This window comes from Jatropha curcas, chromosome 10, assembly GCF_041381405.1.
Source record: "Jatropha curcas cultivar XTBG-Jc1 chromosome 10, XTBG_Jcur_1.0, whole genome shotgun sequence".
NCBI classification, from domain to species: Eukaryota; Viridiplantae; Streptophyta; class Magnoliopsida; order Malpighiales; family Euphorbiaceae; genus Jatropha; species Jatropha curcas.
In genome coordinates, this window is record NC_143160.1 from 5,154,257 (window position 1) to 5,210,556 (window position 56,300).

The 56,300-nt window shown below is 34.3% G+C and overlaps 8 protein-coding genes and 1 non-coding gene across 13 annotated transcripts; 5 read left to right on the forward strand and 4 right to left on the reverse strand.

Moving 5' to 3' along the window:
* Window positions 1-524: 524 nt before the first annotated feature.
* On the reverse strand, window positions 525-3,476 carry LOC105640371 (SGNH hydrolase-type esterase superfamily protein). The gene is made up of 6 exons (XM_012224660.4): window positions 3,151-3,476; window positions 2,927-3,004; window positions 2,676-2,816; window positions 1,834-1,910; window positions 1,088-1,252; window positions 525-975 (listed from the first exon to the last, which is right to left on the reverse strand). The coding sequence occupies exons 1-6, from the start codon at window positions 3,247-3,249 to the stop codon at window positions 807-809; spliced, it is 729 nt and encodes a 242-aa protein (XP_012080050.1). The 5' UTR covers window positions 3,250-3,476; the 3' UTR covers window positions 525-806.
* A 2,882-nt stretch (window positions 3,477-6,358) lies between these two features.
* Window positions 6,359-12,260, reverse strand: LOC105640375 (putative boron transporter 2). The gene is made up of 12 exons (XM_089726919.1): window positions 10,942-12,260; window positions 10,687-10,769; window positions 10,412-10,604; window positions 10,186-10,324; window positions 9,804-9,969; window positions 9,407-9,573; window positions 9,079-9,252; window positions 8,871-8,966; window positions 8,005-8,142; window positions 7,608-7,927; window positions 7,085-7,355; window positions 6,359-6,875 (listed from the first exon to the last, which is right to left on the reverse strand). Exons 1-12 carry the CDS (start codon window positions 11,043-11,045, stop codon window positions 6,555-6,557), a joined length of 2,172 nt encoding a protein of 723 aa, XP_089583045.1. The 5' UTR covers window positions 11,046-12,260; the 3' UTR covers window positions 6,359-6,554.
* Window positions 12,261-18,852: 6,592 nt separating this feature from the next.
* On the forward strand, window positions 18,853-22,291 carry LOC105640374 (iron-sulfur cluster assembly protein 1). Its single transcript, XM_012224664.4, has 3 exons — window positions 18,853-19,278; window positions 19,538-19,592; window positions 21,955-22,291. The coding sequence occupies exons 1-3, from the start codon at window positions 18,981-18,983 to the stop codon at window positions 22,112-22,114; spliced, it is 513 nt and encodes a 170-aa protein (XP_012080054.1). The 5' UTR covers window positions 18,853-18,980; the 3' UTR covers window positions 22,115-22,291.
* Window positions 22,292-23,905: 1,614 nt separating this feature from the next.
* PANK2 (pantothenate kinase 2) lies at window positions 23,906-35,720 on the forward strand. 3 transcript variants are annotated; one of them, XM_012224661.4, is made up of 23 exons: window positions 23,906-24,033; window positions 24,714-25,031; window positions 25,596-25,808; window positions 25,997-26,055; window positions 26,837-26,953; window positions 27,472-27,591; window positions 27,684-27,778; window positions 27,857-27,950; window positions 28,122-28,253; window positions 29,024-29,136; window positions 29,283-29,475; window positions 30,402-30,610; window positions 31,287-31,331; window positions 31,454-31,502; window positions 31,999-32,081; window positions 32,527-32,643; window positions 33,157-33,220; window positions 33,489-33,635; window positions 33,722-33,880; window positions 34,070-34,153; window positions 34,412-34,606; window positions 34,790-34,861; window positions 35,191-35,720. In XM_012224661.4, exons 2-23 carry the CDS (start codon window positions 24,746-24,748, stop codon window positions 35,278-35,280), a joined length of 2,736 nt encoding a protein of 911 aa, XP_012080051.1. In that variant the 5' UTR covers window positions 23,906-24,033; window positions 24,714-24,745; the 3' UTR covers window positions 35,281-35,720. The 3 variants fall into 3 exon arrangements, with proteins under 3 accessions (XP_012080051.1, XP_012080052.1, XP_020537427.1); XM_012224662.4 differs by having other exon boundaries at window positions 24,016-24,037; XM_020681768.3 differs by lacking the exon at window positions 23,906-24,033 and adding an exon at window positions 24,291-24,429.
* A 433-nt stretch (window positions 35,721-36,153) lies between these two features.
* On the forward strand, window positions 36,154-38,728 carry LOC105640376 (Tetratricopeptide repeat (TPR)-like superfamily protein). The gene is made up of 2 exons (XM_020681769.3): window positions 36,154-37,971; window positions 38,056-38,728. The coding sequence occupies exon 1, from the start codon at window positions 36,402-36,404 to the stop codon at window positions 37,710-37,712; it is 1,311 nt and encodes a 436-aa protein (XP_020537428.1). The 5' UTR covers window positions 36,154-36,401; the 3' UTR covers window positions 37,713-37,971; window positions 38,056-38,728.
* A 244-nt stretch (window positions 38,729-38,972) lies between these two features.
* On the forward strand, window positions 38,973-39,044 carry TRNAP-UGG (transfer RNA proline (anticodon UGG)). Its single transcript has one exon. It is a non-coding gene; the product is annotated as a tRNA-Pro (tRNA).
* Window positions 39,045-40,784: 1,740 nt separating this feature from the next.
* On the forward strand, window positions 40,785-44,892 carry LOC105640377 (Serine/Threonine-kinase ATM). Of its 2 annotated transcripts, none has more exons than XM_012224668.4 (2): window positions 40,785-41,123; window positions 41,324-44,892. In XM_012224668.4, the coding sequence occupies exon 2, from the start codon at window positions 41,392-41,394 to the stop codon at window positions 44,680-44,682; it is 3,291 nt and encodes a 1,096-aa protein (XP_012080058.1). In that variant the 5' UTR covers window positions 40,785-41,123; window positions 41,324-41,391; the 3' UTR covers window positions 44,683-44,892. The 2 variants fall into 2 exon arrangements, with proteins under 2 accessions (XP_012080058.1, XP_012080060.1); XM_012224670.4 differs by having other exon boundaries at window positions 40,785-41,096.
* Window positions 44,893-45,810: 918 nt separating this feature from the next.
* On the reverse strand, window positions 45,811-48,212 carry LOC105640378 (Ribosomal protein L12/ ATP-dependent Clp protease adaptor protein ClpS family protein). 2 transcript variants are annotated; one of them, XM_012224671.4, is made up of 2 exons: window positions 48,078-48,212; window positions 45,811-46,955 (listed from the first exon to the last, which is right to left on the reverse strand). In XM_012224671.4, exon 2 carries the CDS (start codon window positions 46,823-46,825, stop codon window positions 46,244-46,246), a length of 582 nt encoding a protein of 193 aa, XP_012080061.1. In that variant the 5' UTR covers window positions 46,826-46,955; window positions 48,078-48,212; the 3' UTR covers window positions 45,811-46,243. The 2 variants fall into 2 exon arrangements, with proteins under 2 accessions (XP_012080061.1, XP_012080062.1); XM_012224672.4 differs by having other exon boundaries at window positions 48,107-48,206.
* A 1,292-nt stretch (window positions 48,213-49,504) lies between these two features.
* Window positions 49,505-51,684, reverse strand: HCA2 (Dof-type zinc finger DNA-binding family protein). Its single transcript, NM_001308787.1, is given in 2 exon segments — window positions 49,505-50,806; window positions 51,375-51,684. Coding segments are annotated over 2 exon segments (939 nt in total). The 5' UTR covers window positions 51,426-51,684; the 3' UTR covers window positions 49,505-49,918.
* Window positions 51,685-56,300: the final 4,616 nt, after the last annotated feature.

Here is a 56,300-nt window from a genome sequence, read left to right on the forward strand (position 1 = left end):
TTAATATAATTCTCGAATTTTATACTCTTTCGGTTTCACTTTAATAGTAGTAAATAAATATTTTACTCTTTCAGTTTCACTTTAATAGTAATAAATAAATATTTTACTTTTCCACTTTAAGTGCTCATTTAGAAATAAGGGCATTTGCTTTTTTCATAAGAATTAAGAAAACAATTAGTTTATTAACAAGTTTAAAAATTATATTGAAATTTGAAGAAAAATAGTCAATACTACCCTGATTCCACAATAAAAAAGTCCATGGATTAAATTCAACAAGCACAGCCCATTGTACCAGAAAGATGGGGCTGAGCCCATTTTCTCAAGAATTAGTCGTCATGTCGTTCAAGTACAGCGGCAAAATGTGAATTTGGGTACCAACGATGATCTATACGTGTCGTTCATTGATGATGCAAACTTTTCTCTATCGTTCAGTGTCGCTGTATTTCCACATTCTGTTTTTTCGTTCGGGGATTATCAGGATATTTGGTCATTAAAATTCTGTGTTCTGAAGAAGATTGAATAGCTAAAGATAAAATATATTTAGCTTAATTAATTACTAATCCCACTGTTTAGCCCAAAGCTCTAAGTCAGTGATGAAAGAAAAGAAACCCTTGATTCTGATACAAAAAATTAATAATGAGAAATCTGTACAGTAATATTTGCCAGACAACAGCAAAAGAACCAAATGCTTTCTGCAGCAGAATCGTTTGAGCCGCAAATCTCAAACAATCAATGGCAGAAATCAAGATACCAGAGGCTTCAATCCAATTGATTCGTTAAAGTTCAAAAGTAAAGGCAATATAGTGCTATATGCATCTCTGTTCAAAAGCTTTTTCAGGGTTCTTATCATCAATTTCTGAGTGGTGAGGGAAATCATATGGCATTTCTGAAGCAGAAAGCCATGCTTCATTGAACACCCTTATAACTTCTTGGCTGACTACCGCATTTCCTTCTGGTGTCAAGTGCAAGCCATCACTGTAATCAACATGCCAAGTAGTTTGAATCGACAGTTTTCGATGCCATAGCAGCAATAATATTACTTACCCAAATTATGTGAAGATGTTCTAAGTGAATTAAGATAACAAACCTTAAGATTTTTTTCTGCCAGCCCTCTATCTTCTGCATCTTGGACCATATATCAATGGAACGGATGCCTAGCTCCTTTGCTAATTCAACGCATTCCTTTGCATAAACTCCTGCCATTTCATTTGTCCTTTCTGGCAGTTCCATAGCTTTCTCACCATATTTAGATCTGTAGAAAATGATTGTATACTTATTCCAATGCCAATTCATAATATTAAGAAACAAAGATTCGAGCTTTGAGTTTATCTCAGCAAAAACTTGTTTTGGTAGAGCACTTGCAAGACTTAGGAAATACGAAGGGAGCAGAAACAAAAACCTCTTCTTTCTCTCACACTCTCTCCCTCCTACTCAGCCTTATACTATTGGATATGTTGCTCAGTAGTGTATAACTTTATAGCATATTTCATTTTTTTTAATAACAAAAATCGAAGGAAATCTGGACAACTAATAATGTAAACTGTGGACAAAGAATCTTGAATATCCTACATATAAAATCGCAAAAAGCAGGTAAAACCAGTTCTACTTTTTAGATAAGTTCATATTCTGAAATATCTGAAGTGGAGTCCTGAAAACAAACACAATTATTAAACACCATATCTTTTGTTGAAAGCTGGAAAAGAGTATTAACCATTTGCAATGAGAGCACTCAAAGAGTACTTAGCACCCTGTGTATGTTCTGTGTTTTTGTTTCATTGTCTATATGTTGTGCATATGTATGTCTATCAGTACAAGAAGAATAGAACATCTTACTTAGCATACTCTTTGCGTCCCTCTTCATCAACTGGTGGTGGAGTGATAAGTATAACTAACATGGTAGGCGAGCACTCCTACAACGAAGTTCCATAAATAAGATGAGAAATAGGTCTATCGGTTGACCATATGACTACTTATATACACTGAAGGAATGCTTACACACCTATGCACATCACTGTTTCTTAGTAAAAGGTATAGAAACTAGGATTGTTGCTAGGAACAAACTGTTGAACTAAAAAATATTGGTCCACAAATTCACCAATACAACTATACATGTATTCCAGATGTCTCCTGATATTAATGGAAAATAAATATTATGTTTATTCTTGTTATTCAGCGTTAGCAGTTTGCATTTTCTAATACACTCAGACTTATAGTTATGCAGCTCCCAAGGTTGATCAGGCCTTTCCTTTTTGCATAAATGTTTGGCACAAAACAAAAAGGTCATCAACTGTGCTGTAGGTGAGCCAGCACCAAAAGCACTGGCAAGTTTTGAGATACCAAACGCTCTCCTCCTGAAGATAGCAACAAGCTGGTTGCTGATTTAATAGCAACAAGTTATTAAAAAGGCTGTTGATGGTGGGAATTCTACAATGGCAGAGTATAACAGGCAGTGGATCAAGTTTGGTGCTAAAATAGGTAATGGAAACAAAGCATGTTATACGACAAATAAGCAATCCATAGAATACATTCTCAATCAGCTAATATTATACTGCTTTATTTTTCACTGCATTTTATTGCAACCTTATAAATCACGGGATGGTAAACATATTAGTATAAGATAAGTTAAAATCAAGGATAGCATTAGATTTATAGAACTCCCAAGAACTAAAGAAAACCTTCAAATGCAGGACAATTTTCCTTAGATTCTCCTTATATTCATCCACAGGAACATGTTGCCTCTCACTGGTTCTCCCTTTTAGAGCTGCATCATTAGCCCCGAAGAATATTGTGACAGCAACTGGAGGTTTTATAGAACCCTATCAAAGTCAATGCCAGTAAACAAATAAACCCACTTATAATTCCAAAAACAACATTGGACTGAAAAGTTATAAAATTTTTAAATAAATACAAGATTCAAGGAACTCACAATAGGGAAAAGGTGATGCAACAAAAACAAAGCCCATCTAGTATTGTAACCACCATAGCCACGAACTAACACATCAGCCTGTTACTATAAAAAAAATAACTCAATCAAGATCGATAAATGACAATTTGAAATTAAGTAAAGGGTTAACTGAAGAACTGGAAAAGGAACGAGATTGAAAGAGAAAAAAGCTAAATGGTGAAGGGAATATTGGACATGGATTATACCTTGCGAGAGTAAGTGTCAGCGAGAGCAGCACCCCAACCACCTGATCCAAAAGACTGCTCTGTTATTGAATCTCCAAATAACACGATCAGTGGCCTCATTTTCTATGCTTTTAGCACTCCGGTTCTTGTTTGTGCTAGTCAACAGATGACAGAGATCAGCAAGAATGGATCTTCAAAGCGGTTGATTATTGGAGGGGAACTGATCTGGAACCAATCCCCGGATTATGATTATCTAAGGCAATTGCCTTCCATGCAAGCAAAGCTGTTTAGTTTAGCAATTGATTCGCTAGCTCTGTCCAATGCTTTCGCTGGTTGGTTGGTGGCGTTTCTTCAACGCACGGTTTTTAGGCCCACGGCCCGGACATTTTTTCACCGTTCGTTTTTTTCTCTCTAAGCGCACCGTTTTATCATTTGTCCCGTACATTGTATAATATTTTGTTTTATTTTATTTTCCTTATCGTAGACGTAGAGCATTGGTAGAATGATAAACTCAAATCAATAAATAGAATTGACACTTTCTTTACTATTTATAATTATTTAACCATTTTTAATGAACATAATGACTGATTTTAAGGATATTTTTCAGGTCCGCTACTGCATTGAGAAGTATTATTTTTAATGTATTTATAGTTTTTTTTTTAACATAATAGAATTTTAATTAATATGGGATAAATTTGGAATGATTAATACTAGCATTAAGCACAAGCTATTAGAAATGTAATTTAAACTTTGATGTAATTGTCATGACTGCACAATCTTGGTTATTGATTGCTGCAATTCCCACCTGTATAGTGATAAAAAGATTTAAAAAAAAAAAAAAACCTTGCATGCAAAACTATCATGGTAAATGGTTTTCTCAAAAAATGTTGAAGCCTTCAACCCGGTAAAATGTGCTGTGAGAATTCAATTATGACATTATAATTTCACATTTCCGTAATAACAATGTATTTTATCAAAACGAAATAACTTTGTAGGATTTAATAATAATCTTATACTTTCACATTTTATTTTAAATCGAGGCATAATTATTAATGAAATATGAAATGAAAGGCATAATTAAAAATACACGATAAACCTATGAAGCTTTATATCAGGATGAAGGAAAAAAAAGAACAGTTTTGCAGGCAGAACTTTTTCCTTTTACAAACAAAAGGGCACTATCAAAACCTAATTCAGATTCTCGAAAAAAGAATAAAAATATATATATATTTCAGACCAATAGAAACCATCTACTTCCACTTAAGAGTTTTCAATGGCTTTCTTAAGATTAAATAAGTGCAAATTTTGATATGGATATGAAATCCATCCATTAATTAATTCCAAATTAACTAAAAAGAAAGATCGGATCTTTCTTCAGACAGTATATGAATCAAGTTGAGAAAAGAGGCAGCAAGTGGTTATCACTCATCAATGTCTATTAATAACATGAGTTATGTAGTCAAAGGGTGAGCAATATTTCAAGATTAAACAAAACCCCTTTTGGGTCCTCTGCCTCCTGAAGTAGAGGTAGTGGAGGAAATTGTAAGCTTGGCACTAGCATGTGCATCCTAATTTATTGACAATTTCAGTTGGTGAATCCAAGGCAATCCTCTTCACATCTTTTTGAATGACCTGGGCTGATGTGTCCAAGAAAGTGACTAGAAAAGCACATATAAACATGAGTATTAAAAATATGGTGCCACTCAAATAGATACTGGCAATGTTCTAACCATAAATCAAGATGTCAGCAACTATAGTATACAAAGTGAAAAGGATAGAACCTACTTTTTCATTATAACCATCACTAAATTGTTGATTTACTACTTTCTATCAATGTAAGTATATTAAAAAGAGAGGACCAGGAAAAGAAGGTAGGTAAGATATGATGACCTATGACATATCACTTAACAGATTATTTTTTTCGAGCTCAAATGCTGGCTAGTTTAAGTACATGGAATTTAAGGTTTAATGGACTGTTGAGTGCATTTTTTTAAGTCTGTCAACTTTCTGCATATCCTCTGATTGTGAAATTTTATTTTTTGCTATCCATCTGTTCTCATGTATAAGTTCAGCAGACGTCATTCCTCAAAAGCGTTAAATTTGTGCATGCAAAAAGCTATAGAAAAAAACTAGATATATAAAATGTTCACTTAAGCAATAAGATAGAAATGATTAAATCCAAGTTTATAAAATGATATTAGTTGGAAACTGGTGAACAGTGCAAGTACATATAAAGCAAAAGTGGATTGCTCCCCCTAATCGTGATATTTACCAGAAGAGATTCCCACTCACATCCTAGAACAATTAGTGGAAGCATGAGATGAATGCCATCCATGTCACTTGTCAAAACAACTACTTCCCTGAAGAAGCTTTTAACAGGAAAAGGACTGCCTGTAAAAAGGTTAGTGATAAGACAGGGATACATTGTACGAACCAGTTCAATTCTGGTGCTGCAAGATGACTGCTGTGGATTTTTGCTTATCTGCTTTACAAACTCTCGCTGCATGACTTGAGAAGGTCACATGATTTTAAGCATCCTACAAGAAACGGTAAACTGAAAGCAAACAAAGAAGCCAAAGATATGGGAATCTCAAACATGCTCAACTTTCATACATGGTTATTTCACTTTCTGTTCAGTTCTGCTTTGAAACATGAAAATTAGGATTCCTTTTGAGTTCTTCATATGCATATCTCATGCATAACAAGTGTAGACGGGAAAATATAATGGATTCCATCTTGCTGTCCGATCAGCTAAACAAGCAAAATGGGGCGTCGGGCAAGGGGAAAACATTGCTAGCCAGCCAAGTCCATTTGAGATGCAACAAATGAACTGGTAACAACATTCTCAAATTTTTGGAAATTAAAGTAATGCTGTGCTAACTACATTTTGTGCAGACGTCTGATGACATTAATTGATGCTAAGCAAACGCTCAAAGCAAGGAGATAGTTTAACCAAATTTGCACTATTGAAGGAGTTAGCAGGAAGATCAGTCTGTCTTCAAGTTTTAGATCTGCTCATAATATACCGAAGTTCATTTACATTCAACAATTTGGAATAGGATTATAGTGATAGTTACTTGCTGAGCATTGTAAATAAGTGAATTTTTTTTTTTTTTTTTTTTTTTTTCAATGCTTCTCTTATTTTGCAGCACTGGATCATTTTTTGCTTTTGCAACCAACATATAATAACGGAATGAAAATAAAAGCATCTAGATTTCAGCCAATAAGATGATAGTATAATGCACATATTGTCATTAACATAAATGTGACTGCCCAGACTATATGGGAGATACAGAGCAATACACACTCACAAACCTCCTATTGTTAGAACCAAGAATACAAACACACACCAATAACATATAACACTTGCTTACATACTCTTATGAAAGACCTCTCGAGCACATTGACAACTAAACTCACCAGAATTATGTAGTAAAGCTTGAAGATGAACCACGGGTACTTTGACCAAGGCTAGATGGTCCTGGACTGGGTGTTCTCTTTATTTCAGTTCCCCTCCCTGTAAGTTGAGGGCTCCAATCTGCTCTCAGTTCACTAACACGAGGACTGTATGCCCTTTGTGAAATCCGTGGACTATATACGGGTTTTATATCATGCAATGAATCTGGAGTTGAACTTGTCACTTTTGGACTTTGTGTACGGCGAATCTCACCTCGGCTTCTTGTGATAATTTCATCGAGTATTTCTCCCCCATCAAAATTAGATGCTCTTGGTTGAGGATCCTGATCCTGTCAGATACATAATTAAAGCTCAGAACTTCAGAATGAAAATGCATCCAATTCAGTCAGAAAGTTAGAAGAATGGATCCCTGAAAATTCAGACAGATGTGGCAGAAACCATAACCCTGTTAATTAATTTATCCTATCAATCAGATTATGTACCAGTTTGATCTTTAAGCAATCCTAAGTAAAATGAAGAAAGAGTTAAAGTCACTTACTTCAAATGTTAGGTTGTAAGATACAGCAGGAGCTTCCTCATATTCTGCAGCATCCAAGTCTTGAAGATGGGCTCCTTTGAAAAATTTAGGGAGCAGATACTGCCTTACTGGGACCAGAAGCATAATCAACAATGGAAAAAGGACCCCAGCTAATGGGATCCATGTTATGCCAAAGCACAAAAGCAGGTAAACTGTCTGGAACAAGGTGAAGATGGCAATTGTTTTGAAGGGCACTGTCTCAATAAAAGTTGCATGACATTCCTCCAACACCCTGGATGTCAGCAAAACTGAAAATTAGGGGTTCGATGTACAGACAGATTCTCGTTACCTTTGTCACAAGACCATAATATGGTTAAACAATTTAAATATTTTAATTTCTTCAATATTATTCTTTTCCTACAGGCAACACACGTGTATGAAGTTCATACTAAAATCGTATAAAAACAAGTATAAGAAGGAGCTTTCAGTATAAAGGAGTTCAAAACAAAAGGAAACATGATTACGAATGGTAAGTGTAAATTACTTGTATCTCCGACTGGGAGCAGTAAAAAGTAATAATATTCGCTCCCAAAACTGGTTTCCTGGCAAGCTTTCAATGGCCATAAAAGCAAAATATCCCCAGAGAACTGAAGTTGGGATCTTCTTCAGGAGAGGCATAGCAGCAATACAGCCACATACCATCAATGCTTGAAGGAGATTGCTAAGTCGTTGTTCTTTGACTTCCACAGGTAAAAGATCATCCACATCTTTATCAACATCAAAAACAGTCTCATCCACAGGGGCATCAATGTAGCCAGTACTTGAGGCCAGTTGGACTGTTGATTCTTTCAGCTCTTTCAGTCCCTGAATGAAGTAAAGGTGAGGTGAAAAAAGGAAAAGAATTAAATTTTCAGCATAAAATCACAAGCCAGCTAAACTACCAGGGCAGATGGCAATTGATAGACTAAAGGAGTCTGCATTTCATTGTAGGCTTCTTGCATGTTTCGGTACAATTGACCCAGATTTGCATTTTTGCGCATACTGTTTCGGGCTGTTGAGACAAGCTTATTTCGCAAAAGCTGCCCAGACAAAAAGAAACACAGATAATGAGGACAAATAACTTGCATATAACAGAGAAACTGAGACAAAGTAAACATAAAGAAGCATATAGATAGTCATGTATCGTAAAGTAGAATAGAGTTTTAACAAAGTGGGAAGGCCAAGAATTTATAGGAGAGTTGCTCAAGGTCATTTGCTCAACTCTTGGATCATAACATTCATGTCCGGCCTCCGAAAATGCAAAAAGCAACAAATTGAAGATTTTTTTTTGGCAGTCAAAAGCCATTTGCTGGTTGTCATTTGTCAAGCATTAGACCAAATGGCTTCACATTCACATTCTTCAACAAAGGATTTTTTTTTTTATTGCATGAGTTTCTAGAATTTGGACCAAGTAGGAACCAGGTACAAAGGGATTTCACCAAGGACTAGATCTTGCTCTTGAAATATCCAGTTTCTAAAGAATGCCTCGAACTTTCAAAACAAAGTATTATAAGTTTCATTGTTGGAATTAACCTTTTTCTTAAATCTCAGGAGGTACATCCTAAAAGGTTTTACAGAAGAGTTGGGCCCTTGTCCTGCTTTTGCACCAGCAATGCAAATAGAAGAGGGAAGATATATTTCTTTTGTCCCACAATCTTAATGCTCACCAGAGAAAATAGATGAATAAGAAACAAATCTAATCCTGGACTTTAGGAAATGCTAAAATCAGATTCATATAAATTTTAGAACTTGTTGGACAGTCAATTACCTGATGCTTCAAGGTAGCTAAGCTTTTTGTATGCATTGGCGATTGAGGAATGACACCATTTGAAGGGGGAATGCCAATGAGACCACATAAAATAACCTGATTGGATGAAGTTCACAACAAAAGCTAAATAGATGTAATCCTGCTTTTGATGTTGACTGCCTTAGAAGATTGTCAGAAGAATAATTGATATTCGAGAGCAACAACATACCAAAAATCCCAAAAGAAGAAGGTCATAATGATAGGAAGATGGTTTCTTCAAATTAAACTCCTTTTGCTGTGCAAGTTGGGATGCAACACTGTGATCAAAATAGTAAAGAACAGCAATCATGGTTGCAGGAATAAATGCTCCAACTATGTACAAAGCAGGCACATTAGTCATTTCCTGCATAGATAACAATTATTATTACCATTCTAGCATTAAAGGAAACACAGAACATATTAAGCTCTCTCTCTCTCTCTCTCTCTCACACACACACACACAGTGTTAACGCAAGTCCACTGTTTGGTAAGTTGTGTGCTAGGACTCGAGGATTCACCTTGATAACAGTCCAATTTGAGTATGCACCGGAAGACCATGGATTTGGACTGAAAAGCCGCCTCGGAACCCCTCTTGGAACATCTTTAACTGGTATGTAAGATACTGCAGTCCATACAAGCACCATAAGCGGAACTCCATAATCTGCAATAAATCCTCGTAGCCAACCTTCGGGAAAAAAAAAAAAAAAAAGATACATAAAAAGAAGCATCAAGTGAAAGTTAATGAAATGCAAAGCTGATGGTAAATTTTCCAAAGTCAGATGAAACCATATAAAGGTGGTTGCCAATTTACTGAAGAGTCAAGCTAACCACAAAATCACAATTGCATGGTTAAAAGGGAGATTATCATAAAGTGTTTGTCTTATTTATATAGGAATCCAATGCAATGTTGTATACCTGTCCCATAGCGCCAGGACCTAGCTGTACGGCTCCTCAGTGCAGTCCAAAGAAGGCCAAAGGACAGTACAAGCGCAAACATTCCATTGCCAAATCGCCAAGAATGTTGAAGTGCAGTCTGATTAGGATTTTCCCTTTGGGGTATGCCAAACTCCTCAACAACTCCCTGTAGGATCAAATTTATAATTGACTACATGATGAAAAGACAATTCCAATTGATATTATGCTTATATATGGTGCTTTGAAAGAGAAATCCCAATCTTTTGAATTTAATACTGCTTTTAGAATTACACAAGAAAATAAATACTCCGAAATTGTATGCACAACTATTCAAACACATTTAAAGCCTCATAATTGAAGTAAACTACATTTTATTTCTCACCCTTATGGCCTGTTGCATAAACAGCATTGCAATAAGCAGACCAAATAATTCACCAGCAACACGTGTGAATCTGTTGATTATAGAGCAGGCACCCAATATTGCTAGCAAAAAAAGCAACAGGGCTGTCCACACACACACCCTGAGAACCAATCAACGTGAAGAAAATACTTCAAAATCAACAGTAAACTCTATGAATATCATCCAAGTAAGATTGCCAAGTAAATACCATCCTGTCCAGGCTAAAAAGAGCTTTGGCCCCAAATCCTTCCTGTCCTTAGCAAAATTGAACATAAATGTATACATCAACACTGTTGGCTCAGCAACTCCTAGGATGAGCAAAGGTTGTCCTCCGACAAGTGAATGGATGATGCCACAAAGTGCTGTTGAAGCAAGAGTTTGCACTGCAGTCAAAGATCCATCTGCAAGAAGACACCAAAAGTCTAAGTAGATGACCACTTAAGTATCAAGCAGGATACTAGCAACATATAAAAGCTGTAGAACCTGTATTTCTCTCAAGCTGTTCCCCAAAAGATATGACTGGAATTGCTGAAGCAAAGAATATATATGTTGTTGGAGCGAGGATCCTAAATGAAAAGGAAAAAAGGTAGTGTGAGACCTTTGCTAAAACAAATTTGAAAGCTAGTAATATGTGAAATAATTAATATAACTATCCCAATAGTCATCAATACAATCAGAATATCTTGCAACAATGGGGCACACATTTATGTTTAAAGATAACCAGCAGGATTCACAAACCTGATACCCGCGCGGAAACCACCTGACCAATCCTGCTTGTAGCACAAAAGCCTTCCTTTGAGATCATTTTTTATCCCACGGAAGGGAACAAATGTTTCCTCCATGATAGCTCAAAATTATAGTTAATAACACGGAATTACATATATTTTTGTCCTTGTTCAACAAAAAACTAAGGTAAACACAAACTCACAAATTTAACCCAGATTAAGTACTCGAGAGGCCAATATGGTAACTAAGCTTGCATAGGTGATGCTAAATAAGAATCTATAGGCAGAAGAACCACAGAGAAAAACAGGAATATAATCCTAAACTGGACATTTTTAGTAGTATAAAATTTTGTAGGTAAATGTATAGAGTTGAAGGATTTTACATTTCAAGGAATATATAAAGAATGATTTCGGTATATTTGCTGTGAATGAAAAAAGAATCAGTTAGCAAAGAATCAAATCACTTAAATTCCATTTTCAGTTAAAAAATGAAGTAAATTAGCGAACAGAATCCATTATGAAATACAACAGTATAAACTACCGGAAAGAAGAGATATTATCCATATCCTCAGACCTTATCAGCGTTCAAATTCAATGAAATTGAGATCCATTAACACTAACTTTTTACTTCGTTCTCAAGAAACTAAGACCCTTCAAAAGGGAAACTAACATAAAAATGGATTCAAATTACATGTTACAATTTGCAAATACCAAAAATAGTCAAAATCCTGGTCAGGCTCAAGACTTTCGAGGCTTAGAGAAAAATTAAAGCACCAAATTAACGAAAACCCAAGCTCAGCATTTTCAACTTTTTAAAACAGTTTGAAGCAAATGGGCATCAACAGAATTCAGCAGAAAAAAGCAAAAATACACACAAAATTTTACATAGATGTCTTAAGAAGACGAATTAACGAGAACCCATGATTTGAAATTGAAGAAACTGATTCAATAGACTATTGAGCAAATGGGCATTAATAAACCAGAAAAAGGAAGCAGTGAGAACACTGTAATCAATATTACATTATGCAAAAGAGATTCTTTAAAGCAGCAATGTAAGAACTTTTAAAAGCGGAAGAGAAGAGTGTTTATGAGGCGCAATCACATGACCCGAGAAATAAAGAAGACACAGAAAGGCAGAGCAGCTACAGAACAATGAGGCTATAAAGGAGAAAAGGAGAGAGATAGAGAGGAAGTATCTGAGAGATTTTTGCACACAGAGATTGCAAAGGAAGGATTTTCGCGTGAAGGAAGTAGTGTGTGGTGACTAAGCATAAATAGGACTTCTTTTCAGGCGTAGAATAAAACAAACAAATTGACAGAAAAAGAAAGAGACGCACAGAGACACGGAGATAGAAAATAATAGATTAACACAACGGTTGGCCTAATATTTTAAAAACAGGTTTCTTTTAAAAAACAGGTGAAAACTTCGTTCTCACCGCCTCACATTCTTTCCCTCACTCTCTCCACCCCAACTTTCCCCCACTCCCAAACAACACATTTTGGTGAAAAAACATGGAGAACCCAGTATTTTTTCATCCAAACTTGTTGATAGCTTATGATTATAAGAAGGTAAATGAGCTAAAACTGCTTGTAAATTACTGAAAATTTATGCGAGAATGACCATTTTTTATTGACTGAATTACCTTAATACACCTTACTAAATTTTTTTTATCAATGGTCAGCTCATGCAATAGCATGAAGACCTTCCACCAGGCTATACCTAAATGTTCATAGTCTTACTAAATTCAAAAATATTAAATTTGATGGAGATAAGTAAGGTGGACATTTAACTTTTAATCAAATATTTAACTAATCACTAAAAATTTAATTTTTTTAATCGAATTTGAAATGGAATATTTCGAATGCTAAGACAAGCATGAATACTCGTAACTCTCTGTAGTTCTCTTGCCTCTTGCAAGAGGAAAAGGACCTAATTATAATTAGGTTGCAACTTGCAAATGATAGCTGAGAGGCTGAGGAAAGACAAATACAGTGATTGCAACTACCAGCTTTCTACTTTAACAACGAAAAAACTACAAACACGCCAATTTTTAAGACGAGTTTTGTCGACTTGATATGTCCAAATTACCCTTACAGTGCTTCAATCAATAAATAATAAACGAAATAAAAAAAGCTAAGACGCATATGGCAATTGGCATTATATGGCAATTGGCATTATTATTTTTTTTATTGAGTATTGCATTATGAAAGTGATTCGAATTTGAATTCATTACAGAAATGTATTACACTTACTATTAAATTATGCCTTAATCTGTAATATTACTATTTTTAGTATACGCATATTGCTTAAAAAATTAGGATTGAAGCCCAAAGAAAATTAACCAATAATAAATAATTAATTAGCAAATAATTAATTATTAATTAAACTAAGTGGTTTGCATTAGAGATTCAGATTATGAGATTAAGTTTTTCTTGATACCTTAAAAAACTTTACCAGAAAGCTGAAAGGATCTTTACTAATAAAAAAAAGGGCTTTAATTGATTCTGGCATATCCTGGCTACTCACTAGTGGAAGTCTATAATCCTACCTTTTCTGGGTTAGTTCTGAAGTGGAATTTCCATGTCCATTAACATTTACTCATTAACATTCTTTTTAATATAATTAAAATCTGGAAAACTGACATTTTCTGTTATAAGTAACCCTTTTAACAGTTGGTCACAAAAGCAAATCTATAATTAGAATTGCAAATTAAATCTGTCCGGTACATATACGATCTGACAATAGATTCAATTTCAAATTTCCTTCTCCAATATAAAAAAAAAAAAAAAAAATCTATAATTAGAATATTTAAGTGCTAATACAATTATTTCAATCATCTTTCAAATTGGTCAAGCAATTGATTCACAGGGTTAATAGTTTTTTTTTTTTTTTTCTAAAGAAAAATACCAAACGAACTTTTATAAAATAATGAAAGATTTCCTATCGAAATTGTGTATCCTACGTTAAATTAATTCACAATCAATGGCACTGTCAAGTCGAATGAAATATTTTGTCATTTTCCAATGGATGGTGAGTGTTAAATGATCATTTCTAAATGGGTCCAAAGCCAAAGCAGTTGCAAAATTAATGATGAGAAAAGATGGTAGATAGCCATCAATTATTGATAAAAAGGAAATCCGCGTACGCAAATCGATCTTTCCTTAAAGAAATTTCATATCTAAAATTCGAATTTAACCCATATAATTAGATTTTTATTATTTTATCTTATCATTCGAGAATTTTAAAAAAAAAAATCTCTTTTTACTTTTTTTCTACAAATAATTATACTTAAAAAAAAGTCTATGGGTAATTAGAATTTGATAATACAATAATTACATAATAATTAAACTTTACCATGGAAAACTTGTTCCTGATTTTAATTTGATGTTGCCAAATCTTTTTATCACCTTTTGACTTTGTTTAGTACAACATTATTAATTTGAGTTAAATCAGCAGCATAACAAATTCTTCTCGTGACGCCAAAGCTCTGCTCAGGGACATGGCTAAGCTTTCCCCTCCGCCATTACCGTTCTCACAGCTCAGACCTTACTAATATTAGAAAATCACAATCTATCATTCTCAGTTGCCTACAAAGTATCGTATTCCATCAAAACATTGTTAAAGATGGATATCGACATTTCGCATCACATATAAAATTTTAGACGCAAACTTATAAGATTTTTTTTAATTAAACAATTTATGCAAAGTTAAGGTTTTATTTCTTTTTATTTCTCAGAAAAGAAATATTTATATAATTCAAGAGTTTTTAAGATAAAGAAATTGTAGACTCGTGAGAATACCAACCGAACCGCAATTAATTATCGCTATAAGTCTCATTTTAATTTAAACACCACTCATAAGTGAATTAAATAATATATTATAAGCTTATCAAAAAAGAAAAATAATATCATATGAATAAGGTCTAACCAGTGGAGATTAAAAAGTTGTACATCTTAATAAAAAAATAATAATAATATTAATTTCTATAAAAAAAAAAAAAATGGAAAACCTACCTACTTAATTTGCATTACCGGACAGCTAAGGTTCATTAAGAAACAATATCCTTTTTTTTTCTGCATTGTTTTTTTATATTACAAGGTTGCATGTGCATTAAAAAAAATAATAATAAGTAAGCTTTTTTTTGGCTTCACAAATAAATTAATATATATATAAGAGCAGAACTTACTGCTTGGCTGGTTTGGTTCATGAACGATGTACGAATAAAGGTTGACTAGATAATGGACCGACTCACAATTATTGTTTCTTATTCGTCTAACGGTGATCATCTAGCTTCTAAGGCCTAATTTTTAATTTTATCTTATTAACGTGACCAAATATTAAAGTTTTTTATATTTGGTTTGAGTTGTTTGACTCTAATATATAATTAATTTTATTTAAATAATTTCTTGCCTTGTGTATATGGAACTCTATATATCATTGTCCTTTTTGCCACCTAATTATTTATAAATTTCGAACTATTTAATATTTATTTTGTTCCCTACACTTAACGGGCAATATAAATTATCTAAAATTTAACTTTTTACATAATTTACTCTTTGAAAGTACCAAAAATAAAACAAAATAATAATCTTTTACAGTCTATTTGCTTCTCTAATTTTAAAGTTTAGGTTTTGAGGTTGAACTCAAGTTTATAATAAAAAATTTTCTTCCTGATTTATATAATTTTTTTTCCATTAAAAATTCAACTAGAATAATTTCTCGATGTATCGAAGAAGTTCTTTCTTTCTTAGTGGATTACTTGCATGCATTTGCAGATACAAATTGCAGAAAGCAATAAGAAACGTGTTATTTCCAATAACAAAATGTGTAGGACTATAGATAGATAGAGCATGCCATGGCCATTTTTGTGTTTGGAAGAGTGCTGCTTTTAGATATGGTGGGAAGAGGCTATGGCTAGCCAGTGAAAGGTGTGTTAGGTCAATTGGTTAGGTTATATCCTTTCCTTGTGGAACCCCACTTTCTTTTGATAATGTTCTAATAATTGATATCCCCAGATAACCCTGGTTCGCCATCATCAAAGATAAAAAGCAGGTAATTCTTTATTTCGTGCTTGAAAGAAAATTCCTTTTTTTATTATTTCTTTTACGTATAAGAAATAAAAAAATAATTTATTGCAAAATGAAGCTTAATTATATATATATATGTATTATAATATGGTAGACTATAATTATAATATGATCATAATGATGTAATTATTTTTGTAAGTTACTGGATGACAAAATTAAAGCAGATTAACATATAAAAACAGAAATTATAAAAATAATTCAGATTCAACGTCAATAGGATTCCAATTTAGAACCTTTTGTCTCAACTTAGACTATCAGTTTAATACTCTGTTCGCAACAATATCTGAACTAGCTTTTAGTATTCATTAACATAATTTTTATAATAATTTTAATTTAAACCCCTATATAAATATTAAAACAATTCATTTTGTCCAACGTACAATTAAAACCTCTCGGCAAGATGAAACTAAGTTTCATGTGTGCAAATTTGTCCTTTACAGAGCTTCTGAACCAATGTCCAATTGGCTGCAAAGTTACTATTTCAGGGTCAACATATATTCACAGAGAAACAAATTTTCATGCTTAGCATCTTATTATGAAGCTCAACAACCCTAGAGGTAGCTGATAATACTCATAGAAATGATATGTTGGTGCCCAATAAATATATGTATATACACTTTATATGCATTAAGGACATTAGTTAAGGGTCACAAAATTTTGAAAGGACTGTCATTAATTTGTCTTCTTCCTCCTTCTTTTGATTGAGGACAGTCAAATTAATTCCACTGCTCAAATACTGAGCATACAAACAAATCACAGAAAAGAACTGTCGAGCCACCAAATTTATAATAAGTTGTCATCACCAAACGTTATGGGAGCTTTCGGAATTGAAGTGATAGGGCAGTGGACCTTTGAAAGAGATAAAAAAAAAAAAAAAAAAAGAAAACATAAAGAGCAATCCTATGCGCTAAGGACATGCTACTTTTCCTTTTCCTTGCACTAACTATCCAAACACCAATTTCATTTCACCTGTCTTCCCTTGTATAAGGATCATGTCTTGTTTCCCTAGATTCCTCCTTTCCAATGCCAAAAAGAATTGTTGATTAAAGGTATATATATACTTTTTGATTGTTTTTCATGTGCTCTATACATCATATGGCAGTTTTATGTAATGTGGGAAAATGTATTATCCTTATTCAAAAAATGAGTCATCAACAAAAAGGGAATGCACCCTTTGACGGTCCAAAAATAGCTTATTAGGTGGTGTAATTCACCATTTGATGAATTATTTTGGAGAATTGATTCAAAGCATATCTCATAAAGTTTCCTTCTTTTACATGAGCATGAGGCTTGTTTGGTGACTTTTTTTTTTCACATACCATGGCGTGTTCCACAACAGCTTTATAAGTAGGTTTTAGCGTAATCAAAACACTAAACGCTACTTTTTATAATATTTTAATAACATAATGTTTAAACTATTTTTTAAAGATTAATGTAACCTTTTGTAAAAAGTTAATTATGTAACGTTTAGTTTTTAACCTTTTATGAAATACTACTCAAGTAGTTAATAGCTAAATATTACTAAAACAGCTAACAGCTACCAAAACAGTTAATTTTATCGACAGACCTCATATTTCTAGTCTTGTATAAGTTGAATATCTTATAAAGTTTTCAAGGTAATAATTTAAATACTTATCTCATATTTTTCAAATCACATAATAAAAGTTAAAATCCCAAAGTTTCTTTATTTTTTTTTTAAAATTAGTTTTACTAGATAAATATATCTAATTGTTTATTTAATTAGATAAATTTTAAATCATTTCATCAGGTTAATAGATGTTAGCTGGATTTTTAACATTAATTTTGTAGATTTAGCATGAGCTATAAAAGGTGTTTGTCTTATTGCAAGATGAGGTACGGTGAGTGATTAATATAAGAGTAGATGAAGGTCAACCATATATTAATCTATTGTAAGCTGTGATGTAACCATCGAAAGTCGGTTTGATAATATATGGTTGAGGTTGAATTTCATTATTCAATTATGGAAATTGTCATGTTTGTTATATACGAAATATATGCATTTTGTGATAGCAAGGGTTTGCTAAACAAACAATTAAAAGATTTACAGATTATGACTTAATTGATAATGCAGACTGGATATTTGAGAAGACTTATTAGATTCGATCTCTAAATTCGATCTTGATTTTCCGGTAAATTCATTAAACTAAATTCATCTGCAGGGAGGAGCAAAGAGCCTTAACTATGATTAAGTCTCGAGTCGATTTAGCCAATCCTTGTTAATAAAGTCCGGATACCAACAATTTATACCAAAAAAAAAAAAACAATTAAAAGTTAATTAGTGGTTAGCATATGAGTTCTCAATCACTTGATTTGATTATTATAATTGCTATGCCGATTAGATTATAAAAATCTATTAAAAGTTATCATAATTAAAAATTTAGAAGCTTTTTTAGACCAAGAAAAGTCTTGAGGACACATGACCTATAAGTATATTTTGATATTAATTTTCAAAAATGATAAGAGCAATATCACAACGTAATAATATAATTAAATCTTCAAAGGAAAATTTAAGTCTGGCCTAGAATGCTCCTGCAGGCCTCTTATCAAGTTGCCCAGTGTTCCTCTTCTTTTAATGGGCCCATTTTGATTGCAATACATCGAATTAGGCAAATGGCAATAAAGCCCATTCTAGCCCAGCCCGCTGAGCCCATTGTTGGTGAAAATAAAAATGATAATCGGATAATCATCAATCTCATCCAGCATTTCAGGAAAGAGACACATATGTTTTACACACGTGTCACTTCACTCTTATCACAAATCCAAAAATCTATAGAATCCGGAACCGTCTCCACCCTCCACGTGTCCTTCGTTTCACCGCCATTATAACCAAACCCTACAAATTCCTGAATTTTCCCTCTTGCTTGTTTCCTTTACCGATTCCTTCCGGCAAAAAAATCGAAAACGTTAATCGGACAGGCCTAATAGCCAACCGACTCTTAACAAATGAACGCGACAATGCTGAGGCTCATGTCGAAGAGACTGCTCGGGCAGGTGCCGCCGCAGCCCGCTCAAATCCTGCCGCGTTTCTACCACGAGAACGTCATCGACCACTTCAATAACCCACGCAACGTCGGGTCCTTCGACAAGAATGACCCGACGGTCGGAACGGGGCTCGTCGGTGCACCAGCCTGTGGAGATGTGATGAAGCTGCAGATTAAGGTTGATGAGAAGACTGGAGAGATTGTTGATGCTCGCTTTAAGACTTTTGGTTGTGGCTCTGCTATTGCCTCCTCTTCTGTTGGTATGTTTTTATGCCTGGTTTTATTGAAGGGGATTGTTGGTTGGCTAGAAATCAGGGAGGGAATGGAAATTGACGGAAAAATCAATTCTAATCACCGAAGAGTTGTTTAATTGTTAGCTAGTGTATTAATTTAGCGATACAAATAAAATTAGGAACAGAAATTTGAGGTTCCGATTTGGGTTATGAGTAGCATGAATTTGATTTATTCAGGGGACCTAAATATAATTTATTGTCTTTTTTTTTTTTTCCCTATATTCAGCTACTGAATGGGTGAAAGGAAAGCAAATGGAAGAAGTTTTATCCATAAAAAACACGTGAGTTGATTGCTTTCCTTTTATTTGTTTTATGCTCTTGTTCTTTGCTGCTGTTTACCTGGGCGTGTGTTTTAATCTATTGATTAATTGCTTTCAATGAATGAAAATTCTGTGTTTGGAAATAATGCTTGTAAATGAATGCTTCTAGTTTTGTTGCATGTCTTGCATTTCTCCAGCTCTGGGCTGACGCTTATTAGGTTATCATGTATGCAGAGCCAATTTAAATAATCTTTCTAGGTTAGTTTTAAATTTTTTTCCCCCTATCATTTGATGGGTCATAGTCTAAATGGTTGAGTTAATTTTCTCATAGACTTTCCTGTAAGTCCAGAAATCTAGCCGGTTGAGTACATTTATGCCAGATGAGCTTGTAACCTTTCTCAAACGCAATTTCATCTGATATCAACTAAAGAACTTGATTGTGACTTTATGATGAGCCATGAAAGTAAGATAAGGCACCAGATATTTTAAATTTGCCTGCTAGATGGATCTGACTATTGGATTGGCAAATGTTATGCTGATAACTGAGTAGGTGAATGGAAGTAACAATTGCAGTAAGCTTCCATCTGATTCCATCTATGTTTTTGTTGGTTTTAAAGGGTGTATTGGATATAGAGTCAGCCTACACTAGTAGACTAGTCTTTCTAATTGGGTTTGGATGATATAGTCCTTAAAGTAGCATCAGTATCATATGCTAAGAATTCTAAAAGAACATGTATTACAAAAGAAAAAAAAAAAAAAAGGAGAGAGATTGTCAACCACAGCTTTTGAATCGCATATATCATGGATTTGAAGAAAGGTGTGGATGTTTTGAAGATTAGAGAGTGAGATTCTTTGTAACCATGGGATACAAGTGTCATATAGCGCCTAAGTAGTTTTTATTTTAACTTTTTGGTCGCACCTTTGAAGTAATTCTTGAATTTACTAGTGGACAACAACTAGAATTATTCTCAGCCACTACACATACTTATTTTGCTTTCTGTTCTCTTTGAGGTCTTTTTCCGTTGGATACATGACACAGATGTGTGACTAGTTTTGTGCTGGTTATCAACCTACCATGTAGGTGTCAAATGCCAAGATGGAGTTCAATATCCCCCACCCACCAATATGTCTTGAAGATGTAGCATGTATTCCTTCCTGTAGGTGTTGCCTGGGTCCTAATTGTGACACTGCCCATATTTAGTTGTGGGAAACTTAATATTCGTTGTCATTGAGCTATATTGTATTTTATTTTTCTCTGTGTAAGGTTTTTACCATCTCCATGCATATTTGTTTTTTTGGTTAAGTTTTTTACTTTATCTAAGAAAAGGTTTTCTCATCATATATCCTGAGTTTTCTTATATCAACAAATTCTCCATGGATGACTACATCTGCTCCGACACCTAACAATTCCATGTATGATTGTAGAAATCCACAAGCAAAATTCTTCAGCACAATGATATGGTTTTAGTAAGCACACAGGTCTATATGTAACAGACTAAGGAATGACATGGTGGTGAAGCAATGATAACTGCACAAGGAAGTTGAGTGGAGGAGATTTTGGTGACTTGAGAACCATGCTATTCTCTAACCAAGCTTATATGCCCTTTGCTTTTTATTCTCTAACCAAGCTTATATGCCCTTTGCTTTTTGTTCTCTAACCAAGCTTATATGCCCCTTTGCTTTTAGTCTAAGCTTTAAGTAATTTCTCCTTCATTGAAGATCTTATCTTAGCTGTTTAAGATATTTGAGCTGTCTGTTCTCAAAATGTATGAATGATAACAGATGGGTGTCAATGGCATGAATTCAAATAGTTTGCAGAGATGGAATATTGAAGAAAATAATTTTTATTGGCTGGTAATGGAGAGATTTTCAGATTGTACATCTTTCATGCCACAAATTCGTAAATTACACTATCTAGTTGGATTGAAAAGATTAACGAAAGAAAAAGCAAATGATGTGCATGGTAGAGATCCATGCTATTCTCTGACCAAGTGTATATGCCCCTTGAGTTTTGGTTTTAGCTTTAAGTAATCTCTCCTTTGTGGAAGATATTAATCTTAGCTGTTCAATATATTTGAGCTGTCTGCGTTCTAAAGGCTATGAATGATAAGGGATGGGTATCAATGGCATGAATTTAAATAGTTCGAGGGATGTAGGATCAACGGAGTAATTTTTTATTGGCACAAATTTGAAAATGGCACTATGTAGTTGGATTGAAGAGATCAATGAAAGAAGAAGCAAATGATATGATATGCATAGTAAAGATAATTCTTTTCTGTGTAATGACCAAAGTTGTGCGTTGTTTGGCTGTTATGATATTGTAAGACTTCTTATATTGTAGCATGCAATATCTAATGCCATTTTATTTTTAAATTTATTGCAGGGAGATTGCAAAGCATCTTTCTCTTCCACCAGTGAAGCTTCACTGCAGCATGCTTGCAGAGGATGCCATCAAGGCAGCTGTGAAGGATTACAAAACAAAGCGTTCAAAATCAAATGGCAGTCTTGATGCTGCACCTATTGAACAAGCTGCTCAAGCTTGAAGATGTCTCATGTGTATATGATAATGAGAATGTTAATCCAATAGTGTTATCTTGTAGCTAAAATAATGGATTGCACCTAAACTCAATTGTATCTGAGGCTTGGGTTCAACTCATGTCTAGCAATTGTTTGTTACAAATTGGTGGTGTTTATTATGAAATAGACGTTACATGTGTGAATTATGTTCTCCATGTTCATGTTGGTGGAAACTATTGGTTGGATTGGATCGAAGATTCTCAATTTAGTGGTGGTTAGCAGGAATATGCAATTTTTATACCTAAGACATAGATACACGTTTTCTATTACATCAAATGTAGTTTTAAGCTGAAACCGTTTAAAGTAATAGTTGTTCAGTCTTTTCAGGCATCAATTGAGTAATGGGTTCATTTTGAACCAACTATCTTGGTGCAAAACATGCATGCTTTAATTATTTTCTGAATTATTGTTTGTTATTTGTTAGTGAAATTTGCATTTATAAATTATTCATGTTAAATAGGAGAGATGCAAAAAAAAAAAAAAAAAAAAAAAAAAAAAAGATCTTACTTCCATTCAATTCTATGACATTTTGCACGTCTTATATATATAAGACGTGCAAAATGTTATAGAATTGAATGGAAGTAAGATCTTTTTTTTTTTTTTTTTTTTTGCATCTCTCCTATATATCCCCAGATTTCGTCATTTGAAGTTTGAATTCTCAATTACTAATTTGAGAATAATAGCGTTTCAAATGTTTTTAGAGGTGATTTGGATTGATAGAATGGGAAATTTATGAATTTTACAAAATATAAGAAATGTAGTAGAATCCATGAATTGCGAAATCATGTGGTTCCAGTTTCACTGTACTGTTGAAAAAATAAAATACATAGATTTAAAATATTGTATTTTTCAATAAAACTAAATGATTTAAATTACATTATTAATTAAAAGTGGGATTTTCTATCTTCAGTTGGCATCTTTTGAAGTTCGACACATTTATAGGGAAGCAAACTTTTGCGCCGACTTCCTCTCCAAGGGCAAGGCTGCTGGCAGTTTTCCCATGGGCACTGATTTCCTTTTTGATCCTCCTCAGGGCATTGGGTCGTGGCTTCTACATGTTATTATGGCTGTCTCTTATTCTAGACACTGTTTGTAATATTAGAGCCTAGCTCTCCCTTTTTTTTACAAAAAAAAAAAAAAAAAAAAAAAAAAAAAAATTGGATCGATGCTAAAATCTACTAATCGCAGGCCTATTTTTTCTTAAGCAAAGGATGAAATTTCATAAATATGTAGAATGTAAATGTTTTATTGTTCAAATTTTATTAATTCAAATACATCTTAAAATCTTTCCTAAATTATGGTTCTTCAAAATTAAATTAAAAGAAATAATAAAATTAACAAAAAAAATTCAAATGGAGTCTTCATTAATTGTAATTCTTTTAAGAAAATAATTTACTGTGTACCCTAACTAAATATTTATAGATGTTATTAATCCAAAAGCCTTTTTCTTTAATGTCTATTAGAAATAAAAATACAGCATTTATAAAGAGTAAATTTGACAGCAATAACTACTATTTCAGAAAAGGAAAAAGAGAACAACAGAAATGAATTTTTTTTTTTTTATGGAATAAATGGAAATTTTATTAAAAAGAAAAAAGTTAAATATGTTATGATTTATGATTAACAAACGTTAAAAAAATGAAATTGCATTATTGGCGGGCCAATCAGTAAATTACCAAAGATGGCGCGAAATTAACCACATAGGTCCTCCCACCCATTGACTAGCGTGACTGTCACGTCCACCCGCCGCGAGTATTTCTTAACTTCATTAAGGCCAAAATGAGTCTTTCCCATTTTTTTGGTTTGATATCTCTATATGCTGTTTTGGCTCACTATCACAATCCTGTTCTTCGCGTTTCTTCTTCTTCTTCTTCTTCTTCTTCTTGTAAGTCGTACCTGAATCAAATCATAATATCTCAATCAAATAAGCATAGAGCTGTTTCAATAACTTTTGTATTTAATCATAACAACATTTCTTGTGATGTTTTATTTTCGGTTCAGCAAAATAAGTCGGTCTCTCCACTTTCGTTTTCTACTGGTTAATTTATTCTTTTGAGTTTTGACTATCTGGGTTTTTCTATATTTTTATTTTTTTGTTGACTTATCTGGGTTTGGCCTATCTTTTCCAATTGAAATAGGGGTTTCTTTGTATACCATACACAATTTTATAATAAAAGTACGTTGCCTGTGATCGTTGTTCATTGGATGTGAGCTGTTTTTTACTGGTCAGACTTAGATGCAATAAATCTCACTAACAGTTTCTAACTTCTTGTTTTATGAGGTGGGCCTTATCACATCGACAAATTTTTAGTATTTATTTGCTCTTTTTTTTTTTTTTGTAATCATCGAATTTGCCCTCCAAGATAGGTTTTTAAGTTCGTTGATTTTTGTAAATGTTGTATCATTTTGTGTATCTTTATTTATATATTGTTTGTTGTTTCTTCTTCACTGCTTTTGCGCCTAATTTGCAAGTACATATATAAAAATTTATGTCCTTTTTAGAAGTACAAGACAAGTGACCAAACCAGCCTTTGACCCAAAACTGTTTTGGTTGTGTATGTGTAGGTTAGGGAGCAGTTAGTAAGATTTTTGGATTAATGGCTGGTTTAAAAGAGGACCCAGTTCTTGGTATTAACGATATAATGGAAACAAACGAAGAGGCTGAGATTAGGGACGGTGTTATAGGCAAGGTGAGAGAGGAAGCGGGTCAAAGTGAAAAAGATATGGCTCCTCCTACTGGTAATTCCATTCATAGGTCTGGTTCCAGACCCCAGCTGGACCTCAGCAAGGCTGCAATTCAGGGGAATTCTGAGGAGAGGGATCCTACAATTTTGTTGCCTAATCAATCCGATGATCTATCCCATTTGGCTCTTGATATTGGAGGTATAGTAATGTAATTCAGCTTTGAGATTGCGGTTTTTGGCTCCGTTATTTGGTTTCCACATATGAAGTATAAAATATATATTCTTGTTTTGGGGATTGTGTCTTCTTCGAATGTTGTTAAATGGTCCTTTCTTTTGCCTTTTGTTTGTTTGGTAATCTATTGGCCCTTTGGGAAGATGAACAGGGGATGAAATCTTGATTTTGGTGTACTTCATATATCACATACGTGCACCCCTTTTTCCTTCATTCTGTTCTTCTTTCTATCTGTTACCTTATTTAAGACTATCTTTTTTCCCATTGCCTTCTTCTTTATAAATTTTTCCCCTCCCTTCCCTTCATTAACATTTCTGAGATAATTTTAACTGCTATATTTAGTAATGTAACTAAATATTTTCCTTCCGTTCCTTCACTTCTGCATGCAGTTCTTCTTATTTATTTTTGTTTAAACAGGGAAAATAATTTATAAAGTGAATTTTTAATTTACACATTGATACCATTCAAGCTGCTTGAAATTTGTCGATTCTCATTTCTGCTATGCTGAAAGTTAATAATACCTGATGGCAGGATCTTTAATCAAACTGGTGTATTTTTCAAGACATGAAGATAGATCAATAAATGATAAAAGGAAGAAGACAGTAAAGGAGAGATTAGGGATTTCTAATGGTAATAGGAGAAGTTACCCCATTCTTGGTGGAAGGCTTCATTTTGTGAAGTTTGAAACAAGAAAGATTAATGAATGTCTGGACTTTATTTCTTCCAAGCAGCTTCACCGTGGTGGTATTGTACTTGCTTTCATTTTTAATCTTTAACTAAACTCATTTCATTTTCTAATTGCTAATGCAATGTATTAGTTTGATATACTATGATTATTTGAATACATTCAAGTTGTCAATTTCATTTGCATTAATCATTACCTTCTTCTTTTCTTTTTCTGTTGACAAGTTGTGTAATTTCTTGGTGGATAGGAATTGATTCACATGGTTGGCTTTCTGAGACCCCATCCAATTGCAATGCTGTAATTAAGGTAAAAATTGTCATTTAAGTTCCCCCTTCATCTTTGGAGTTAATTATGCATGCTATATAAAACAGTTAATGTCTCAAAATAAAGGAAACTATAACAAAATTTCATTTTTGTTAGGACTTGATTTAGTATAGTCTTTAGAATTTCCTTGTATTAGCCAGAAAATATGTGGGAGAACTTGTTATCAGTTGACATGCTGATGTCATTTATTCCTGGTCATGTATTTGTACTTTGTAGTAAGCCCATGTTTTCTATACCAAAATTATAGGTCTTTTAAAGTTCCTCTTCTAATTCGGAAAACAAACCAAGGATTTTGGAAATGAACTGAAAATATATGACTGACTGAGAGAGCTGAATTGACGGAGATGAAATTGCGAACTAACTTCCAGAAAATTAGACTGCAGGATACAGATTCTCTCCGTGATTTGATTGCAAAGGGGCAGCAGCAGCAGTTTCCATGATTACAAACCTGGATGGCATACTGACTATCCATGCCGTTATTTCTGCTTTCCCATTACTTGATCTGGAATTTTTTGAAAAGGTTCTTTGCAGTAAATGCTAACATTGAGTCCTTTCTGACAGGCTTATAGTTCGTTTCACCCTTTATTTATTTTATCTGAAAAAAAGCATTAACACATAAATTATTGGTAACAGGCAAATAGTGAATTCCTTGCTTTTGAGTTGAGATGTATTTCTATGACTAAGACTCAAATCATTTTGTTTCAATAGTCTGTTCCTACTCATATTTTTATAGCTCATAATAATGAATTGATTTTCTGAGAAGGCCACAGGTGGTGGGGCATACAAGTTTACAGACCTCTTCAAGGAAAGGCTTGGTGTTAGTCTTGACAAAGAGGATGAGATGGATTGCCTTGTGGCAGGAGCAAATTTTTTGCTTAAGGTGGAATCTGATGCTGATTATTTTTTTTATTTACACCGTTTTAATGCATGAGTTTTTTCACAAATAAGATGATTGCCAATGAATAAGGTAGATGAATGTTTAAGCTCCCCTTTTCAATCCTCCAATCTCTATGAATTCAATGATTATACTGGTCTGGACTTGGTTTTCAGTTATATCATCTGGTGATATCAGATTATATTCTCGCTGTAGAGCTACCAAAAGAGTGGTGTTTTAACTCTTTTTCTTAGGTTATCATTCAAATATTATTGTGTTTCAGTTTTTCCTTTTATGTTTAACTATTATATAAGAGCGGCTTGACTTAAATGTATCAATTTTAGAAGTGCAGGGAAATGAGGGGAACAGTGTCACTGTCCCTATTTGTGTAAATGGAATTAGACTTATGATTGTGAGATTTTTATTTCTCAGACATAAACTTACTTGAAGAGTTTCTTATTGGTTTGTTGTTGTTAAATACTTAATTCAGTAACCTCTATTCCTCTCTTAACCAAATTGAGTAGGCTATTCGCCATGAAGCTTTCACACACATGGAAGGTCGGAAAGAGTTTGTGCAGATTGACCATAACGATCTGTTCCCTTATCTTCTTGTTAATATTGGATCTGGTGTTAGTATGATCAAGGTACATTAATGTCTTGTTCTCAGTTTGCCAGCACTTGAGCTTAAGCACGTTTAAATTCGTGAAGGTATCATTGTGCTTTTTTAATGTTACAGGTTGATGGGGATGGGAAGTTTGAGCGGGTTAGTGGTACAAATGTTGGTGGTGGTACCTACTGGGGCTTGGGACGGCTGTTAACTAAGTGCAAGAGGTTCTCATCATATCTAAACACTATTTTCTCTCTGTTCTTTCAGAAATTCTGTCAAGCTCTTACTCTTGTTCATTTCAGTTTTGATGAGTTGCTAGAACTGAGTCAAAGGGGAGATAATAGGACAATTGACATGCTCGTTGGTGATATTTATGGTGGTATGGATTATAGTAAGGTATGTTATACTTCCAATATTTATTCCTTTGTGTAGGATGACATTAATGGAAGTGCAACTGCATCATCCATTGGTACTTTAAACTAGCATTAATACCTTTTTTAGAAATTTTTAGAATTTCGTTTTCCCAATTTATGATGGTGACAATACACCTCAAACTGAATCGTATAGATCGGTCTCTCGGCATCAACTATTGCTTCTAGTTTTGGCAAAACTATTTCTGACAAGAAGGAACTTGAAGACTACAGACCAGAAGACATTTCCCTGTCCCTCCTGCGAATGATTTCATATAACATTGGCCAGGTGAGTAGTGTGAGGGATTCTATTCTACAAAAATTTTAATATGTTGGCTTCTCTTCCAGAGAGTGTAATGAGACAACTATGTGGGTATAAAGTGATACATTGAGTTTTTAGCATTCAGATTGGTTTATCTTCTAAATCATTCTTGGTATTTTCTGGAACCATATTATTATGATTCTACAACCTGTTAACATTTTGATAAAAGTAACAAGTATGAAGTGTTTGAAACATGCAGTTTCTGTGTTGGTAGTAAAGGACAGGTTTTAATTGTTAGAAAGAAAACCTTTAATCCTTTGGAGTAAAGGTGATTATTTTTTCTGCCTGATTTTAGAGCATGGCAGGTTCAAGTGTTGACATTGATAGGTTTTAAGGTGTAAAGACTAAATTCCCTTTCTAATAATAATTTGATTGTAGCAAACAATTGGTTGGTATTATTGGAACTCTTATCAAATCTAAAGTGTGGTATACAGCCATCATATTGTCATATCTATATATGGATTTGTCTTCACTTGCATTCACAATAACTAACTAGTCAATCCATTTGTAATTGTCATTTGGATCATATATAAAGTATTCTCATTGGAGATGACCTCTCATTTATGGTTTCTGCATAATTGTTTTCAGACATGTGGACTCCTGTTATATTTAGTTTTGTTAAGTGATGTGTTCAATGTTATTTCCTTAACATAATTGTCTGGCATGATCATGTCAGATAAGCAGTCATATAATTGTTAATATGTTCTGGTGTCTGCATTGGCTGTTCTGTTATGCAGATTTCATACTTGAATGCACTTAGATTTGGGCTTAAGCGAATTTTCTTTGGAGGTTTTTTTATACGGGGCCATGCTTATACCATGGACACTATCTCCTTTGCTGTTCATTTCTGGTAAGCATTATTTTTTTTAGTGTTAAACTTTCACCAATTGATCTAAGGCTGATAATATTATTTTGTTTATCAAAATGCTTTCTTCTTCCCGGCTATTATATTGGAGTGAAGTGTGATCAGTCTGTAACTTTATATTCATTGTATAGGTCGAAAGGAGAAGCACAGGCAATGTTTCTTCGCCATGAAGGGTTTTTGGGGGCTTTAGGCGCATTTATGAGCTATGAAAAGCATGGTCTTGATGACTTAATGGTTCATCAGTTAGTTGAAAGGTTTCCAATGGGTGCACCATATACTGGTGGAAAGATTCATGGGCCTCCACTTGGAGACTTGAATGAAAAGGCAAGTGTAATTGGGGTTGGAAAATATCACCTGAACTGATAACTCCATAAAAATTGATTGCTCTTGCAGGGGTGGGCAAGAAAAACGGAAAAGCCAAAAAATCAATCTAAATTGGTCAAGAATATTTTCAGCTAATATTTTAAGCATATGAATGCTCCATTATTTTGTGGTATCTTTTGTTGCTTCTGGTATAGTGTAAAAATAACCCACTTTGGTGATTCTCTAGAATCATATATTCTTTTTTATTCTCTATATTTTATATCTCCGAAGGAATAGATTCTTGATAAAGCATGTAGGCATGTATCTAGTCTAGGAAAAGGGAAAAAGAGATATATTTCTAACCAACTCGATAGCTAGTAAAGGTAAAAAGGTTCCAACCTGTAGATGCTTACCAGTAAAAGCGTTGAAGTTGATGTGTGATTGAAAATTTGGCAAGTGGAAACAAACACCTAGTTGCCTTTGTGGAAAATTAATTTGTCTTTTCAAATTGATTTCCAAAGATGTTCTTTTATATAGCCATCTACACATGGGTGACTCGTGGAAAGAAAAAAGGGCCTACATCTCTTATCTCTCTCCCCTTTTTATTTTTTGCTACTATTAAGAGCAGCATGAGCACTCTTCATCCTGAAACTGAGTTTCTGTTTTCTTCAGTGGTGAGTGTAGTCCTGATATGCAGAGGTCTTGACCAAAACTCTTAAGGTTTTTTCCTGTATTCTTATTTTCAATTTCATAAACCTTTTTGTAAGTTACTGTGGAAAGTAATGGTTATTGACAATAGATCAAATAATAGAAAGTTTGCTATTGCTTCTTGGTTTAACTATCAGATTTCCTTGTTCATTCAGGAACATTTTTGTTTATGGTTTCTTTTTTTCTAATTTTATTTCCTGTTAGACCTAATGTGCAATTTAATTTTGAACAAAATGCAGATTTCATGGATGGAAAAATTTGTGCTGAAGGGAACTGAGATTACAGCTCCTGTACCTATGGCTCCACCTGGAACAACTGGACTTGGTGGCTTTGAGGTTCCTTCATCCCAAGGCCGTACATTGCGTTCCGATGCAAGTGCATTAAATGTCGGCGTTCTCCATCTTGTACCTACTCTGGATGTGTTTCCTCTGCTGGCAGACCCAAAAATGTACGCGAAAACTTTGTGCTGGTTTTATCAACTGCTTTAGATAATTTAAGGTATGGGTGAGCGTTGGTTAACTAAATTGAATTTTCAACTAACCAAATTTTTTAACACCTCCAAACTAGTACTCGAAACAGATTATCACTGAATCATTTTAATTTATGATATATATTTATTAATTTATATATAATTAAGAAAAATGTAATTTTTATGCAATAAAAAATATTCTATTATTTATGTCACAATCTTTTAGGTAACCTAACTGAACCATATTTTTTCATACTGAAACACAGCCAAATTTGGCCAGCCCAGTTCAGTTTATTTGCTTATAGCTGAGTAATTCACAGTACTAATTTACTGCCTAAATCCTTCCTACTTGATCTGCACACTCCTGAATGGTTTTATCTGATTTTGATTAGTATTGTAAATATATTTATGATTCCAATCATGGTATTGAGTTTTCACCCATTCACATTTAGCTACCAACATTTTGGGTGGCAAAAGCATTATGACGAAATATTGGCAATATTCAATCTATGTTTTCAGGACTCAATTTAGTCGATAGCTGTTGCTTCTGCAAAAAATTGTATATCGTTTGTTGTGACATAATTATATGAGTCATCATCTATTTTTCATGTCTCAATCTAACTTAGTGTGAGTGTAACTACTTGCTTACTAACAGGTATGAGCCCAACACTATTGACCTCTCAGACCACAAAGAATTAGAGTGAGTATTGCAGCCTATTTTAATAATCCCTGGACAAGATTAATTGCTATACCAGTCCGCTTCCATTTTTCACGTATCTGTAACTGGAAGGTTTCTTATATTTTCTTTTTTATTCTTATAAGGTATTGGTTCACTGTGCTGTCTGAGCATATGCCAGATCTTGTTGATAAGGTACAACAACAATATTGTCACTCAAATCTTCATCTCTTTCTTGTGTGTGACATAGAGGCATGCGCAAGAAAGATTAAAAATAATTGGAAGGTTACAGACATTCAGACGCACGTGCATGGGCACAAAACAAGTTCTCCCAACCGTTTAATTCAACTATGCCCGGAAGAAACTTAAAAAAAAAAAAAATGGAAAGTTTCAGACATTCAGATACATGTGCATGTGCACAAAACAAGTTTGCCCGACTATTTAAATTCACTATCTCAATAGGAAATTAAACGTTCCAAAAATAATTAAGAGTTGAGAACAGCTGTCCCATTAGCATCATGTATAAAGCATTAGTTTGAGTAAGTTGGAACTCTAGAGATGCTTCTACCCTTGGCCTTTCTACTGTAATCTCAAGAGATGAGAGCTTGTTTTCATTATTGAGAAAAATATGAAGTTGGACAGTTGCTACATAACATTTGTAAATTTGAAAACTTGGTGTGAAATTTGGTAGGCAGTGGCAAGTGAAGGTGGAACTGATGATGCCAAAAGAAGAGGTGATGCTTTTGCTCGTGCTTTTTCTGCTCACTTAGCAAGGTAATCCTACATTCTGTTATGTTATGTGTTACAAATCCATTATATCATTTGTCTTTCGTAAATTAGTTTACATCCATTTTTCCAAGCAAGTGCATCTCAACATGGTCTGCAATTACAGCATGTAATTAGAGATAATCCCAATGATTAATGGATATCTCATACCTCAAATGTTCTACACTTGTTTCATCACAAGCCCTCCAATCTTTTTCAAATCTGGTTCATTCTTTCTGGATGCAGAAATGTATATTATAAAGCCAGCTCATAACTTGATGTTTCTTTATTGGTTTCTTTACTTTTTGGATTGTATATCTTGTGGATATTTAGATTGTTAAGCTCGGCATGTCAATTCTTTTTATTGGTTCCATAGTTTATACTGAACATCCTTAGACATCGAACTTTTTTGTATTTCATTTTTATCATTGCCAACTTCCAAACATTTGAATAGATTGATGGAGGAGCCTGCTGCATATGGGAAGTTAGGTTTGGCCAATCTTTTGGAACTCAGGGAAGAGTGCTTGAGAGAGTTCCAATTTGTTGATGCCTATAGAAGCATAAAACAGAGGTAATCACAGTTTTCTTCACACCTATCCTGTAAGCATTATTCAAAGATAGTTTTTGTCTCATTTCTTTTGTGACAAATTTGAGTTTCATTTTCATGTTTTAGTTTATCATGGGGTGTGTGTGTGTGTGTGGGTGGGGGGTGTGTGTGTGGGTGGGGGGTGTGTGTGTGTGTGTGTGTATACATATATTCCTCTGAGCAAATATCACACATCTTAAATGTGAAATAATATTCAAGATGCATGCACAGCGCCGTTTGGATGTTCAGTGCTGGATACATTCCTTAAAACAATTTAAATCATGGAAAATCAAGGTGAACATATGACAAAAGGAATGGGATTTTCCTTCTGTATTACCTGACAATTAATGCTTTCACAAGTTAGCTTTACATCTGAAACTTATATATGAATGCATAGTAAGAGTAAAATTTTTTGGAGCCCAAGCTTATGCTTACAAACTTCAGAATACGACTTATTTTCTTTTGGTATGTCTATCCTTGATTTTTTGAATGTGACAGGGAAAATGAGGCATCACTTGCTGTATTGCCTGACTTATTGACGGAGCTTGATGGTATGACAGAGGTATGCATATTTTTTATCTTTCCTTTTTTTTCCTTTACCTTGCTTTTGTGGAATGGATGTTATAGTTTCTACAACCTGACTGTAAAATCTTGGCATCATAGACTCCCGGAAACTTTGGTGAATGACTTAACAAACAAATAAAGGAAGAAATGATTAATTTAATTATGATAATTAACCTGAATAGTAGAGGCTCATCATCTTTCTACCATAGTTTTGCTGCTTTGCCTGGCAACTGTTGATCTCCTGAATTCCTCTTTTTATTTTATAGGAGACTAGATTGCTCATGTTAATTGAGGGTGTTCTTGCTGCAAACATATTTGACTGGGGCTCTCGTGCCTGCGTGGATCTCTATCATAAAGGAACAATTATTGAAATTTATAGGATGAGTCGTGATAAAATGCAAAGACCTTGGCGGGTAGGGAGAGAAAAACTTATTTTACTTTGGAGGATACTGTCTTGCATTATATGTTGATTTTATTATTTGTCTGACTTGTCACTCAGGTGGATGATTTTGATGTTTTCAAGGAGAGAATGCTGGGTTCTGGAGATAATAAGCCTCGCCCACATAAGAGAGCTTTACTCTTTGTGGACAACTCAGGTGCTGACATTGTCCTGGGGATGCTTCCCCTTGCAAGGGAACTCCTCCGACGTGGAACTGAGGTAAGCTAGCATTTCTAGTACTGCTGGTGAAAGGCTTTTAAATAATTGATGTACTAAATATGATTTATGATTTTCATGCACACTTCGACTATTCTATTACAATCCAGTTTAAGGCCAAACAGTTGTGGACCTAACCTTTCTTCAAATTATTACTGGGAAAATTTACTGGTAATGACTTGATTTGTGCAGGTGGTTTTGGTAGCAAACTCCCTTCCAGCATTAAATGATGTGACTGCTATGGAGCTCCCTGAGATTGTCGCTGAGGCTGCAAAAGTTTGTCCTTACACATTATGACTTAATTTTTATCGTAATCTCCAATTTGATTGTTTATATTGTGGTTGGACAATGAAACTGAATATGGAGTTTATTGTTTGTTCTCGGGCGGCCGGGGTAGAGAAGATGGAAGTTGTGATCTTCATCTATATTATAATTTGAACTAAGAATGGTTAATGCTGGTGTTATCATTCCACTAGAAGATCGTATGATATAACTGCAATAAACTGAACTTGTGAAACTGATTCCTGTCCACAGCATTGTGACATTCTTCGCAGAGCTGCTGAAGCAGGAGGTCTACTTGTGGATGCAATGATTAACACTTTAGACAGTTCAAAAGAGAATTCTGCTTCAGTTCCCCTGATGGTTGTTGAGAATGGATGTGGGAGTCCATGCATTGATTTCAGACAGGTCAGCTCTGAGCTTGCTGCTGCCGCAAAGGATGCCGATTTGGTATGCCAGTTCCTATTTCTTATTTCCTTGTTAAGCATTGATTTCATGAATTTTATATTGTTAGAAAATGATCCTTTTTTAATTCCTTGCGTTTTTCCTTTCCTCCCTTGTGCCTGAGCAAATTTATAACACAAGATATAAATCATGCAACAGTAACCACACCTTGATTTTTTTATTTTCCAGATTATATTGGAAGGGATGGGGAGAGCTCTGCACACCAACTTCAATGCTCAGTTTAAATGTGATGTTTTGAAGGTAATAGTACAATTTTTTTCCCCATTTAGATCCAGTTGAAAACTTGAAAGGTCTGATTGTTAAAGTTAAATGATGATTCCTCCATTTTTCATGTTGGTTATGAGTGAATTCTACACTTGGCTTTTTAGAATCATTAAGGCTCACTCTTGACTGAGTTCTTGTAATCAGATTTTTTTTATTTTTGAGCAGTTTGATTTATCCTCCATAGCTATGTTTATTTGCAGCCTTGAAGGTTATACTAGTGCACAATCCTTCCTATATTGCTATGGAGAGATATATGACTGTTTCTCTAGACACTGTAATAATTTTTTTTTTCCTTTTTTGGGCAGCTGGCGATGGTGAAGAATCAGAGGTTGGCGGAGAAATTAATTAAAGGAAAGATATATGACTGTGTTTGCAGATATGAACCAGCTAGCTAGCTAGCTTAGAGCTTCTTTTCAAGTTATTTGCCATCAGTATATCATCACTCTCATATTGTGCTAAGAAATCAACAAGCAACTGTTATACTTAACAAAAAGTCTGGAAAACAACCTGTAAGATCGATGTGCAGATACTGCCTTTGACCTGGTTGCAACTCAACCCACGGAGGGGCAGAGGTTGCTATTACCTGAACCCGAAAGAAATAAAAAGTGGAAACAACAGTTTATGTTCTGTGCTTCCTCCATTTTCACTATTTTACTTGTGACTGTGAAAAACAGCGGAAGCTTGTGGTCTACTACCTGCCAGTGTCCACTTTTTCTTTAAGAGAGGAAATACACTTTTGTAAACAATATGTACAACTTTATGCAAATGAGAAAAGGGATTAATTCCCTTTATATTGAAATAACTTTTAATAAATTTGTAATTTATTTTTCCTGTACAGCAGTTGGTTCTATATGTAGTTATTTTGTGTTCATTATATTTTATTTATAGCTAAATCTGCACAGAAGCAGTAGATCTTTCAAGACAATTTCCTCCTTGTTTTAGGTTTACTCTCCCTTCTTCCCCAATTCTGTGTAGCACAATCTATCATCAATAAGTATCATACTTACAAATTGGTGATTGAACCATTTCAGAAGTCCTTATTTTATGCCTGATGTCTGCTGCTTGTACATCAAACCTTTTGATGTCTTCAGTTATAATCTTGTTCAATCTCATGGATCATATATCCATCTTTAGCATTTGAATTTCTGAACCATTCATCTTGTGAACATATCCATCTTTGGGTGAATGTTCACTCCTCTATCTGTAATTATATAAAATTCGTTAGTAATCACATCTATTTAATTGTATCTTGAATCTTCGTTTATATCACTCCATTACAAGTGTTGGAAAATCTGTGGGTATCAGAAATAATTTGAATTGTGAATTTTGTAGAATCAAAATAAATTAATTATTTTTTTAATCCATGAAAAGGTTAAAAATTGACGGATTGAGTGGAATCGGGATTCAACGCTCATTGCATGCCCACAAATACAAATAACAAAATTGAGGATTAAAATCAAAATAAAAATCCTTCGGGACTGCGGAAAACTTGTCTTATGGTGGACCAAATTGTTTCATGTTTTGTGAAGCAAAGTTAAATCAATTAAGAATCATGAGCTACTCATCAAACTACCTACGTTTGATTTCTTGGACAAAGCAGCTAAACTCTCACGTAAAGCAGGGCTTTCACCAACAAGCTCTTGTTGTTTTCAACCATATTCAAACTTCTCTAGCTCTCTCTCTCGATCCCTATGTCTTATCTCTCGTTCTCAAGTCATGTTCCGCCATCCACCGCTCTCAACTAGGCGCCGCCATACATTCCCACTCTATTAAAATGGGTTTTCTCTCAAACCCATTTGTTGCTTGCGCTCTCGTCGACATGTATGGAAAATGCGTTTCCACCTTTTCAGCTCGTAAATTATTCGACGAAATTCCTCAAAGGAATGTGGTTGTTTGGAATGCGATGATATCGCTATATACGCATTCTAATTGTGTTTCTGATGCTTTGTATATGTTTGATGCAATGCATGTTGCGCCTGATGCGTCCACTTTTAATGCAATAATTGCAGGTCTGGCCGGGACGGAGGATGGGTCTGCGAAAGCCATTGCTTTTTATTGGCGAATGAGGGAGTTGAGTTTGAAGCCAAATTTAATTACGCTTCTTGCACTATTGCGTGCTTGTGTGCGCATGACGTCTTTGAATATGATTAAAGAAATTCATGGATGCTCAATAAGAAACCATATCGATCCACATCCCCAGTTGAGAAGTGGCTTAGTAGAGGCCTATGGGCGATGCGGATGTCTTATTAATGCAAGTAATGTGTTTTATAATATGAAGGAGCGGGACGTTGTTGCATGGAGTAGTTTGATATCTGCATATGCACTTCATGGGGAAGCAAGAAGTGCACTTGAAACATTTCACCATATGGAAATGGCAAAAGTGTTGCCTGATGACATTACTTTTCTAGCAGTTTTAAAAGCTTGTAGCCATGCAGGATTAGCTGACGACGCATTGGATTACTTCGCCAGAATGCAACAAGATTATGGCTTGCAACCAAGCAGTGACCATTATTCTTGTTTGGTTGATGTTTTGAGCAGAGCAGGGAGGTTGTATGAGGCATATGATATCATACGGGGAATGCCAGTGAAGGTGACTGTGAAAGCTTGGGGTGCCCTCCTTGGGGCTTGTCGAACTTATGGAGAAGTTGAATTGGCGGAGATTGCAGGGAGGGCTTTGTTTGAGATAGAACCTGATAATCCTGCCAACTATGTCTTATTGGCTAGAATTTATGCCAGCATGGGGAGACACGGGGAAGCTGAGAGAATGAGAAGAGAAATGAAAGAGAAGGGAGTGAAGGTAGCTCCTGGCGGTAGCTGGGTGACATAAAGACTTGCTGATAGACTTATGACATGATTATCTGCCAACTGAAAGTTGCTTTAGAAGGCTAAACAGGTGTAGCAGATCTCTCTTTAATGCTCGGTCAAAGCTCCATCTTTTATGAGCAAACAAGAAGTGGTAAAAGGTAGCCCTTAAAGGATGCCAATTCAAAGATGGAGGCTTGCACTTTTTGTGAGGTTGAACTGTTGCATTAACAACTTTGAAGTCAAGCCTGCATAATAAAAGAGGAGGTGAAATGATGGAGAAGGTAAGTTTGGGATTGTCCTTGTTTGAATTTGATGGGTATTACTTGTGCTGGTAAAACCGTTCCAATCAATGTGCTAACTGGCAGGAAAACTGATGGATATGTTGGGGGTAGCATCATCATTTCTGGGTACCAAAGAAACAAGAACCATTTGCTAGATTTCTGGATACTGTGAACAAAATGATAAGTACACTCCACATGTTACAGTCTACGAGCCTTTGCTCTACTTAGCTTGGCTTCATTTACCAGCTGAACTTAATATTGAAGCCAGAAAGGTGTTGTTCAGTAACCAAATCGTCATGATGCTTTTGTATTTGTTTTGTCCCCTTTGAATGCAAGTTAATTATAAAGAAGTAGAATCGTCATGATGCTTTTAATGCAAGTTACCAAAGCCACTCCCTGAGCAGCTAAAATGTACTTAGTGATTCATCTACAATATCTTTAATCAAGCTGGTGTATTTTCCAAGAAATGAAGACCGATTTGATAGGATGAAGAAAATGGTCAAGTAGAGAATAGGAGTGCTATTGGTATATTTATTGGCAGAAGAGATAATTTCTCAACTTTGCAGCTTTAAAGTTATGGCATCTTGATGACCCATGTTGCACTTATATTGCAAATTTTGGTAACATTGCGCATATTTTTACACTAAAAACAATACTTTTAGGGTTTTAACTTTTATATGTAAAATATTATTTAATATGTATTTAACATAATTTTTAGAGCAATAAAATAATTTTTTGAGGTTGAAGTTTTTAATAAGTCTAATTGTCTAAGTTAAAATGTTTGATGAATCAAATAAAAAATTGAGGGTGCTGTAAAGTTAAAAGTGAAAAAGTTAAGGGGTGAATTTGTGCATTTAACATATATTTCTTCGAGTATGTATTAAAGTTGCTCTCTTCAATCTCATTGCCCGTTTAGTGGTTCTTCTTTATCCTTTCGGAAGTCAGATGAGAATCCTTACCTCTTTTTCAAATTTCAAAGAAGGAAAAAGGAAAAACATTCAGGGCATTTGGTCTAGTGGTATGATTCTCGCTTTGGGTGCGAGAGGTCCCGAGTTCGATTCTCGGAATGCCCCAAATAAAGATCTAAACGTTTTTGACAGTTAGAACGCCGACAATTGCTTCGCCAAGCTAATCCAGAATGTATTAATATCAGAAGCAGCTTTGTCCGGAACCAACCCTGTCGCTGTGGGGCAGACATTAATAGATCCACTGTACACTAATTGACTCTCACACAATTTGTGCTATTCAACTCGCGAATTTTAATAATATTATACACATTTTTATATTAATTGTTTTAAATTTTTCAAATTTTTATATTAATTGTTTTAAATTTTTCAAATTTAAGCATTTATTTTATAAATTAATATATTTAATAGATATAATTTTGTAATTCGAAGTATTTAATGGATAAAAGTAAAAGTTATTGGTGCAAAGTAACTAATTTTGTAAGTAAAAAATATGTATTCTGCCTCTCATTGTGGCACTTTTTTCCTTTTTCTCTTTTCTTTTTGAGTCGCTGAAGTATTGAAGATCAGATTGCAAGATTTTCTGCTACCCTTTGATGATATACTCTCTTGATCCACAAAAGGATTGTGTACGGGGAAAGGAAAAAAAAAAAAAAAGAGAAAAAGATAGATATAATATTATTAATTTCTTGAAAAGAAAAAAAAAAGAAAAATAGATAGATATAATTGATTTCTCTTTTGCACGGCCATATAAAAAATGAGAAAAAAAAATTTTGTTGAATTATGAGGTTCTAGTTCTCCTGAATAATATGAGTATAATGTATAAATTATTTACTAGAAGAATGGTTAACAACAACTGAGTCTTTACCCATCTAATAATTGATGGTTCTTTACATATAATTTACAATTTATATAAATATAGGAATAAGAGGAGCAACGTGGCATTATTAAAATTTTATATATCCTACAGTATTTCGATAGATGGTCGATTATAAGATTTTAATTTAAAAAATATAAATAAGGTAAAACACTGAATGAATATGAAAAAAAGCATAAATAATAAATTGAATGAAATCTTAAGGTGTATTCAGTATAGAAATTGGAGTAATTTTCTAGAACAGTTTTCAAAAAAATTTGACAACATAGTTTTGTATTCGAAACAATTAGTTTTATAGTTTTTCAAAATTTGACTAAGATTTAAAAAAGAGCTTTAATTTGTTTTCCAATGTTTTTTTTATAACAAAATATATGGATTCCACTTTAAAAAAATGACATTTTTATGATTAAAATTTAGTATCTATAAATAATTTTTTTTATAAAATATTTTCATTTGAAAAAATAAAAAAATCTAAATAAAATAAAAAATTACATTATGCTTAATAAATAAATAATTTTATTATTACAAATACATTATGTTCTTTATTTTAAAAAAAATTACAAAATGATAGAAAATGATATTATTATTATTATAAATAATTAATAATAAAAATTCAAAAACTTTTATATAAAAAATTTCTAAATTTATTTTATATTATGAAATTATAAATAATGTTTATGAAGTTAAATTAAAATATAGTTTTTTATTATTATCAAGTCAACGCTATTTTTCATTTTATGTTTTCTCATTTTTATTTTCTTAAAAAAGTTTTTTTTAGAAAATAAAAAATAAAAAATTGAAAATTATTTTATGTAAAGGAAACGTACTCTCAATAATCCTTTTTCCATCATGTTTAGAGCACTGACGAGTGCCGTTAACAAATTTATTCGAGAGCGAATGCTGGGGGTCCACCTTCTCCACCGCCACCACCCACCTGGCTACCTCTCACTCGAGTGTGTGTATAGTGTAGTGTGTATATATACTGTGTTTCCCTTCGTGTTCAAAATCCAGAGAGCTACCTCAAAATACGGGACAGCTTATTTTTACATTATAGCTTCTCTCCGTATGTTAATGTTATTACATCTAACCGAATCTTTTGCCAAGTTTTTCTCAGTTTTTCAAAGTTATTTTATTTTATTTTTCTTTTCTTTTCTCTCCTTCCTTCTGCCACCCTAAATAATCTCTCTTTGTCGTTCTAATCTTTCTCACACCACAATAATCAAAACCCATTTCTTCAACTCGATTCAGTCGCAAGATAGCGAGTCATGGACCAGTGACACAATGTAAATCCCTTTGCTTTTCCTTTTCAGGTATTTGTATTGTTATTTTATCTTTCTTTTTTATATGTTGTCTGTTCAATCTTCATTTGATGGTTATGCCGTCTTTTCCTTTTTTTTTTTTTTATTATTTTTAATCTGATTTTGTTTTTAGCTTTTCTTTTTGAAGGAAATCATTTTGTATTAGCTTTACTAATGATTTTTTTTCTTCTTAAATTTCGGTTTATGATCAGCTGTAGAAGTGATATTGAGATTGCTTAACTGAGAAAAAAGTAGAGACCTTTTTCAACATTTTTGATTAATGGAGAACGATCAAACCTCGGCAACCCTTGAAGTTGAACTGCCAGATGGAAAAACCCTAGAAGCTTTAAACCCCGAGTATTGTAATAATCTAGAAAAAGCTTCTGGGTCGTGTGAGCTATTTGGCTTAAGTGAGAATTGTACTGATGTAGAACCAAATTTGGAGATTGCCGTACAAGAAAATGGGAGTGGAGTTGTTGGTGTCGGTAATGTGGAATTAATGAAAGGAATTGATGGCATTGAAGTAGAGAATTTGGATGCTAGTGCAAATACAATGGATGCTTTTGATGTGAATTATATCGGAATAAAGGAGGGTTCTTTGGTGAATAATAGGGCAGTTGAGAATGAAAAGGATTCTCCCGTGGCTGAATTAAATGAGAATGTAGTAGATTCAGGCAGTACTGTGATTGAAGAAGTTGGTAATACTGCGAAAGATGAGGAGTTGAAGGACGAGTTGTTGGAAATTACTGGCGTTTCATCTGGTCGTAAATTAGAGGTTTGTGGAGGCAAAATATCACTTTACGTTGATTTTTCTAATTCTCTAAGCAAGGTTAATTTTAGCAATCTCAATGGGATGGATTGTTCTGGGTTGTTGATTAACCAAGAGGAGTCTAAAGAGGATGGTAATAAGGAGGAGATGGAAAAGTCAGTTGGGAAGTTCTGTGTGGGTGATATTGTATGGATTAAAACTAAAAATCAGTCTTGGTGGCCAGGAAAGATTTATGATCCGCTAGATGCAAACAAATGTTCTCTGGAGAGTGACCAGAGGAACTGCCTGCTGGTTGGGTATTTTGGGATTAGCCACATTGCTTGGTGTTTGCCGTCTCAGTTACAGCCTTTCCATGAGAACTTTGAACAGATGGCCGGGCAGAACAAGGCCAGAAGCTTCCTGGGAGCAGTAGAGAAGGCAGTGGATGAGTTTGGTATGTGCCTGAAATCAGAAATGACTTGTTCTTGTTTCCTCAAAAAGTGTAAGCAATCATCTGGTAATGTTGGAATTCAAGGAGATTTGCCTTTGCCAGGGTGCAGATTTCGTGAATTTTCATTTACTCGGTTGGAACCAGTGAATTTTCTTGCTCAAATAAAGAGTCTTGCACTGGCTGTTTCCAAGATTGGCATGCTTGACTTAGCTTTTGCAAAGAATTTTGTGTCAGCATTTTATCATTCCATAGGGCATAGTCAATTGCCTATGCAACAACTCTTGGAATGCACTGATGACCAGGATTGTCTCAGCAATAAGTTAATGGTGAAAAGCAGTATTGATGCTCAAGTTGAAGGCCGAAATTCAGGACCTGCCAATGGGGAGTCGCGAAGCACAGAGGAGAAAGTTCTGCAGCAAAAGAAGAATGAAGACCTGGCCATGGTTTATGGAAGGAACGTGGACACTGAAATGGAGAATTGCAAAGACAATCTTGCTGAAGGAAATGTGGTCCCAAATGATCTGGCATCAGATTCCAAGAAGAGAAAGAGGAAGAAGTTTTCTGAAGTCAAAGTTGAAGGTCAAGATGTCTGCCTATCAGCTTCTCCATCTCAGGAGGAGGAAAGCTGTAACTTGAGATCTCCAACAACAATGGATAAGTGCACCGAGTTGAGAGAAAGGAAGAAGAGCAAGTACTTGTCATATCCATATGTCAATTGGGAACAAAAAGACATGGCAAGTGAAACAGAAGACCCCAAGTCTCAAGAGGCAGAACATGAGATTACTGGCCAATTTATTGGATCCCATTTGGTTTCTAAATCTAGTGGCAAGAGGTTTCAGAAGAAATGGTTCAAAAAATTCATAAGTGGGAATGATGCATCCAGTAACCCAGAGTTGATAAATGCATCTGTGGCTGATTTACTTTCTGAACTGTGTTTCACTGCTGTGGATTGTCTGTATCCGAACGGAAGTAAAAATTTTGATGTAACAGAGTGGTTCTTTTCAAAGTTCAGAATATCAGTATATCATGACGAGTCCATTTATGAGATGCATTGCAAAAATGTGATTGAGGGCAGTAATGAGGCGTTGCTGGAAAAAGATACAGAAGAGACAAGCCAGACATTGCTGGATCTCAAGAATGAGCAGAAGATACAGAAGAAAAAGAAAAATGGAAACTCAGCTAGATCAAAGAATAAATCTATTCATGGTTTGTCTGATGTCAATATAAACATTGCTACTAATGGCTTATTTGGAAAAGATTCCTGTGAGATGGGCCCTCCCACACCTAGTGGAAAACCTGGACCAAAGAAGAAAAAGAAGCAAGGAACAACTCCTACAGGTCTACAGACCAACCAAATGACTAGCATACCAGACTTGAATTGCAATGGTGCCATGACCAATTTGTTGGTAGAAAATTCTGAGTTGATGGGCCATGTAGAACCTGAGCCAAATGGGAGTGAGAAGAAAGCAGGTTCAGTGGATGTAAGTTTAAGTACTGTAGAACCCGGCACACTGTTAGCAGGTTTACAGGTGATGCATCCATTTTCAATAAATACTATTCCTGAACAAAGCAGGAATGATGTATTTACTGTCACTTCAAACGGGAACTCTGTAATTCCAGGACTGTTACACAAAGAACCTCCTTTTTATGGTCCACTCACTGCGGATGGTAAGCCAGGGCCAAAAAGGAGGAGGAGGAGAAAGGAAAAATCAACTTCTGAGCAGACTACAGTTGCTGCCAGTGATGCTGCTTTAAATGGGAACGCTGTTGAACCCAGCATTTTGGCCCAATCTGAGAAGAAGAGAGGAAGAAAAGGAGAAAGTAAATCACAGCGACCAAGAAAAAAATCAGCTGTGGGCATACCAAATATAAACATGCATTTCAATAAAGTGGGGACTAATGGGGAAGTTCCAGGGACTGCTCTGCTCTTGACCTTTGCTCCAGGAGTCTCATTGCCATCAAAAGAAGTTCTGGTTGCTACATTTAGCAGGTTTGGGCCCTTGAAGGAATCAGAGATACAGTTGTTGAAAGATTCCGGTACTGCCCAAGTTGTTTTTGTGTCCAGTACTGATGCTGCAGAAGCAGTTAGGAGTTTAGAGAATAGCCATCCTTTTGGTGCAACCCTGGTCAAATACCAACTTCGTCTTCTTCAGGCGGCTGGATTCTGGAGTACTGCAAAACCCCATGGGACAATGCCAAACCCTGCTGAGGCACCTCCTATTGACTTCATTAGGCAGAATCTGGAGATCATGACATCAATGCTGGAGAAGTCAGGAGATAATCTTTCTCCTGAAATGAGAGCCAAATTAGAGAGTGAGATCAAAGGTCTTTTGAAAAAGGTGAGCTCCATGCCTAGTTCATCCTCTTCTTAATTGAAATATTTAGTTACTGAATCCTATGTTATGTTATTTACTGGAGTAGAGTAGAGATCTTTAGGTTGTTTTCAGAATCTCCTTTTATTAGCTGTTGCTTTTGTAATCTGCTCTCTCCCTAACGTTAATGTTGGAACTGCATTAAGAGGGTATATGCAAGTGGCTAAAAATAAGGAAAGCCTAAATGTATCAATATGATTGTTTGTTTCATCTTTGAACTGTTCTTGAGTGGTGAATATATTTGCAAAATGAAGCAAGGAGGATCATGCTTGGATGATCAAACGAGGACGATTGTTCTTGCAAGGAATGATCTATGTGCTGGAAGTACAACAGTAGCGTGAAACTTTAGCTTCGTCTGGTTCACAAAATGGAATAACTATTTCAGGCCATAAATTTGGGGAAAAAATGTGTGCTCTGTAAAATAACTATTGCACGAACCGGCATTTCGTACTCACTTAACTATTCAGCACAAGACCTGGAATCTCAAATATTCACCAGAAAATCAGCCACATGAATATAGCATCTCAAATGAAATAATACAGAAACTATGACTTGTTCCTAATCCACTGAATTTTCTTTCTTCAAACAAAAATTGAAAATGGATAAAATAGTCTCTTCTGGATATCTCCATTACATGTAGCCGCTGCCGGTGGTGGGACAACTTCAACATGATAAACAGAGCAATGAAGAGAGGAGGGAGGGAAAAAGATTAATTCAAGATTTGCCTGTTTTACTCTAATTCTGATCCTTCTCTTCAGCGTACATGATTAAACACAGCAAGCTAATGCTATGCGTTTAAAATCTTTGATATAGTTTTTTATAAGACGAATATTGATTTCATTATGATGATATTAGCATCTTACCCAGATAATAAATAAGGTTTTCTTATTTTATTTAATTTACTTATTTCTTGGTGAACTGGAAATTTCATTACTCAGAAGCAGATACACCATAATCAGATTAATAAGCTTATAAGTTAACAAAGCAAGTCTTAGACAATACAACCATTTAAACGCTAAAAGATAGAAACACGATTATTATTCCAGTGCGGTCTCCCTGTGAACGCTCCTCCACTATGCATCAATCAAAAAAATATAAAAGCCAAATACAAGTACAAAAAGTACAACATTAAGACAATTCACTGACGAACCTTAATGTTACCAATTAAATGGCATTTCTGATTTTCACTGGCAAAGTACACCAGTAAGTTTTATGGAAAATTTTATCATTCAGAAGTAATGGAAATGCATGAGTGGACAATAATACAAGCTTTGATCTTTGCAGTTGCTTCCCCCATTATGCAACTATGTAAGAGCTAAAAACTCACAGTTCTGAGAATCAGAATTTTTCCACTCTGAATGAAGAAATAAGCTTAAAACTAATTATTTAACAATTGCAATCTATCTGCACAAACAGATCTGATATTGTCATGCTATGGGTTGAGATTCCTTCATTCTTCCATGCCCTAGCTTGACCTATTAAAACAAAAAAAAAAAAAAAAAAAAAAAAAAAAAAAAAAAAAAAAAAAAAAAAAACCAGTAATACAACAAAGCTAAAGTTATCACTCCATAACTGCAACTCCTCCAGCAGCTTTTATCTTCTCTATGATCTCATTTGCTTCCTCTTTAGTGACTCCTTGTTTAAGCAAAACAGGTACCTTCTCGACCAGGTCCTTGGCCTCCTTTAACCCCAAACTAGTAAAAGTTCTAACCTCTTTAATCACCTTGATTTTTGCTGCTGCATCAAACTTCTCCAACTTCACATCAAAGGCTGTTTTCTCCTTCTTCTCCTCAACCTTTGTACCTCCAGTAGCTTGGGCTCCTTGAGGACCCAAGTCCATGCCTTCTGTTGAAATTGACTGCAGTTTTGGATGCTTTAACTTGCGTTGGAGAGTAGGACCAATTTGACGTTGCTCCTCCAGGGGTAAGGCAGCAATACGTTCAGCAAGTTGAATGATTTTGTCAGAAGGTGGAGGTCTGGGGCCATATGGATCATAAAATGCTGGATATTTGTACTTTTTGGGCTTGGTGTTGGGATCTCTAGGAACAAAATCATGCTGGAAAAAACGAACCTGCAAAAGCCCAGTTATTTCTTGGAAAGTAGAACGGCCACGAATGGACCTGGCAAGTGCAATAAACCTCATGGTTTCATGAACCAGTGAAACAACTCATCAAACAAAGAAGGTTAGAGAGGACATTATCAGCTTCAATCAAGCCGTCTAAAGCCTAAATCCAACAGAAGACATCCTTTTCTCCTGATGTGAGCTTTGTTGCCTGGAAAGAAGAAGAGAAATTCAACAGAGATACTTGGTAAAGATACTCATAAATGCTAAAGCAACTGCTGTTACAGTTACTAATTGAATGACTCATCAAAATTAAAGGACCTCAAAGACAAACTAGGACCATCCCACATACAACAGATGGCTAAGATTTGCACCGGTATACTATATTGTTAAAATTTAAGTTTGACCAATAACAAGTCTCTAGAAGATCATCACTTCCATATATGATACATATTTATTCTAAATTGTGCAAGTAAACAGCACACTAAGGAGCTTATCTTTGAAACATGTTATCCGACCATTGTATCAAACTTTTCACCCTATCTTTATAAACTTCTAACAGTTAAAGATTTTATCAAATCTTCAAAACTATGATCACATATACAGTTGAACATAAAATTGGAGGTTTGTTGCCTGGCTGCTAATCTAATTGAGATAAGATACCAACCAAGAGAATAGTAATGGGTTGCACCATTATACCATCATCTCTACGGCCTTCTATTGAAAATGCAAGCATCTTTACCGTAACTGCTTCTCAAGAATAAATAGAAAAGATAGTGATTGAGAAGATTAATTGTCTTAGATACTTCAACTTATAAGGGCAAGAAAGAAATGATTTTACAGTGTGTTCTCGAAACCTGTTTTGAACCTTCAGTCGCTAATATCTCGCACGGATAAATAGGATAAGTCTAACAAGTATTTTCATCTCACACATTCATAAATCTAAACCCGCGTTCCGCTCAATCTAATACCAACTGCAATTTAACAAAAGAAAAAATCCTACCATCGTACTGATGTTTGCCTATACACAGTAAAACAGTTCCATCCTGTTATTACCAACTAAAACTCAATGAAATGGGTAACCATCGCCAATATTGAAAAGCTAAAAATCATAAAATTTCCAAATGGGCATTTAAACAAACAGCTTGTGTGAGTAGTAATATCAATGGAGAGAGCATTATATTTCTCATTGCGGAACGCTAGAAATCCAATTAGAAACAGATAAACAAGTAAATCAACAAGAAAACACAGTGAGTGGTCCTTTAAGAATTCAAAAATCAAAATGGCACCAAAAACAACGATTGTATTGACCGAATCTAAAAAAGAATCTTACAGATGGTAGATGAGAACAAGAGATCTCACAGGAAAATTGCTGACTGGTGATTGCAGAGCAAAACCCCACAAACTTCTGTACTTACAATAATAAACCCTAGGCCTAACCAATTGTGCTTGATAAAAATGATTTAGAATGCACAGCGGGCCGTGAGTCATGAAGATGAGTTCCTTTAGTAGCCCATTTAGGCCCTGAATACAGCCCATGTAGTTTTACCGGACCTGAAGGCCCAGAGAAATGAATCCAAACTAAATGGAAATTAAATAAGATTTTGTTTTGTTTTCGGTACAAAGAATACAAACAAATTGAACAATCCTTTCAAGATGAAGTACGAACTAAGTCTCTATCTCTCTCTCAAAAAGATGAAGTACCAACTCCAAATTTTGAACCCTAACTTCGAATGGAAAAAAATAGAGTAATGAAGTTACTGTGTAAAAAAAATTTTTGAAGTCGGCTATATTTAATGATGCAGTCTATTTTTACTACTGTCGAATGTTTCAGCTTTGAATATTTTTTTTTTTATTCATCGAAAAAAATATTAAGGCAAGGTAGCCCAGAGTATATTATTAATCAATTTAAAAAAAAATATTATATGATGAATTATTTTTAGTTAGTTAATTTGGATTAGGGACGGAAGCCTTGCATGCATTTGTTTTCCTGTGCACTACATGAAATATTTTTGACTAGCAAAATTTTAGAATCATCGAATAGTAAAAATAAAAAGAATCCTAGAAAACGTTATTAATCAAAGTGTTTTCCATGAGTATTACTATTAAAATTGTCCCAGTCAAGAGTCAGAGCAAGAAAAAGGAGAGGAGAAACTGAGAAAGAAACGAAAGATGAAGAGTAAATAATAGAGAGCGTGCGATTCGGCATTAGAGATGCCAAAGTACAATTCTAATGTGGGGCCCACATTCAAATGACACGAAACTCCATGACAATTTCCCCTTTGCTCACGAAGCTTCAATTTCATGTCCCATGCGATGCGATGCGATGCGCTCCCCCTACCCACAAATACAACACCCATGCATTCTATCCTATGACTATTTTTATTTTAATCAATTAATTTTGTTTTATACGTAAGTATTGTAAAATGTAAATAATACTTTCTTAATTCTATTTATATATAGTCATAGGATAAGTTAGCTCAAATATTTGGACAGTAAATAAAAAATAAAAAATTCAAAAAATACGTATAATCTTAATAATTAGTTGAAATTAAATAGCTTCAGAGGACACAGTTGGAATGAATTATATGCATATATCTCTAAATTATAACTTTATCAGACATTATATTAAAAAAAAAAAAAAAACAATTTTAGTTAAATAAAAACAAGTCCTTATCCAACATAATAAATCGATCACTCATTCACCAACCTCAGATAAAAACATACAGAGATGAAAATAAAAAGTTGATTAAGCACTATATAAGAAATATATATTATATATAGGAATAAGCTAAAAAAAAAAAAACATGCACTACCAGATCTTCCTCGAAATAACAACAAAATCCTAGAGCTTTGAATGTCTTATAACAAAGACACCAAATTAGGCAAAAGATGAAACAAGATAAGAACATAAAACAAACAGAAAGATACTAAGGCAGTCATTTTTGGACCCTTTTAACTTCTCATTCACACAACCAACATCCCTTCCCTTCTTCCTCTTGCTCCTGCTCCTGCTGCTTGTCAAGTCAATACCATTTCTTCTCTCTGTTTCTTTTCCTTTTTCTAACAAAGACCACCTTGTAATAGAAAGAAGCACGAAAAAAACCTTTCCATCAAAGGCGTACTAATTAATTAATTAATAATTCATTAATTATTCAGACCATTAGATAATTACTACACCAGTGGATTGGTCGTCGTGGACGATCCATAAGCGTTGATCATTCCAGTCCATGATCCCAGATTGTTTAGATACCCATATGTCTCTTTTCCATTATCTGAGCAACCCTGGTCTTGCCATTCAAGGGACAAAAGCTTTGCATTAGGCTTCACATCTTCATTTCCTTGATGATCATAAGGAATCATTAACCTTTGACATGTCTCCATATAATTTCCATTTCCATGGTTATTATTGTTCCCATCAAGTCCTGACATCCCAAATGGAGAGCAAAGACCGTGGAAATTTTGATGATGACTAATTTCTCCAAGTCCATTCACCAAACCCAAATCACTATTCCCCATGAAATCGTAATTCCTTCCAACTATAGCTTCTAACTTGCTCTCCATAAAATCAATAGGCAGCCTGTTAGGGTTTTGATCAAGCAAACCAATGTTATACTTACTATCCATGAAATTAGGGTTTGTCAGTATATTATTAAGATGAGAGATTTGGACCTGATCAGGAAATGAAAGGTGAAGATCGGTAGGATTATGATTAGAAGATGATGGGTTATGGTTAATGGTTTGATGGTGATGATGGTCATTACTGTTTGATGATTTTTTACTAACTTTCTTGTTTTTCCTACAGCCACCACCTACAGGGATGTTTCTTAAGGTGCCACCTTTGGTCCAATACCTTCTGCAAGTTTTGCAGAAGTACCTTGGCTGAGAAAGGCTGTAGTTGTTGTAGTAACAAAATTTGGTGTGTGTAGAATCACACCTTGGACATTTCAGAGCTTGGTCATGTGGAGGCCTAAGTCTTCTCTCTATTAAAGGCCTCGAGCATGTGAGCATATCGCCAGATGGTGACGAAGAATCCATTCCAGTTTCCTCGTGAATCGTGCCCTGACATCAAGAAAAATTATGATGGGAATTTGTGTCAGAATTTCCTGTTACTTGTCAGCAATTACTTTATTGCTATAATAATGTTATGTGATTGTCTAGCTATAGATTTTAAGAAAAAGAAACAACATTTGTCCTAGCTAGCTAGCGCAGAACATCAAATAACTACAATGTAAAAAGACTACACATTATTACATTATTCTTTTGTCCACATATTAATGCCAGAAATACACAGAAGCCATGAAGATGAAGTTTTAAAAAATGTAGATCATATAATTTCCAAATTTGTGAAAATTAGATGATTCAGTTTTTATTAATCTCTCTTCAACATTTCCTTTCATTTTAACACACTGAAGGTAATACCACTGAGACATTTCCGTTCCATTAGAACTGCACTCAGACCAAGAATGAAAGAATCAGACCAAGAATGAAAGAATAACAGTCAATAAACCAAATCAAATTGTCTCATTATGCCATTTGAAGCACTTACAAACACGCTAAACAAGTAATTAGGAAAAAGAGTGATGCTAAATACACTTAAATGACTGATAGAGATTAATGCAAAGCTTACCTGTAGCCAATCAGCCGAATCCATGCAAACTTGCAATGAAGTAAGACCCATTAAACCCGACAAAAATTCAATACTACTAAAGAAACAAACACTTAATTAATTAGCTGTAGCCACCAATTCCCCACCACCAGTAGTTCCCTTCAAGCGTACACAAATTCAGAAAAGAAAAGAGAAGAATTATTTCATAATGGCCAAGCAGGAAGTGAAAGAGAAAGACAGAGACAGTAATAAGTGAATTGTGACAAAGAGGAAGAGGATGAGAAAGAAAGAGAGGGACAGTTGCGAATGAGATTAGGGAATGGAGTGGAGTGGTGTGGGCTATGAATAAGAAGGAAGAAAAAGGCACTGCTCTCTACTCTGCAGCTACGGTCCACAAACAGTCGGTGGGCTTAACATTTCGCGGGCCCCTACTCTGTCTCTTCAATCTAATAACAATGGGCCCACAACCACCTCCGCTTAGACTAGATCTTCCGGTTGCTAATCGACGGTTCAGAGCTAATCATTATAGCTGGGTTGGGAGAATTAGAGCCGTTGATTCTTTTTCAATGAAGAATACGTCAGAGATCGCGGCTTAGTCGTCACTCTAAGAACGGACCGTGTTTGACGTGACAGAAGCTGAGAGAATGAAGGGAATATAATTTTTTATTTTTAATTTTAATTTGTGTTTTACGAGGCTTTCGATAAAGAAGGCATACCGAAAGAGCACTCCACTTGCGGGCCCAAACGAGTGGACCCACTCGCCCTCCTTCTTCAAGCAAAGGATCGATTCCCTTGTTCATGCACTTCTCACGTGCCTCTCCTCTTTCCCACTTGTGCCACGTTTACAGTTCTCTAATCTTGGGTGCCAAGTGGATTGCACAGCTTAGCAAGAAAGACATAGTTATGCTCAGTTGAGAGAAATTTTAAGGTAAATTCAGTATACCACGTCAGGTATAAATTCATTTAATAAAATATAGTTGTATCAGCATTTTTTTTTCTGTATACATCAGTAACTCTTAAACTGATATAACTACTTTTCTTATTTCTAACCAAATAAAAAATGCAAAAAAATTAAAAATTAATAAGTTTTTGAAAAAGCAAAATGCTGATATGGCTGTATTATATTGAATGAGTTTATAAGCCGACCTGGTATAGAGTCTACCTAAAAATTTCTGATATTTCTCAACCTATTTATCCCTCTTTGTCATGTGCTTACATAGAATTCCATTGTTAATCGAATTTAATTTATTTGATTATTTTAAATTTTTTTTTAAATCATAGACAAAATAATTGAATTTTAAATTTTTGTTCAACATATTTATCATCGGATTAAATGTATGACTGCAGTAATGGCATGATTTTTTGTTAATGAATAAAAACACAAAATTTACATAAATATGGGTAAATTAAATTTGGATAATTTTTTTTTACTATTTTGAAAAGCATATGTATGGAGTTATATAGATTAATATATCTTTATTAAATTATCATAATTTTGTGGAGGATGCGAAGTGTTATGAATTTGTAACTCAATAATCTAAAAAGGATGCGAAGCACTTAATGAATATTTAAAATATTTAACCCCACAGTTAAAATCAGAAATGTAGTTATTCCACTCAAGGTATATATAATATGTAGCTGTCACCTATCCATTGGTGATCAATTCACACATTAAAAATAACAACAGCATCATTATTTCATTATTAGCCAGCTTTAAGGTTTCCTCTAGAATTTAAACACGTAAATGATCATCATTTCATAACTTTAAGAAGGCAATCGGAATCTCTCTTTTGTTTTCTTTTTTTTCCTTATTATTATTACACGGAATAATTTTTCAATGCGTCCATAAAGTTCATCGAAATCAAATGAAAAACCCTCGAGCAGGAGGGCTTCTTGTTCATGTCGATCGTGAATTTCAGATTCAAAAACAGAAGAGCCAAACGAAAATGACGCAGATGGGGAAAAGAAAGGGGAATGAGATAGGGAGAAGCTAGCGTGAGTAATACACTCCAAATAGATAGGGCCCAAAGCACAAAACTCTGTCAGGTGAATAAAGTGATTCTGCGCCCACGTTTCGCGGTACACCTGCTCAGTACAGTTCCCTCCCTTAGCTATGCCTATAGACATTGATAGTGTTTCTAAGCAGCAACAAGTAATCATCATTTCTTTCTTTTTAGGAACAGACTGAATAAATCATCACTCCAATCATTAATTAATCTTATAAGCCCACATCTCCTTCCTCATGCATGGAAACATCATAATTTACTTATTGACTGCTTGAGCAAACGAGTACCCAGATTGGGATTTCAATTGATTAATCATTTGGTATAAAAAAACTATTTAATCTTTACTTGTTGCTGGAAATACAGTACAGTTTTATTAATCTAACTGCTTGGTGGTAGTTTAATTTATATTTAATTTTGGAATTGAACCAAAATCTCCTTGGATCATAACAGTTAAGTTTTGTGAATTTGCAAAGTAAAAGTTGAATGTGAATGGAACTTTACTTTGCTTTTGAAGCTAAAGAAACATAACAAAGGAAACCTATATACACATATTTGCATGATATAATAATATATATGGTAGTGGAACTAGCTATGAGAAATGGTGTTATATATGTTGATCTTTCTTTCATGACGATGACAAAATGAATGTGTTGATGTCAAAGAACTAGAAGATATTTTACTTCATTCATACGAAACCTTACATTTAAGGCACTGGAATTTTACTCAGTCAGAGTGATTGTTTTTTGTAGAGTTTTAATTCACGCAACAAATTTTTTCTCTTGCAGACGTTTTACAGTTTTGGTAGTTTTTGTATCTCTTGAATTATTCGATTTATTACCTTCTGTATGTGTCAGTTGTCATTGTATTTTCAAGAATTTATTTATAAGATTCAGATACAAAATCTTTTAATGAGAATTCAAAATCTTTTAAGTTTTATTTATTAATAAACAGTAAAGATATATTCCATATTCATAAATATAACTTCTTGTTATTATGAACTTTTTTTTTTTTTTGGAACTCCTTTCTTTCAGCAGAAATATATTAAAAAGTATATATAGGAAAGTTCAGTTAACCAATTTCCAATATTCCAAAGGTCAAGTTTTTTACTCTAAAATCTGCTATGCTTCTTTTTTATTGGTGTCAAAAAAAAGAAAAGAAAGAAAGAAAAAATAAAAAGAAATTATATATCATATGGCATAAAGCAGAAAACAAGAAAAAAAGAAGAATGAATAACAAATTATATCCAATCCAAAGGTGATAAACTAAACTAAAAATTAATGGGAGTAGAAGCGGAAAGAAGTGAGTTCAAATTTCAAAACATCATGCGGCCTTTAAGCACAGAATCAAACGGTTTCAAATAGAGCTAGCATATATGGTTGCAGATCATCAGATTCTGATATGATGGTGGTTCTTTATCTTTTTGTGATGATAATGGTCAAGTTACTGGACCTCGTAAAATGTGCAGTCAATCTGGGTCTTTTGGGCCTAGCAATGGGCCCCACTATGAGTTCCTATGATCCCCAAAAGCTTTTAGGGCACATGCATAGCAATGATGCAATCAAGCAAGCAGCTATTCTAAATTTTTGTTTATACGTATTGCTTACCATTTTTATTGCCTTTGAAAAGTTCCCAATTATGCCACTACATGGTTCTTGATCCCATCCCATCATCCTCATCCAACCACAGCCATTCTCTTTACATCTTGCAATGCATAAAATTGGAAAAAAAATAAATGTTTTTCATTTTATTTCCTTTTTTTTTATTTTAATTTTGTTACCCCTTAATCTTAGAGCATTGATTGTCACTTCTCAACTCCATATTTCTTAATAGAGCAAGTTACAGTAAAGTGCAAGTCAAAAATAGGGTAGAACATATCCAGCTTAGCATGAAGAGACTGATTTTGTTTAGTTGATTAACAATTAATTACTTCTTAAAATTATATTAGACAGAAAGCACGCTAGCTAGTTGTCGGATCCGCCCTTGTGCATGTGAAATATAACGTGGAAATCATAGGCCAAGTAGATATTCTCGTAACGTTCATATACGAGATTAAGAGGAGAACATCAAATGTTTAATAAAATTAATTAAAAATTCAAACAATTCATATCCTTTGAAATTTGAGTTAAAACACAAGTCAAAGTAAATAAATTGATGTATTAAGACTTAAAACGCATGCGCGACAACCTCCAACGATACTGCGGCGGCAGGATAAGTTACCATATTTTTATATACGTGACCAAATCTGAAAGCACAGATATTCTCATTCTCATATCAGAAATTCTTACACTCAGATCTTTGTGGTCGGTGGACAGGATCTCTATTCCCCAATATCTTAATCTCACTGCATCTATTCTTTCTGTTTTCTTCATTTTCTTTTCTGTTTCTGATAAAAAATAGAATGATTTCAATCAAATATGTAATTCCCATTCAAACTGTACAATATTATCATCCTTATAAGGTCAGAACTGCTTACTAGCTCAACCAACATGATATTTGCCATTTCCTTGCATATTTTTTCATAAAATTTCATTACTGATGTATATTTTTACTGGGTCCTACGGGTGTTTATAGAAGCCGACCGACTGTCCTTTTCTTGTCTCTTTGTGTCGTAGTGTTATATTCATCTCTTGTCGTCTTGGTCCTGACATCATCATTTGTACCATGTCTTGTCCTCTTCGAGTTTATTGTCGTTTTGAGGACTGAGGAGGGAATATCGGATATGGTTTCCTATCAGACAGCTATAGATATTGCAATTTCTTCTATATTGAATTGCATAATTATGATATGATTGATATATTTAAATATTGCTTGAACATGATTCATGCTAATTAGTGAACGAAATGGAATTGGGTTTCCAATTAATTAACGAATTATTCTTCTTAATAATTACAATTAGATTTCCCAAGCTTAAATGCATGCATGAGGTCAGGAAAACTATGAA

Excerpts from the sequence above, each read along its gene's own strand:
- LOC105640371 (XM_012224660.4), bottom strand. The coding sequence starts at position 3,249 with ATGAGGCCACTGATCGTGTTATTTGGAGATTCAATAACAGAGCAGTCT. Across the intron at positions 3,005-3,150 it reads CTGACACTTACTCTCGCAAG|GCTGATGTGTTAGTTCGTGG; the intron begins GTATAATCCATG and ends TTATAGTAACAG. Across the intron at positions 1,253-1,833 it reads GGACGCAAAGAGTATGCTAA|ATCTAAATATGGTGAGAAAG; the intron begins GTAAGATGTTCT and ends CATTTTCTACAG.
- LOC105640375 (XM_089726919.1), bottom strand. The coding sequence starts at position 11,045 with ATGGAGGAAACATTTGTTCCCTTCCGTGGGATAAAAAATGATCTCAAA. Across the intron at positions 7,928-8,004 it reads ATCAATTGCCATCTGCCCTG|GGACTGAAAGAGCTGAAAGA; the intron begins GTAGTTTAGCTG and ends TACTTCATTCAG. Across the intron at positions 7,356-7,607 it reads GCTCCCAGTCGGAGATACAA|GGTGTTGGAGGAATGTCATG; the intron begins GTAATTTACACT and ends GCTGACATCCAG.
- LOC105640377 (XM_012224668.4), top strand. The coding sequence starts at position 41,392 with ATGGAGAACGATCAAACCTCGGCAACCCTTGAAGTTGAACTGCCAGAT.
- LOC105640378 (XM_012224671.4), bottom strand. The coding sequence starts at position 46,825 with ATGAGGTTTATTGCACTTGCCAGGTCCATTCGTGGCCGTTCTACTTTC.
- LOC105640374 (XM_012224664.4), top strand. The coding sequence starts at position 18,981 with ATGAACGCGACAATGCTGAGGCTCATGTCGAAGAGACTGCTCGGGCAG. Across the intron at positions 19,279-19,537 it reads TATTGCCTCCTCTTCTGTTG|CTACTGAATGGGTGAAAGGA; the intron begins GTATGTTTTTAT and ends CCCTATATTCAG. Across the intron at positions 19,593-21,954 it reads GTTTTATCCATAAAAAACAC|GGAGATTGCAAAGCATCTTT; the intron begins GTGAGTTGATTG and ends AATTTATTGCAG.
- LOC105640376 (XM_020681769.3), top strand. The coding sequence starts at position 36,402 with ATGTTTTGTGAAGCAAAGTTAAATCAATTAAGAATCATGAGCTACTCA.
- PANK2 (XM_012224661.4), top strand. The coding sequence starts at position 24,746 with ATGGCTGGTTTAAAAGAGGACCCAGTTCTTGGTATTAACGATATAATG. Across the intron at positions 33,221-33,488 it reads AGCTTGATGGTATGACAGAG|GAGACTAGATTGCTCATGTT; the intron begins GTATGCATATTT and ends TTTATTTTATAG. Across the intron at positions 34,607-34,789 it reads CCGCAAAGGATGCCGATTTG|ATTATATTGGAAGGGATGGG; the intron begins GTATGCCAGTTC and ends TTTATTTTCCAG.